The 72,089-nt window shown below is 40.6% G+C and overlaps 2 protein-coding genes across 2 annotated transcripts in view; both read left to right on the forward strand.

The window, feature by feature from the left end:
* Nucleotides 1-2,325: 2,325 nt before the first annotated feature.
* Nucleotides 2,326-52,596, forward strand: pik3cb (phosphatidylinositol-4,5-bisphosphate 3-kinase, catalytic subunit beta). The gene is made up of 24 exons (XM_019345087.2): nt 2,326-2,624; nt 13,790-13,866; nt 25,427-25,622; nt 27,265-27,493; nt 29,122-29,351; nt 31,872-32,051; nt 34,866-35,033; nt 37,345-37,434; nt 37,639-37,893; nt 37,979-38,075; nt 38,165-38,303; nt 38,632-38,680; nt 39,575-39,763; nt 40,888-41,009; nt 41,267-41,410; nt 41,589-41,688; nt 42,300-42,496; nt 42,591-42,700; nt 42,870-42,948; nt 44,154-44,321; nt 44,421-44,544; nt 44,630-44,775; nt 49,766-49,898; nt 50,401-52,596. Exons 3-24 carry the CDS (start codon nt 25,464-25,466, stop codon nt 50,536-50,538), a joined length of 3,246 nt encoding a protein of 1,081 aa, XP_019200632.1. The 5' UTR covers nt 2,326-2,624; nt 13,790-13,866; nt 25,427-25,463; the 3' UTR covers nt 50,539-52,596.
* Nucleotides 52,597-59,374: 6,778 nt separating this feature from the next.
* Nucleotides 59,375-72,089, forward strand: part of LOC100692129 (period circadian protein homolog 2) — a 20,023-nt gene continuing 7,308 nt past the window's right edge. The window contains 12 exon segments of the mRNA XM_013267165.3: nt 59,375-59,543; nt 64,055-64,614; nt 66,288-66,380; nt 66,588-66,742; nt 66,873-66,994; nt 68,753-68,954; nt 69,723-69,774; nt 70,402-70,544; nt 71,355-71,433; nt 71,535-71,641; nt 71,734-71,887; nt 71,984-72,089. The exon segment at nt 71,984-72,089 is cut by the window's right edge and continues 3 nt beyond it. Coding sequence (XP_013122619.2) covers nt 64,163-64,614; nt 66,288-66,380; nt 66,588-66,742; nt 66,873-66,994; nt 68,753-68,954; nt 69,723-69,774; nt 70,402-70,544; nt 71,355-71,433; nt 71,535-71,641; nt 71,734-71,887; nt 71,984-72,089 — 1,665 coding nt within the window. The 5' untranslated portion in view covers nt 59,375-59,543; nt 64,055-64,162.

The raw sequence follows: 72,089 nt of genomic DNA on the forward strand, positions 1-72,089 counted from the left end.
TTGAATACTTTCCTGCCTCCTTGTCTTTTTTCCTCTGTCCAGAGGACACACAAACACCTTCTTGGCAGTTTCCTTCAACACTTCAGCTGTACTCTTCCGGTCTACTCCTCCCTAAACTCTGCACTTCCTTCTTTAGCTTCAACCATTTAATCATTGCCTCTGCCTCCACCCAGTTCCTCTTATTGGTTTTCAAAATCATCCTTTGACTAACATTTCAAACTCACAACAACAAATGCATTATCTATAATAATACAATAACAAGCTTGCTGGGTGACCTGACCAAAACAGAGCTATTTGGAATGATTATTTGGAAGAGATAATGATTTATGTAAATTTGTTCTTTAAAAATATGGTCAAATATGAAAGGTAATCTCCAAAACTACTTAAGTGTGAGATACTCAGCAGTCAACTTCTTTGGCAGCAGGTTTGTCATCTACACCTGGACCTACAATACGGAGCAGCTGTGCCTTCATATTTATAAGAAAAGAGATTTTTTAAAACATCTTCTTGATTTGTGTTTTTCAAAATACAGAACTTTTACATTGCCAGACCTCTGGATCAGTGGCACTCAATTGTTTTTCTGGCATCCCTCTTTAGGAATTTTTTTTTTTTTTTTTAATGTTATATACCTATGTGGTATGTGACTTTTGTTGCCATGATGCCAGGTCTCTCTTGGAAATGAGATTTTAAATCTCAATGAGATTTTTACCTGAATAAATAAAGGACTAATAATAATAAAATATGCCTCACATGATATCTTTGAAAATGTATCTATGTATATATGTATGTATTATTTTGTTTGTTTGTTTTTATTTGGTACGCAAATGTTTACCAGTCATTGGAAATATAAAATAATTCAGGTTGAATTTTTTGTTAAATGCATAACTTAAATCACGTATAGCTTATGTGTGATTTCTAAGTTAGTTATAACACAGTTTCATACAGTGGTCTATTAGCGTTATTAAGGTCACAAGCTGTCTCGGTTAAAACAACCTCTTTATTCCACGTTTAGTAACAATCTGGTCCCACAGTTGGGTTTATTGGTTGACGCATTAACCATAGATAATGATAGATTTGTTCGCCAGATGGCAGCAAAGTTCAATATTTTACTGGCACTGTAGTTGTGCAGGTTTTGTGAATATTATAGCGACGAAAAGGGACAGTGTTTAATAATGACGCTTCATGGCCTGAGTGAATGATTTGGGGGCTACATAAAAATAAATGACGACTAAAGAGTCGCATGGATCCTGTCCATAATCCGTTATAGTATGCGCAATTTGAATGCGGAGCTTGCCTAATAGGCTGCACTCACTCTGGCAAGCTATTTCTCAATAAGGATGTTAAGAAATGTTGTGACATTACTTCGGCGTTTTGTACATGCTGTGAGCGGCTGTTGGTGAAAAGCCCGGTGTCCTTCACAGCTCATCCGGAGAGCTGCATCACACAAGCCTCAAAGCAAATCGCCAAGTTGTCGCCTTCAAAATAAAAGCCTAGCCGTGTCGCCACATGTGCTTGTTTTTTATTTATATTTTTTAAATAAAAAATAACAGCATTGAATGCAGAATTTTGTACCCATATTTTGCCACAAACAAAGAAAATACTGTACACGCAATAGTTTTTGAAAAAGCGAACCCACAAAACTCATCTGATGACCGACTGAATATTTGTGTTTTGTTTTACATGTAAAATAGTTCAGACTGACCAACTCCTGCATTGACCCTGTAGGCCTAATCTGCATCATCGGGATGAATTTACTGTAAACCCCACACTGAAACATGATTTGGATTTCATAGGCCCCATAAGGAGGGCAAGAGGCAGTCACCAGGTTACACGTGGTGGTCCTCGTTATAAGCAACGCTCATTTATTGCATACAACAGGATGTTTCTGAAAAGATGCAGTCTACATCAACATACATCATCTTTATGTTACAAGAATTTGTATTTAAATGCAAGACTGTGTGTTTCAAGTAAAGCAAGATAAGAGCAGTTTTGTGTTGCCTTTAGATGAGACACTGTGCACACTGTTAATTTACGTATCAGTGGGTGCTGCTGCACTGAATGCTCTCAGGGAGGCGTTGGGTGTCAACATATGAGTTCCTTTTCTGTCTCTTTATCATATTTTTAAACTAAACTGCAATTCCCCCTCCAAATAATAGCTTATCACATCTAAGAAAAAAACAAACAAACAAAAAGTTATCTGAAGACATTTAACTTCCACATAGACAACGTCATGTCTTAATTGTATGGCTTAAATTTGTATTTCACCGCGAATTCATGAACGATACGATTTTTATTCTTGAACATTTACCGGATGTCCTGTTCTTGTTTTACTGATCGGGCTTAATAAAGCCGGTGGCGGAGGGAAATGCAGCAGCGGAGGTGGTGTTGGTGGTGGCTGTTCACCTTCTGAAACAAACAGGAAGCACACAGACCTCCTGTCCACCTGCGGGATCCGTGCTATTCGTGGAGAGGCTGTCGAGCGGTGTTGTCAGAAACGCGGACTCGCTGTGCGTGAAAGTAGCCTGGCCCACTCTGTCGTGAAGATAAAGCAGCACTTTTAACTTTCAGCTCTTCTGGCGTGTCCTCTGCGTTTTTAACGACCTCCCAGGAGAAAATTAATAAAGGTAAGTCCCACTTATAAAAAAAATCACTTCTTTTTAGCTGTGGGCTTTTCGCTCGAGGAGTGAGGACGTCATCACGCCAAACTCAGTTCATCAATTCGTCTAGTGTTGCATTTATTGCTGCTTATATTAGGCATTAGAATCCCAGCCCTGCCATGGAGAACGGTCACAACTTCAGCTAATCGTAGCAGTCCCGTTTAGCAGTCTAATCAGCCTACCCGGTGTGGTGGGCGGCGGAAAAACAACCATAGTTTTAAGTTGAAATGTTATTCTGATGTTCACAGAAGACCTTGTCGGTGTGTTAACCGTTTAGATGTTGTTTGAGGGGTAGTTGATTTCATCCTCGAAGCAAAACAAGTAACACATTGGCTTTATCATATGCTCTCTCCATACGAGAAAGGGATGAAGCTTTCCGGAGTGATTACTCCTCAGCTGAGGGGGACTTTGACGCTCGGTCATCGTGTTGTTAGTTTTAAAGTCGGGAACCTGCCCGCACCTTTAACGGATCTGTAGTCTCTGTGCAACTGTCAGCTGTGTGCATTTCATTGTTGAGAAATGGACCGACAGCAGAGAGGATGTGAAACTTAAGGGAGCAATTCGCACAGTCAGCTTTTCTGTAATAAGCATGATGACCTTTTTGTTTTTATGTCATTATGAATCTTAAAAAAGAAAAAGAAAAAACTCAGTAATTTGGTAAACTTGAGTGGGGTAAAGCTGCTACGTCAGTCTAAATCAGGGGTGGGTAACTCCAGGCCTTAAGGGCGGGTGTCCTGCAGGTTTTAGATCGGTCCTTGATCCAACACAGCTGATTTAAATGGCTAAATTACCTCCTCAACAAGTCTTGAAGTTCTCCACAGGCGTCGTAACGAACTAATCATGTGATTCAGGTGTGTTGACCCAAGGTGAGATCTAAAACCTGCAGGGACACCGGCCCTTGTGGACTGAGATTGCCCACCCCTGGTCTAAATGATGATCTGACACCTGTGTGGGGGTTTTTTTGTTTTGTTTTTTTTATTTTAAGTCTTGTTTGACTGTCCACCCAACATAATGTCTGTTCCAACTAGTCAGATGTGCTTTAGAGGTTGTATGAGACCATGCATGATGTCTACCTGAAAGATGCACAAACCCACTGGATTCATTTATAATAAAATGTGATCAGTCTTGATAAAAGTCACAATTGGCAACATTTGCAATCAGACTAAATTAATAAACAAAAACGGCTGTGTTCTCTATCACTTATAGTACACACTGGGAAAACACACTGGGAAACATAAGTAATCCCCTGGAGTGTTGCTACTTGGAGTCAAGTGTTTGTGTTAAAGACAGAAGATTAGAAGTGTGGCCCATAGAAGTGTCGGTCCCTGTAAATAAAGCTTTACAAAATATGGGTCTGATCTTAAAGTTTGGTTGGAGTGAAACAGACCTTGATCACCTTCACTGGACCTTAGAAGAATCTTAATAGAGATGCGTGATATACAAAAGTATTTTTAAAGACCTTTGTGCTTGTCAGTCCACAATACGATGAACACTCTTGAAGAAATTGAAGACTATTGCTACTTTATGTAGCTGTGAGTGTCTGAGATCACAATATGGAGTCCAGAAAGAGGTGAAAAAGAATTCAAGGGTAACAGCAAGCAAGCAACAGCACTGAGATCTTTGCTCATTGTCTATATTATTACAGGGAAAAGAAACACCACGAAGGCAACTGCTGCTCTCCAACAAATACTCATGCTCTTCTCAAGCTTACAAAAGACCGTCCCGATTTTCTTTAACATTTTTCTGTGGACTGACTTTCAGTGACCTTTTGGATAAAATGCACAATGTTACGTTTTGAATTTTTTTTTTTTTCTTTTTTCGTTTTTTTTGTTGTTTTTTTTTAAAGTCTTGTATATCTACAGTGTAACATTATCCCAACTATAAAGCATGGTAGAGACTGCATTATATTTTGGGCAGCAGTACAACTGTACAGAAGTACAAGACAATCACCCAAAGCACAAAAGTACATAACCTATAGGAGAAAATGCATGCTTTGGGATGGCCAAGGCAGACCTGGCCTTAACACAACTGACATGGTGTGTTGTGACTAGAAAATGCTGTTCAACAAAGACGTTCCAGAAATATTAACTCCCATCCGACATGATGCTGTCGGATGCGAGTTACTGCTGTTAAAGAAAATTCTGTGAGTTACTGAATTAAAGATGTGCCTTACTTTTTCCACCCTGCACTGATTTCCCCAAGAGCGAACTACTTTTAAAAAAAAATTGTTTTCGTTTTTTTAAGAAATCAGTGCAGAAATCGCGGTGTTTCCAAAGGTGCAGGAAATTGCATCCAAACCTACTGATCATGTAATGTACGACTCAACAGTTGGGCCACTTCCTTAGACCTATTTTCATTCAGGTTTTGGCATTTCTAGTAAACCAATGGCTTTCTTTCCAATTAACCTGAGATCTGTGTTTGTGTATGTGCACCTTAGTGTTAGTAAAGTCATTACATATCCTTTAGCTCAGTCTTAAATTTTTATTGTGAGTTTAATTTATGTGCATCTAGTTAATCAGCAGCTCAGTGGTGGTATATTGCAGGCAGCAAAACAGATGATACAAACACGCAGCTTTGCTGGCAGGCATGCAGCCACGGCCACAAGTCACTTTGTTCTTTTGGGCATTGTAAGCAAAGGACTTGGTTTTTCAGATTATCTAGAAATTTAAGTACCAGTGTCCATGTTTGAGTCCCCCAAAAATGTAAACACAATATTCACTGCAAGCAAAAGCATTGCAAATGCTGCCTTACTGAGTCCTATTTTATGTATCCCACACAGTTACACCTGCAGTGTATAACTTGCAGCTGAAGATCTAAATCTTTGCAGACAGTAAATCTTGGACCTACACAACATTTTATAAAAAGGGGGAAATAATTTCCCAGGGGAGCTGAGCAGTATTTGCTGCTGCTTCTGTGGCATTTTGGGAAATATTGATGCCCAGTTCATGTATTTTGATATTATTTAAAATGGGCAATGCTCCTGCCTACCGTGTGTTGAGCAAGGTCTGCTGTCAGGTTCCCTCTGAGGTAAAGTTGGAGAACACTGATAAGGCTAACTGACGTCACTCCAAAGACATGAGCCAACAATGCAGCTATTTATTCCAAGCCAGATTTGGTTCCAAAGCAGGCCCCTGAGAAACGGGGGCACAAATGAAGGCAGAATTCTAAGCAAGTGTTTTCACAAAAAGAAAAAGTTTTTACAACTGTGGTGGCGCCTGTGTCACACATCATTTTACTTACAAGAATGAACGCTATTGTACACTGAGGCTGTTTTCTGTGAGGATTTAGCTAGCTGGTTAATAAATGATGAATACTAATGTGTACAGCTAAAGTGGAGACAAAGCCAGGTGGACTACAAGTGGAAGGAAGAGTGTATTAGAGGTCCCAGTGTCAAATGGTGTGGTGTAGCTAAGGCCCAGTTTAAAGGACGAATGTGACTAATATAGTCAGTTACTTTACATAAAAGCAGAATGGGTTTGTTTTCAAATCCTTTGTCATAGCTTCTTCATAGTGATCAGTGGCACTCCAACACTTGGATTAGTGCACATCATAACATCAAGGTTTTATTGGCATATAGCAGCATAGTAGAACTGAGCACACAGTGCAGTCTTAGTATTTAGACAGTGGTGTTTTTCGTTGCTTTGGCTTTACTCCACCAACTTGGATTTCAAGCAAAACAATGACTCTGAGGTGAACATGCTGACTTTCAGCTATCAGGATGTTCACATCCACTGTGTGAGCAGTGTGAGAAATCTCCCAAGTCGTAGTTTAATTTGAAATGCATCATCCATTGCATCATACTTTTGTTGTTTTTGTTTGTTTGTTGCCAGTATGGTCCCTCTCTGGAAGGTGACAAGTATGGCCCAAATTAAAGCACAGTTATGAGTAATCATTGTTATCCTTGAGCAAAACTGACGACCAGGATCACGAAGCCCCATTCAATAGAGTACAAGGGTTCACTGACTGGTTTGAGGATGAAAGGATAACCCATGTGTGAACTTTACTGTTACTGTCTCTCAACTTATTGAACACCTCTACAAGATATGACATCATTTTTGACTTTGCAGATGCTGCGCTTCATTATCAACAAAATGCTTTTTTTTGGTATTTTTGTTTTTTACCTTTTAGTTTGCCAATTTGTACTAGACTGTAAACATTGTGATTGCAAACACAATGGAAAATATTCAGACTTTCTTCAACTGTCTCAATACCCCATTTTAGCTGTTGAGCAAGATTCCCAAGGATTTTTTTTTTTTTTTGTAATTTTTTTGCATACTATCCTCTTTAACTGGAAACTGTCAAAGAGTATAATATGTTGTTTGATAGCACAGTATGCTCATAAGAAGTGTGTGTGCATGTGTCCTGCTTTTGCAACCAGAATTGTTCTATTGGTGGTGTCTTTAAATGGAGCACATAGTTGTGGTTTGCAGTTTTGGGGTTGTTGTTTTTTTTTGTTTGTTTTTTTTTTGTAAATTTTCTTTTTTGTCATCCCCCATTATCTCGATCTCTCTCTCTCTCTCTCTCACGGACACACACGCACACCCACCACCACAATCTCTTTGACACTTCCTGCTGCTATACTTATAAAGTAATGGCTTGCATAACATCCTCTCAAAGAGCAGCATGTAAGATGGCCAGTAAAAGTAGTCTTCTTTCATTTGTGTGTGAGTAGGTGTGTTTGGTGTGGCACGCCAGTTTGTCTGCTAGCTTTCAGGATCACACTTGCATTAGATAAGCCCTATTTAAGACATTATGGTCAATGAAAATGTTCAATGCCGCTAGCTGGTCCCAACCGCTCATTATAAAACTATACATAGAAAAGAAACTGCCACAGCTAGAAATGTGACTGACTGTGAGGTGAGAGTGGCCTGTTGGAATTCTCCACTCTGCTGCACAGCAGGCCGGGACCTGCCAAGGAATGCAAGGAAGACAGCAGGAGAGGGTTAGAGGGGGAAGAAATGAGCAGATTGAAATATGAGAGATAAATCTGTCTGTACCCAAGCCAGATGTGGTCACTGACATATGTGGTTAGACACATCCATCCATTCATCCAGTTTCTTTCACTTATCCAATTCAGGGTCATAGTTGGGGTGGATAGAGACATATTTACCCTTGTTAAATCTAATGGTCAAGTGCCATAAATCAACTCAGGTTTGACATAATCCTTTGAATCATCAATAAATCTTGTTCTATACGCAAACATGTTTACATAGTGTCAGCTGTGCAAAGGAAGTGCATGTTCTTTGACTTAAAATTTTATGATTAGAATCTAATTTAGATGCTCACTTGTCAGAAAGCCACAGATCTAAAAAGCTTTGAGAAAACAGGAGTTTAAATCTGGTGTTTTCTTGCATTTAAAGTTGTTAGTCAGGTGTTGAAAAGCGGTCCCTAAGCCAATTTGATGGCAAGACAAAGAGTAGAATTCAGTTGATCTGCATTACAGGTCATCAAGTATGAGATAAGTGTGTTATGCACCATTGCGTATCCAATCCTGCGTGCATGCATGCATGCAGGAGCTTAAACCTGTCACCTGATTGTATTTGGGCAAGTTATGTATACAAAGATGCTCCCAAAAGGTTAAAGCTGGGTATAAAATGATCACTTTTGATGTAACATGTTTTTATAACAAGTTTTCCATGAAGTGCTCACTCGTCTGACATCCCTGCAAAGAAAACGTTTGATGTTGAGTGGATGTGAAAAGCTAATCTGAGATGAGCTCTGGAGCGCATTCCTAGCTACACACTGTCCATATGAAAACATGGCAATGTCTAAGCTATGATTCAGTTAATTGTGTTTTCAGGTGAACACTGTAGTGGTGGATCATTCAAACATGGGAGTTCATTTCGAACACGGGAATTAAAGGCTGCTTATTTTCTTACTGTCTGCCCACATAGCACATCCAGTAAGGGGAGCATCTATGCAGAAAATTAGATTATCTGTTATGACATTACTACACTACATATAAATAGCTGAGGCACTGATGATAAATTGAATTTCTGATATCAGACTGAGGATTGTTATTTCAGTATGTTTCAGAGAAGAATTTGGGGGTTTAGATGTCCGTCAGTGTGTTTTGTCTTGTTTTTGTTAGCTTTCTAGGTTGTAGTGACATTCTAACATTTCCCTAACTGGAAGACACTGACAGGTTTCTAGTGGTTGTTTACCCAATATTTAAATTGTTATATTGGCTTAGGCTTAATTAAAAAATAGACCTTCTGCCTAATAAGCACAAATAAAATCTTTTTTTTCTTCTTTTTTTTATTAGTATTCAGGTTTATTTCACACTGACAGCCTCATCCTGTAACCTCTGAGGTCAAAACCTTAGCCCGATGTCTCTATAGCAACACTTTCTCGCAGCGCTGGTTCATGTCTGCCAAAGCTGATGACACGTGCACAGACGGTGGCATTTGTTTTTCACAAGGCTTGGTGTGTGCACACATATCTGCATATGCACGCATATGGTGCGTTCACATGTTACCAATGTTCCCTCACCCACACATCCATGCAAATGCTTAAAACTGGTAAGAGTTGTAATGATTAGAACGGCAGCTTGAATAAGTTGCTGTTTAGCATACACATATTAAAGAGCCGATAATCTGTAAACAATCACATCGGTTTTAACTGCCTTTTATTGCAAAGGGATGTCTTCCAACTTCCTGCTGTCTTCATGTTGTCCTTGTGCCCTTAAATTCCAGATGATGACGAGACTTTTGGTCTTCTATCTCTTGAGGTCTGTTTCTTGCTTCTGTTCTCCTTTTTCTCCAGTAAACGAAGTGATCTCAGTCAGAGGTCACCGAGTATCTGTTTTGTTTTGGCTTGTGCCAGTGTGTGAGCTGCAGGGAGGGACCTTTGCTCTGTCAGCCCTGACAGAAGGTAACTGATTTACAGTGTCCAAGAGGAACTTTTTTTTTTTTAAAGACTCAATGCACAGATACTCTTTCACACCACCCACCTGAGGGCAGCCTCACAAACAGCCACTATAAATAGAGATTGAAGCAAGCGGCTAAAAAAGGGGAAGGTGTGGGTAAAGGCTAAAACATCGACTGAATGGGATTTTATCAAACACTTTAAAAAAAACAGCAAAAAACCCAACTTTGACTGTAAAAAATGAGCCTGTGTGTGAGTCTCCCATATTTATCGGTGATTGAGGGTTATAAACATCCCTCTGTGCTAATGAGTGGGTGTGTATTGTTTTTAGAAGGCGACAGACAGTGGTCTATTGTTTACCGTGAGGCAGTGATGACGCATGGTCAAATGTAAGGCCCCTTCAGACCACACTTGGTTTGGGGAGTGCTAAAAATGTGCATACTAGTGCATTCCTTCTGCATGCTTTAGCTGTTGAATTCTTTACCTGGCACCATTTCGGCCCGTATCTCAAAGCAGCAGTTTGTAGTTGTCGTTAACAGCGAACATTTGTTTTTAGCGGTCTGCTGACATCATACATCATGCACTATATTTATGTGTTGGCTCTGGGGTTAAGTCAATGCAAGGCACAATAAACACACAGTTGTGTAGTCAGACAGGGAGTGCCCTGTAGGACATTTGTTGGGTGCCCTGAGGGTTGCATAATAAAGTAAAACACCTGATTAAAATCTGAGCTCTCGCTGGTCTCTGTGGACTGGAGGTTGCAAGGAGGATACTAAGAAGAATAGCAACAGGATAGCTGCTATCCTGGCTCTCAAATAACTTCACAGTGTAATCAATGTGGTCAGAGTACATCTGGGCAGATAAGATGCTCCTTACCGAGGACTGTGAGAAACTCTGCTGGTGATAAAGCCCCCCCCCCCCCGCCCGGGCCGTTTTAAGACTCCGCATTCCTCGCATTCCCGTACCAGAGGATGGGTGGAGGAGAGGAAGGGTGTGTGGTTATACGAGGAGAAAGAAACTCCCACTGTAGTGTTTCTGTCACTCTTATCATTCTGCAGGGAGTCTCCGAAGATGAGAAAATCCTGCGTTAGGAATCTGTGTGTACCATAGCCTAATCCCTTTTGCGCAAGATGTACACATTACACTTGAGGTTAACGTCACTCACTACTCTGCATTGCGCTGGGATTGTTTTCCCAGTGCAGTTATCTTACAAAAATAACTTGAAGCTCAGGTACTTATTTGCTTAAACAAATGAAGTCTTCCTTACGTGACTAGTTACTACCCTGATAATGTAGCTGGAAACTTCTAGCTTCAAGTAAAGAGGCTATTTCAATCAAAATTGCCAGTCTGGAATTTTTATTATTAATTGACTTGGAACTTGTTATTTTATTAATCTTGAGTGTTCTGCCTTCTCTTCTCATCATTTTCAGACATGGTTCTGTTTATGCTCCATTGTTTCATGTGCAATGCCACAATAGCAAGAATTTGATGATGGGTGTCTTACTTCTGAGCTTGTAATTTAATCATATATTTAGTCTTCTCTACCAGCGTTAAGCGGAATAAAACGATCATTGTTCTGCATTCCATTTCACGGTCATACCCTCGTTTTTGTCTTGTTATAAATCCGGTGAATCCCTTTACAGCTTTCAGCACTTTTCCTCCATCAGGCTCTGCACTGTGTGCAGGGCTTACACCGCCCTTGTTGCCTTCAACACCAGAGGGAAAAACAAACGCCATTAATGTTACAGAATTGATGATCAAATATCAGTTCTCATGAAATCAGTGATTTGACGAGTTCAGTCTCCTTTACTCAGTTAAAATGAATGTTTAAGAGGCAAAATCTGTTCATGTGTGAGAATAGTTGCTTGGTTGTTATTTAGTTGTTGTTTGTCAGCTGTAGTTGTAATCTTAGTGTCCTCACTGCAATTGTTTTACAGTGGTCTTGTTTCCGTGTGCAAGAGGATGGCAAAATGTCAAGATGATATGAGCTTTTGAGTCATTTGTCCCTTTTGTCATTTGAGTGAAGAAAACACCTGAATGAGTGTTACAGATTAAACGCAACATTATTTGTCTGAATTTTATAGTTCCTGGAAAATCACACGAGTGCTGGTGAGTTAATGAGTCCAAACTTAAGCATCTGTGCTGATCTGTGCTGAATGATATCTCTGGAGTCTGCGATGAAACACGTTATTTTCGACTCTGTCCCGAAAACAAACTGGCAGCCACTGGCATTACAGTGAAGTTGTTTTGCGCAGAACAATGAAAGGGCTAAGTTTGGGGTTTGCCCTTCAGCATAAACGTCATCCCTGAATCACTCCATAGTGAACCCTCTGTGCTGGTTTGGAACTTTTTCTTAAAATCTCAAACACACGCTTGCTGTGAATCATGTGATACTTTGAGTCAAATCCAGTCAAGGAGTTAAACATTGACCATCTCTGGCCTGAGATTTTATCACTGTTAAACAGCACACTTCCTGGAACTGGTCACCCCACGTGCCTTTCTCCTGTATCTGTGTGCGACGAGTACGCACACAACATTTTTATCACATTTTGTAGTGAAAAGCAAAGTCTTACCTCTTTCTATTAATTTATTCTTTGCACTTTCATAAGTATACTCATTCTTACTTGAAACGTCTGAGTCTCACACACGCTCGGTGCAGTTGTTCTTCTCCTAGTAAACAAGAGCATCTTAACCACAGGGGGCAAAAACGGAAGTTTACCAGCTTCAGTCATTGTGTGCATTGTGTGTCATCAGTGGGGTTGTTGTTGTTGTTGTTGTTGTTGTTGTTTTTTTTGTTTTGTTTTGTTTTTGTTAGACGCTGTATATTTGTTTGCCATATCACCTGGTTCACATCTTGGCTTCCATAGTTACAGCTCTTTGAACTGTAGACAGAGTGTACAGATACAGAGACCCATCCACAACACTGCTTTGGGTGTTATATACAGTGCAAACAGAGGTCAGGTCCTTCAAGTCTTGTTTGAAGGTTTTGAGGTACCACAGAGTTTTCTATATTTTGCCATGAAAAGTGGGAAAGAATTAATAAATCTGCTTTTTATTTTACTGAATTTTTTATTTTGCAACACTCAGGATTACGTCTTGAAGGCTTATGCTTACTGACTCTGGTAATTTCCCGTCTTTTGGGATAAATAAAATGTATCTTATCATATTGACCGATATTTTGTTTAAACGTCAAACCTTATCCTTCCACTCAAAATAATTTCCCCTGTTTAAACTGATAAAACATATCTAGATGAGGTGAGTCATCCACTGCTGTTTTTCAGTCAGTGTTCAAAAGATGACACATGTGCTTGTTGCTCCAGAAGTTACAAATGCCTGCTGGATGAGTGTTCTTGACAGGCAGTGTGCCTTGTCGGTCAAACTGTCTCCTCCAGGACCTGGGAGCATGAGGTGTGATTAGTCGTCATAGAACAGGGGTGTCAAACATAAGGCCTAGGGACCAGTATCAGCCCAGAAGAGACTCCAACCCAGCAAATGTGTTTTCATAGGTTTTACAACTTTTCCCAGTTATAAATTATAAATAGAAATGGTTAAATGACAGAAATGTTTTTCACTGATATAGAAAATTCAGTTTTTGCAGTGGATTGGCAGTAAAATAAGGAAAAAAGGCAATGATATGTAAGAACTTTTACACTTTTATCATTTAAGCCCAAAGAGTCGTGCTTACAGATTTTTCACTTTCTTTCTTTGTCACGTACAGAAACCGACACACACTGTTGAAATTAACCTTTTTCTTAAACTACACATTTGCTCTGTGAAATATAACTTCCTCATACCGACTGATGGAGTTTCACCTGTCTGGCACTGAAGCTCAAAGTAGGCTGTATGTGGACCAGGGTGTTAAATGAGTTTGACACTCCTGTCATAGATGGAGGCGGCAGAGGAAAAGATTCTAAGAAAAAGGACAGTTAAGAGGGTCAGTAAGGAAGTTTTGGTTTCAGTGCTCAGCCTTTTCTGTTTTATATCAAGTTGCAGGTCAGCTGGGCCATGGAGGTAACACCAGGTTGACAGACTTGTTTATGGTATAATTTCTCACTTACAGAACCCGTCTCATTCTGTTTCCGTTTCTCTGTATTAAATCCCTTTTTTATATTTTCTGTTTATCTACCATCACCTAAACATCTTTTTTTTCTTCTTTTTTTTTTTTTTTTTTTAACTTTCTCAGTCCACAAAAACAACTACAGAAATGAGTAACAACATGCGATGCTTTCCCCTCACCCTGACACTTTGTTCTTTTTCTCTATCAGATGCAGTGTCCCAGAAGCTATCCAGATCCCCCCAGCCAGGAGCTGAGCCACAGGAAATAAGAGACTTCAGGAAACGGGTAATACATGTGCGCGTAAACATGCTGTATCTTGTAATTTTCTTGACCTATTTTACCTGTGATGCTGCTTTGTGCATGTGGAAGAGGAGGAATAGCGCTCTGTCTTAGCTGGAATCTGGGAGAGTAGGCCTCGTCCTGACAGGCGGGGAATGTGTGGAAGCCAGCCAGCATACCTTACTTCCATGTCAGAGATCAGTGTTACACCATGTTGGTACACTCACTGCTTTTGGTTTATGATCCTTTATATCCTCCTCTCTGGGCTTTATTACTGTGGATCTTGTCTGGACATACAACAAAATCGAAGTCGTGCGTTGTTTATTTTCATGTCGCTGCAGCTAGGCATGGTGATTAACCACACACACACACACACACCCCCCCCCCCCCCCCTCCTCCTTTTGCATCTCACTTGACTTTAGTTAATGTTGTAAAATCATTTAAGGTGCCGCTGGCCTTGGCAGTCATTTCCTTGCTGTACAACCTTCAGCCAGGCTTGAGACTGTTTATGTAATATTGTCCTCAGTGCAGGAAATGGTGGCTCTGTGAGCTGATCTGCAAGTCTTTTTTAAGAACACACATGATGATTTGATGAGCAGTATGTAAAATTAACCGTTTGATGACACGCAGTGCACTCAGCATTAGTGGTTTAATTTTCAGTCCAGCCCTGACTGTTTTGTTTCTGTCCTCGCTCATGCCTTCATTTCCTTTTACAAGCAGACTGAGATGAAGCAGTTTGTCAGTTTGACAAAATTCTTTTACAAAGTCTAAAATAATTGTTCAGAAATCAGTCTTAAAGTGAGCCTTCTCAAAAGCTCTCCACTGAGAATCAGCAGATCTGTGATGGCGCTTGCTAGTCCAGGTGATAAATAGAAATAAAATGCAGTGTTTCTCACACACAGGCATTAGACAGGCAGGTTGCCTAGGTTTATTAACGGCCTGATAAGTAGCTTTGGCAAATAGTTTCAGCATTTTTAATCCAATTTCAATCAGTTTACCAGTGAACCTCTTAAGTCCTCTTGGTCTTATTTTGGCTCTTCCCATCTTGTCTGCCCCCTACTGCCTGGCTCCCTGGCTGTTATAGTGGCCCTGGAAATTGTGCAGCTGTTTCTTCAGATAGGGTCTTATTCCAGGGTCAGACATCCTTCTGCTCTGGAGATCCACTGTGAAATGGCAGGCCACTCTAAGCAGGAGAATAACTGGCTCACATGCCTCTATACCAGGCTCACTGATGCTGCACTTGCACACAGCTCCCAGCTGTAGTTGAAGTGGTGGTGGGGTTCATCCACAGGGTTAGACTCCCTGAAGAAGCAGCTGACTTTTTCCGCAGGGATTTTTTTTTTTTTTTGCTCTATGTAGTAAATGAAACATTTGCAGAGGAGCAATTCAAAAACGGTTTTAATTAGTAATTCACCTAATAAACCCTCCTTGTGTCCCCTTTCGCAGCGTACATATACATACACATGTATGGATATGAACATAGCCCAGGTACAAACACAGTCTAAATCTGCGGGTGTGCAATGACGTGTGCTAGCTGCAAATGCTGACAGAGTAAACACTGGGTTAACTTCCTTGTCCTCTCAATCACAGCACTGTATAACTAGGGTTTTACAGGTGCAGTTTTGACATCTGTCTGCTTAATAACCACATTTCATACTGTTAGTGTCTGTGGCCAGTAATCACCAGTAATTGGTACGGTTGCCTCCTACCTGCACTGAGTTTCTCCCCTCCCCCTCACCCTTCTCTCCCACTCAAATGTGGAAAAATAGCTAGATCCAATTACTCATGCTGTGTTCCTTCTCCATATCTTTCCACTAACACGACTGTATTAGAGGGTTTCCATTTTTCATCAGAAGCCAGTTGAGGGTCAGTCTGTGCTGACCTTTTTGTTTTTCACAGAAATGACCTCAAGTGTTCTCATTCTTGCTTCAAATATTAACATCAGTGTGGCTATAACCCTATAACACACAATCCTAGGAAGCCCAGCCCTTGGGCTTATTCTTAGGAGTGTGTTTGCTTGGCATTATCGTTATGGCATTGACCTTGCTCCCCGTGGTATTACAGAGGTTGCATATAATTAGACTGGTGTGTGATTTTAATCTGAACAATAGGACGAGAACTTCTGTATTTATCTAATTATAGATGGGCGTAAAGACAGACAGTGCCCTCACATGCTGCATGATGTTTTCTGTCACCACAACGTGTGTGTCTCTGTAGATAACTGATAACTGCACACTTGGCATTGATTGTTGTTGGTAGCATTAGCTTGAGTTCTGTATTAATAGACGCCAAAAAGGATGCAGTTGCAGATGAGCGAGTGTAGAGTCGAGCTGCCCAGAGAAACAGATGGATGCATAAACTGAAGAGGCGGACATCAGCGTGTCATTTAGCGGATCTAAGTGTTCCCAGCAACTCGGTCACCTCTACAGTGACATGATAGCTGGAGCCAAGAAATGTCTTCCATTTCCAGGCTTGTGTGTTTCATTCATTGCCAGTGTGTGGCTCTTTGTTTATGAGGGAGATAAATGGCTGGGAGACGTGTGCTGAAAACTCAGCTCTCTATGTGTGTATGTGTGTGCCGTCCCTGCTACATTTCACAGCAGCTTAGTGTTATATTTGTCCATTTCTTTCCACTGTTTTCACAAAATAATCAGTTGCTGCAGTCCTGTGGAGGCTATGTGACAGGCTGGGATTTTCTTCAAGTCTATTTTCAGGCTTTTCTCTGTGAAAGGATCTTGTTGCAGTCAATTGTTCTTCTGACAGTCACCTGAACCGCAGTAAGCTGTGTTGTTCTGTCGATAAATTTGTTGTTTCATTGAATTCTGTGAGACAAAGTGACCCGATGATTGTACATTTGGCCTGTCATAAATAGAGCTGAAGCAAATGGCCTTCCCAGGGGGCTGTGGTGGAACTGTCTGTGGGTGGAGGGAGACGCAAAACAAGAATCCTGGGTAAGATAAGAAAAACAGCCACATGCAGGTGCTGTAAAAGCAGTGGGAGGTTAGTTTTTGTAGGTTTGTCTGTTTATTTGCCACATTTATTAACACAGGCGGCACTTACAGCATCGACACCTTAATGCTTAAGTTTGGAGCATTGTGCTATGTGTGAGTTAGCACTTGTCTTATGTTTTCTACAGCTAGTCCAGAAGATGCATAACGATGTATAAATAAATCTCGGGTATACGGCTACACATCTAAAAGTAAATCCAAGCCCTTATTGGATAAAGTGGAGACATGACCATGTGAATTTCATTTACAGTGGCAACTGTGAGAAGATGTGCTCTCAAGGAAGGTAAATGTTGTAATCGGGAATAAATTGACCCCAAGTGATATAAGGTGTCCAACATGCTCACTCCCTCATATCATAGCTGTTCATTGTTTCCTCTTTGTCAGAGTTTCCGAGGAAAGCTTTCTCTGTTCTTTTCAAAAACAGAAGCTGTTGTGTCAAATCGAACAAAGGCTAATCCTTATGTCACCCTCACAGAGCAGCTTGTAGAACAGCTAACCACAAAACGGGAAGAATTAGCCGGGCCACCTCGAGTCGCCGTGTACGTCGTCTATGAGTTAATGGATGGTGATTCCAAAGAAAGTCAGACTTTCAGGCTTCTGTTATGCAAATTGGTTTTGCATAACAAACATTTTCCATGAGTATGCTTTGTCTGTGTAAAAAAAAAAAAAAAAAAAAAAAAAAAAAAAAAAAAAAAAAAATTTCTGTAAGAGAAGGGGACAAGAGGTGTAGTTTGTGTAGATATGCTTGCGATTAATTTTTTTTTCATTTCCTCTTTCACAGAATTAGATTGGCAAGGCTCACTCTATATATGGGGGTTTATTTCCCCTCTAGGGCTTCCTTTTGCCTTTGAGTTAGTATCAGAGCTTGCTTTGAATAGTCGTATGTGGTCGTGCTCAGTTTGCATAGATCTTTAGCTCTTCAGCAAAAGTATGTTTAGCACCAGCTATGTTTGGGTATGTTGTTTGCATGTCTCATATGAAAGCTGGATTAACGGTGTTGTATTTAAAGCATCTCTTACAAAGCAGTTTATTTACATATGCTGATGACCCCGGTGTGCGTGTGTGAGAAAGCTACTGAAGGTGTGAGTAAGCCGCCTGAGGCTGCACATCCCACACAGCAAAATATGGCTAGCACCGTGTGACGACGATGCCCCCCTTCAGCCTCTGTTTTTTACTGCTCAGTATGTGTTTGTTGGTCTGCGAGGCCAAGCTGGCAGGGCAAGGGCAACACAAGGGCAGTGTTTGTGCAGGGCACGGGACTGGCCTTGGTGACACACACGTACACATACAAACATGCACGCACACACTTGGCAAAAACAGAGGCTTATTGTGGATGCCAGGCCCAGTTTGGTCCACCCACTACAGTCACACATTGTATCACATTTTGCATTTTATCTCTGCCTTTTATCTCTCTGTCTTTTTATCTCATTGTCTATCACTGATTAGTCTGTTTTTTGTTTTTGTCTTTGCCCCCCCCCCCCCCCCCCCTTTTTTTTTTTTTTTTGAGTCTTTTTAACATAAGTTAACTCATGAACTTAACATTCCCATTTATTTTCTACTGCACCTGTTTCCCTTTTTAATTCATCATCTTTTCTCCTCTCTTTTCCAACCATCTCATAACTGACTGCTTCTCAGACCCTCCTGAATAGTCTCTAACATTCCCTCTTTTTGCTCTCAGCCCTGAAGTCTGACAGTATAGTCACAGAGATCTGTGCTGGCGCTGCTTGTATTTATATCCGTACGTAACTTCCTCATTCGTCTCGTGTCTGAGAAGTGAATCAGGCTCTGTGGAACATCACACTTGCACATCAGACTAACTCTCCCACTGTTCTGTCACCTGCCTCCTCACAGACACCGACTGTGATGGAAGCTAAAAAGGTGAACACCTATTCAAAGTTTCAAAATCTTCACTATGCTGGTTTCATTTGTAGTAATTATTACTTAATACTTAATATTACTTAACACAGTTGGTATTTTGCAAGGATCAACAGCGTTACAAGAGTAATTGTTGGATCTGCACCGCTTTGTTATCTTCTTGTGGAAAATGTACTCAGTGATTCACCACTATCCCAATATGATGCACCACTGAAGCATGATTATGGTCATCATTACAGGCATTTTCATTGTTCTCTGGCAGTTGGGCACCTACCAATTTATATACTGCTGAAAACTAATTGGTGGAATGGGGGTGGGCACTTCAGTGTCTTTGCCATGGACATTTTGCTATATGGACTCAAGAAACTAGGGTGTGTACCACAGACAATGTGCTAATGAGACAGCCACTCTCCACCCGGCATAGTCACTCCATAGGCTTGTTGCATCTTTACATGTATGCAAGTTATAATATAGTTACATCTTGCATACATGAATATTCAAATGTAAATATTCTATTACTCTCAGACATGCTGAATGTGACTAAACTAACCTAGGAGAACCAGCTGTACTTTCATTGAACATATTTGTTTTAGTTGGGATAAAATGTGTCCTCTTTTAAAAGGTACCTGTTGATTAAGGGGATGAGATTGGAAGGGTTTTGGCTAGATCATCTCTACAACCCATACTTCCACTCAAAATCGGGTTACTGATAAAGTCATTGGTTAGAGCAATCAAAACTGTGACTTTCACAGGTCTCTCATTAATAGCGATGCACGAACCAAAGCAAGGATTAAAAACACTTATAAAGACCTGAGTATTCATGGACTCAGAGTAAGACCAACTTTCTCTTCAGATTACCATCTCCTAAGGAATGGTCATCCTGCAAAATCTAATCTAAGAGTCTTAATGGAAAGATGTAAGGGTACCACAAAAGTCTCAGAAAAAGTATTCAAGCATGTTTCTATGAGCGCACAACACTTCCCGGACATTGTGTGGTGGACACATGGGATACAAGAATGCACTCTGACAGAAATTCATCACTGCACACCAAAACCTTATAACTGTGAAACATGGTGGAGGGAGCATCATGCTTTGTGCCTGCTTTGCTACCTGGACCTGGAGCTACCATGCAGTCATTTAAACAGTGATTTCAATATTGTTTGTAAACCTTGGGAATCCCTTCAAAGCCCTTGAGGCTTGCACAGTTTTTTTTTTTTTTTTTTTTTTTTTTGTTTTTTTTAAAGCTTGGTTAAATCATACATCAGAAGACAAATCTTCATTCCGTTCTGCTATATTCTGAACATAATGAGCTAAATTCCCTGGGGTCTTACTCATTCCCTTTGGGAAGGAATATGAGAAGAATTATGCATTGATCTAAAAGCAATCTGTGGTGCACAGGAAAAGGATGTTTCCATTGCTCTGTCTGTCATGCTTCATTTCTCCTCCACTCAGCTAATGACCCGGTCTTCCTGATACACAAATAGAACGCAAGGAGAGCATATTAGACCTTTTGCTGTCATTCAAACTTGATACCATCTGAACGCAGTCTTGCACAGTCACAATCTATCTGGCAGAGTGGCACGTCATGATGTCACAGATGGATGTAGTTTGATGTGGTTGTGCACAGTTGTCGCAAGAGATTTCTCAGACGTGGATATTAAAGAAGATGGAGCTTTGCATGTTGTTTCTTTTCTTGTCTGTGATGTAACCGTGTCATAACGGCTTGGATATGATTAGTGTCAAGGTGGATGATGGGTGATGCAGCATCTGTCACATTGATTCCAGGTTTACTAGTAATTGTCTTTATTGTAATGCATCAAAAAGTTTGGCAAAAAGTGGCTCAGTGAAGATGTAATAACCTGTTATTAAAGATGGTGTGATCGCGATGTCACGCTCATTTTCTGGCTTCTCTACTGTTTGTCTCTAATATTTATTCATATAGCCCTGAATAAGGCAGTGCAAGTGATACCATGTTCAACAGCAGTGTTTTGGCCTCACTGGTGGCCAAGATAATCGCTCTTGAACATACTGTGGAAGGATTTGCTTAATTTACTTTCTATGGAGCCGCATGACAAGAGTGGACACTCTTGTAAAGTGTGTGACAGATTTTCTATGCATAAACAAGCATTATTATGCATATTGTATAGTACATTGCATATACTGGGTATTGTATTGTATATTGGGTAGTCTACTACACAGCAAATGCCTCTTTAAAAACTGGTTCTGTAGTGATTTTAAAAAAACAAAACAAAAAACAAACAAACACAAAAACTGTCCAGTCTGTGATTCACCGTCCACAAGTTTTTATGAATGGCTAGTTGGGACTTTTTCCCCTGGTGGTTTGGTTTTTTTTTTGTCACTCACTTCCTGTCTGGTGTCATTATTTCCTCTTTAAGAAGTGGGTGTATACCCTTGTGTCACAGGAGCCAGTGGCACATGGCGCACTCCTGGCTGACCGGATGTGGTTTGTTCATGTCAAACCTAAAGATACGCACACATGGCCACTTACTTCATTCATATGTTCTCCCAGATACAGTATGTATGTTGTCTTGTGACTGAGAATATTGTTTTGTTGATGAGTTGGTTTCATTTCTGGTCCCTGCTTGTTTCCTATGTTGTGAAGAGGATTTGGGTTTTATATCATCAGATGAGTCATGTGGACAATGAACAAGAAGGTGTTCATTACAAAAGAAAGGATGTTGATTTTGTTAGAAATTGAATGCTTTAAAGATGAAGTGTTTATAAGAAAGTGTCATATCTCGCTGGATACCTAAAATATTACACCGCTGCATTACTCGGCAGTCACTTCCGTGGAAATATGTCTGAAAAGTTGTGTGCACACAAACATGTCTAACCACCGACACAGTCACAGTGTGTCACAGTTGAAGTGACCGTTATGCCTGAATGTGTGTTTACTGTCTACAGCCACCACCTATGTCCACTCCTAATGACAGTAAGCAGTAGTACTACTATTACTGCTTCATGGGTGAATCACAGCCAGGACTACACACCTCAGCTGGCCACTTATCCACACAGCTGCCAGATAAACTCATACTACGGAGCTTAACAGCTTTTCAGTCAACCTACACACAGACTAGACTGTAGCTGATTCAAAGCAAGCGTTAAAGTTATGAAAAACAGTTGATTCATGCCTGCCTCTGTGGCAGCATACCAGTCTGTAATACCTGAGGTAGTCATTTCCTGTTGTTTTTTTGCTTTTTAAGTAAACGTAACCCATTTATTAAAAATAAATGCCTTTATCTCCCACCGCTGATTCAAATTTTAGGGGGTTTTTTGCCATCTGTGATATGAATGTTTTGTCTATGGGTTGTGGGGAGGGAATAATCTTTGTTTATACTCTACAGCTTCTCAAGCTGAGTTTCATTCTGTGCCATTGTGGTTTGTGGCTGAAACTGAAACAAGAAATGTGGTGCAGGTGCTAATATGCAAAGTAGTACACTGTACACCGGTATACCAACACTGCTGGCATCACTGCTAAAGCTCTGTTTGCTTACTATAACTAAAAGACTCATTTATATAGCACCAAATCATTTTTAATCAATGTGCCATTTAGTTTATAAAATATCTGAAATCTATAGGAAATTACTAAGCCTAAAGTAATGTTTAATAGTTTTTGAATATGTTTTTGTTTTTTAAAGACTCTTGTTTTTAATCACAGTGCATAGTCACGCCCACATCCAGGCAAATATACGCACACGTACACACTGCATGCCCAGAAGTGGAAAAGCTGACTCAGGCAGCGTCTGTCTTGCATATATTTGTCTGTATAGTCATTTACAGGAGCACAGTGGTTTGGAGTTAAGAGGTGAAGAGGTCCTAGATCCTCTTTGTGAATTTTTATTCTTAGCACAGTGTGAAGGAAAATGTGTCACAGGACCCTTAATCACCAGGCATGACCTTTTACGCATACACCATTTATTTAAGCCCTGCTCTTTTTTTCTTTCTTTCTTTTTTTTTTTTCCTCTTTTCCTTTTTTTTTTTTTTTTTTTTTTTAAATTACTTGTACACAGAGATGCACAGACACACTCACTCCATTGTAGAGAGCCTCACAGGCTTCTTACTGTTAAACAGAGAGAGCTTAGAAAGGGAGTGCTGAGTAATACCAGTGTTACTGTTAAATGCATCTGGGCATGAAAGCGTCACAACATTCAGACTAGTTCTGTGGCGTGAACTCAGTGACTGCTTGTTTTGGTTGTGGTGTCTGCTAAATATCAGAAGTTGTTAGTCAGGGTTCTCCTCTACCTTTTTGTTAATTAAATTAAAAAAAAAAATCGTAACAAAGGAATTACTTCTCTTGTTTTACTGGTCTCCTTTGATTTACCCACAAATCCCGTTCCCAGTGCATTGGCAGATGTCTGATCAAAAGACTAAAGGATTCTGGGATGTGAATAGAGACTGTAGCCATGTTCTTCCCAGGCAATTTCTTTTGTTTTCTTTTTTGTTTTGTTACATTTGTGAGAGGTTAATTCTGAAATAAAGAAATGTTAGACAAGAAATATCAATTTGTGCTTTGTTTTTTTTGTTTTGTTTTTTTTGAAAGTGTTGCCCAATAATCTTCCTCATATTGCACAGAAAACAAAGCACATCCAAGTAGGATCATATTTCTGCACCTCCAATCATAAGGGGTGATCAGAGTTTGCCTGTGGAGTTCGGGAATGGAGGCTAACATCGTGATGCTTTGTTTACTTGGCCTAAAGTTGGCTAACTGGATGTGCCCCTTCAGCCTTCTCTGTTTGTTGCCACATGAAACTCTTTCTTTAACTGAGCTTGCAAAGCCGCTTGTTCTCCTCTGATCCTCCCGCTGAAACCTGACCTGGCAGCAGACCTCTGGCTGACTGCCACCACATCCTCAATAACCCTCCTCACCTGTGTGTGTGTGGTATGTGAGAGCGAAAGCGGCTGAGTGTGTCTGCATCACAGCAGGATGAGACTGTATTCAAGCTGTCCGCTGTGAAAGCGTCATTTTTGAAGCATATAATTAGAGAGAGGGGTGTTACATGCGTAGATGAGCTTGCACATGCACTCGTTCATCCACCCCTGATAACATGGTGCTGTGCTGTCAGTGTTTCAGACAGACATGGTGTCAAATTACTCGTGTTTGTAACTGCACACCTTTGTGGCGTAACAAGTTTGCCATTGTCTGACCTGTGACTGTTAGTCTCAGTGGCTACTTGTGGTTTTCTGTTTGTCGTGTGAGAACGCAGAGCAACACGAGCACAGACTGTCTGGAGTATCTGTTTTGTTTTTCTTTTAAAGTATGTCAAGGCAATGGTCTATAGTTCCAGAGCATACAGAAACACGCACGAGGCTGATGCCATTTGCATGGTTGATAATGTTAAATGGCTGGGATCGTGGCTCCAAATGCACCGCAGATATTGCACCACACTCAGACACGTGGCAAAATGGTTGCTCATATACGGCTTGCATGAGCACTTAACATAGAGGAGAAAGACCATTAGAGGCAATCAGAGCTGTTGTTTTTAATGGGCTGATGGAGCTGGAATGGAGATGGCCCTGTGGCCTGGAGGAAGAGTTAATGTCCCGGGCCACTCGAGGACAACGTAATGAGAATGCAGGTGGAAGTGGTGCGATGGTGCAGCTGTGGTTGAGGCAAAGGCCCAAATGGAAACCAGACTGTGGAATTTTTTTTTTTTTTTTTTTTTTTTTTTTTTCTGTTTGTTTTGTTTTTAACACCAGAAGATGGAAACTCACTTATGCCATCTGTATGGAACTTTACGAGGTAAACGGGGAGGGTGCATGAGTTTGTCCACCTGTCTTTGAATTGACTATATACATAGTATGTGCCGATTACATGGCTTGGGGACTTTTTGCATCTGCCAGTAATGAACTGTTACAAAAATAGCCTCACCATGCTCACTTTCACTTTGGCACCAGCCTCTGAGTCTGACATATTCGGTAAATGTCTGTATACATGATTCATATTTGTGTGCATTCCTATGCATGCAGAACCCCGTTGCAAGTGTTTTCATTGTATGTGTGGTTTGTTCCGGAGGCACCAGATTGTCAGATGAGGGGAAGGCAGGCTGAACTTTTGTTCTGTTTGCTTAGTGGGCATTCTTCTGAGCTCTGGCCCTCTTCCAAATTAAAGCAGCGGCCTCCCACTGGACTCGGCGCAGCGCTTCCGTCACAGGGACACAGTGACACTGAATCATCTGCGCCTGTCAACTTCTCGTTAATGAATGTGTGAGCGTAAAAACAGCACAATAGTGGGGCGTGTTTGTGTGTGTATAACTGGAACTCTGATTAAAAAGTTGGTGTTGTTGTTTGGTGAGGCTGGATTATTTTTGGAGTCTAAGAAGCGGCTTGCTTTTTTTTTTTTTTTTTTTTTTTTTAAGTTTTGTACGAATGCCAGTTTGAACTTGTGGCAACTGTTTGCTGGGTTGTTGAAATGCAGTACAAGTTGAATGCGTGTACATCTTATTCTCGAAAAGCCTTAAACATCTCCTTTTGGCCATATTCAAATCTCTCATACATCAGTTTCAAAATGCTATCAGCTTGCCTTTTTAAGTTAGTCGAGCTTATTCTGGGTTAGGTGAGGAATGACTCATTATTTGGCATCTGTTAGTGGTTGAGTTGTTTTTGTTTGTTTACAGTAGAATAGCAACAGTGAACCTAAGTGTACAATTTGTTTGTCTCTCCAGGTCCTTATGGTTGAGGTGGTGTTAACTGCCTCTTGCCATGCCTCCCGCCATGACAGACCTCCTGGACATATGGGCGGCACACTCACCCCTGGCCGGACACGCTCCGGACCAGATCACTGTGGACTTTCTGCTTCCCACTGGTATTTATATCCAGATGGACGTTCCACGCGAGGCTACAATTCAGCACATCAAACTGGTGAGTGGCATTGGGTTGGTGACAGCACAGGTTTCCTAAGCAACGGGTTTATTTAAAGGTTTTTTTTTTTTTTTTTTTTTAAACCAGTGTTAATATTACACACCAAATACTTAATCAGTTCACATAAAAATCAACTGGGAACTTACTTTGAGGACTTCCTTTGCTTATTGTGTAGTTGTTTCTGCATGCCTGTAGGCCTGCTGTCACATTAAGGGAAAACAGAGGCTGCAGCCCAACATTCAGACAGCTGGTCAGTCAGTCAGACATTATCCAATGCCTGTTTTGACAGAGGTGATTGTTGTGGCTGGCAGAGTGTTTTTCTGTTTGCAAATGGCTGAAATCGTGATGTCAGCTTATAGGTGATGATGCCATATGTGAGTGGAGGTCAGAAGTCAAAGATGTGATTAGGTTTAAAAATCTAAGAAAATAACTTTGAGGCATGTGTCAGCGTAGGTGTTTGTGTGCGTGTGGCCCTCATTCACAGCACAATCAGATTCCTTTTGTAATGACTGACTATATGAGAACACAGATGCTCAGCCCTAAGCTGTACCAGCTTCTGCAAAGGTAGCATTTATTGCTCTCAGTACAGGGCTGTTTATTGGATTGCGCAGAATATTTATTTTTATAATTCTGGTGTAAAACAAACATGTGCTGCACTGAAACACAAAGTCATTATTTCCCCAAAAAGGGCACCATTTAAAGCCAGAGGTGGTGGGTTGTTGCTGTGTGTACAGAGTGTCTGCTATTCATTGACCGCAAGTCCTGATTTCTCTCTGAAATTCATGGATATTTGAATTTATTTTTTTTTCACTGAGGTCTGCGTCCTTGCACACTGGTATAAACCCATATATGCATGTGTTTGCATTTAAAAAGCACATAAACCTGTGAATCAAACAGAGGCTGTATGTGTGAAAGGCCAGAGGCTGTTAGTTTAGCTAAAGGGTAGAATATTCTTTAACCTTTTGCAGGCTTTCAGACTGTCTGTACAAAACTCTTTGTTAGTGATCATACGGCCAGCAGCGGGCTTGTGAATGACTGTTTCTTTCATTCATAAGCCTCCATTCATGTTTTAGACTACAGCCGAGCTCCCCAAAATGTTTTACAGCGATTCTGGGAAATGACAGTTATCATTTGAAACTCTTTATTTTCCATTTGTCACATGTTGAGATGACTTGCTCACAAAAACAGTTCAGAGAAAGTAACTGTGGGAAATGTTTTGTTTGTGAAGACCACACTGTTTGTGGAGAGGAGAGAGGAGGCTTGTTCTGTTTTGCCAGAGTGCATCTCTTTTTCCTCACAAAAAGACTCGCTCTTTGACACCCATCCTGTGATCATGCTGTGGGGGGGCAAAGGGGCATGAAGTGTACCACCAGGGGCTGGCAGGCAGGGGAGTCGTACTCTGATTGCCTCACCCAGAAACAGTGTTGTGAAGTTATGAGTCACGTCTATTCCTCATTTCTGAAAATGCTCTCAGCCTTGTTTTATGAAACTGTCACATAAAAAAAAGATGTTGTTTATTACAGTTGCTCATATTTTATGTCAGATTTATTTAATATGGGCTAATGGCTACAATAAAACTCTCCGTGTGGTTTTGTGGGGTAAAAATACCTTAGTGGAACATATTTGTTCTTCTCCCTTCTAGCTCTTATGGAAGCAGGCTCAGAGCTTCCCACTGTTTCCCGCACTCGGCGAAATGGAGAGCCACATGTTCGAGTGTGTCAACCAGGCAGCCGTACACGAAGAGCTGGAGGACGAAACGCGTCGGTTGTGCGACGTTCGCCCCTTCCTGCCCGTTCTCAAGCTGGTGACGCGCAACTGTGGCCGAGCAGAGCGCCTGTTGGACTCAAAGATCGGCGTGCTCATCGGCAAGGGTAATGCAGCATCGCTTTTAAGACTCTACCTCGGTTTGAAGCGGTACATTATCACACAAGATCTCTCACATGCATTCCTCCCCTCCTGATGGATTCCTTTATTCTCAGTGTTTGACATTTCCAATAAAGAAAAGCACTTAAGATCTGGTAAATGGGACAGTAAATCTTTCCTACCGCACAACAAGCCGTTAGCACCTCCTCCAGTATGCTAAGTAGCTCTCCCAAGCATTCAGACCCAAGGCTCCTGTGCAGATGGCTTCTATCACTAACTGATAGAGAAGCGTGATGTTTGACTGGACGTGTTCCTGACATGCCTTCCATCACATGTCACTTTGCATTTTCTCTGAAGATTAGGCCTTTTAAAAGAACACAGGGGCTCTGTCACTATTGTATAACAGCCCAGTCCTCTGAGGTGATTAACTATTTGAAGGAAAAGCGGTGTTAGGTCTTTCACCTTGCTTCATGATCAACACTCAGTTTATCATACATGAAAGAAGGCACAGTAACGTTGAGTTTGGGGAGTGATTCCTGAAAGCAGGCAACGTAAACGCATTACAGCGGGCTGCAGGTAAACTATAGTGGAAAGTCTTTTCAGAGATTTTAAAGGCAAAATGATGCAGTGACTAGTGAAGAGAATAACAGAGGTTAATCGGTAATGAAAGGGAAGTAGTGTAGCCCCATTGGATTATTAAACACAGACACATTCAGCCTTCTTCCAACCAAGAGATTCAGGATTGGAAGTCCTTTGTTCTTCAAAGAAGAAGAGAAGAGGCTCTGAGTGTAATTGATCAAGACTCAGGTGATATTGATATTCTTCCCTCCTGACTCCACTTTGGTCTGACCTGATCTTTTAAAGGCTTTTGAAAGAGTAAAGCGGTGTTTCAAAGGGAACCCCACAGGCTTGTCTAGAAGGTCATTACACACGCATGAGGCACGCACACGCGCGCACACACACTCATGCACACATACACGTGTCAACCATGTTTTCCCCCTCCAGTAATGCAGCCACACAAACTTGGTCTACACAGCCAATGTGCTTCAGAGCCTTCTTGAATGCTGAGGGTCATATGAATGTTAAATGCCTTTAAATGTCAACATGTTTTCATTACCCAAGAGTGAATGAAAAGCACCCTTTAAAAAAAATTTAAAAAAGTAATAATAATCCAGGGATAAAAGCAGAGGGTGGACTGTGATCAGCCCAACAGCAACTCATACCTCTGTGTGTGAATATTAAGGGGCTCTGCTGTAATCCAACATGGAGACAGTCATCATTTTATGCACATTCATTACTGCTCGTGTCTGGCACTGAACATCCCACAGGTGGTTGTGCATTTTCTATGAATGTTAAAGCTTCTGTGTTCAATTGTGTTACTTGAACAGAATGCTTTAGGAATATTCACCATCTACCTACTCATTTCTCTTATTTCAGAAGTTTTGTACTGACTTTGGTTAAAAATGCTTATTAATTTTGTTCCATACCAAGAATCCACACTGCCATCTTTAATAAAAACTCAACTTGACCATTAACAGGTTCAATTTAAAGACTGATATGCTGTGTATGATGTAAAAGTGGTAACACAGCTTTCTTTTGCAATGTTGTAACGGTGTCCTTTACTCGTGTTCTCTAGGTCTCCATGAACTTGATGCCTTAAATGACCAGGAGGTGAAGGATTTTCGGTGTAAGATGTTTCGGATCAGTGAAGAGAGGATGCAACAAATACAAATGATGACATTCTCGGAGTGGGTGCAGGCCTGCTACTCCCCACAGCTGGAGCCTGCAGCAGTGACTGCGATCACAGCTGGAGTCAACGATGCACCGGCGGACCTGAAAGTCATTATCCACTTTGATCAGTCCCAGGTGAGGGTCTGTAATGCAGGACGCTACAGTGCAGGGTAGTTTAATCAGTGGCAGTTTATGTAGGATAAATAAAAAGGATGCACTGAACTATAGATGCATTTTGGGGGTTTGGCTGTAGCTCAGGAGGTAGAGCAGGTCTGCTAATCAAAAGGCTGGTGGTTCAATCCCTGGCTGCTCCAGTCTGGATGCCAAAGTATCTTTAGGCAAGATACTGAACCTCAAGTTGGTCCTTTGGAGTGTGAATGTTACATAGAAAATTTGGGTATAAAAAGCATTTTTAAAAATGCCTGTAAAGTAGAACAGAAAACTAGTCTTTGTTTTATTTATTATCAAAGAAGACTACTATTTCATTTCATTCAGATGCACAAACATGGTTTGGAATAAATGAGTCCCGCACAGCTTTATAGCCATTCTGTTTCAAAATGGGCCTAAACGGTCTAATAGATGTTTTTACCTTCACTTCAAAATCATTCTGTAAAAAAAGTGTTTTCTTTGTTGTAGTCCTGTAATTTCATAAATGCAAGGTTTGTGATGAAAAACTCAATCATGTAGTTCACAGGTTGCAGCTTTCTTTAGAACGCCTCATCCAGTCTGGTCTTTCTGCCACAATCACTGAACCTCTTACGGCTGTCCTCTTTTCAAAACAGCAGCTTTAATCATTTTTACAGCATCAATAAAACCTGTTATACTTCCTCTAAACAGGCTCTGCCCTAGCAGTGTAGGAATAAGTCAAAAAGAGAACTTATTTTGGATGATCTTAGACCTTTCCTGAGGGCTTTGACAGCTCTGACATTAATTCTTAATTTCTATTATCAAAACAAGTTCATATAATGTATCCTCGTGTTTCTTAATGTTGTCTGAAATTGTGCTGAGAAGGATCCTCAGTGAATTGTGGCTAATTTCTGTGCATCTATTCTATCATTTTTTTTCTACTGCAATCGGCAAGAGTAGACACGTAAAGCAATATACATGTAAAGTTTTGTCTGTTCGACATCTCTGCATGCATAATGAATTGAGAATAACCGTGTGACTTACTGCTCCACTACAGAAGACAAAACCACCTTATTTTAGAAGCTAAAGTAACCATGTGACTCCACCAGCGCAGGCACATGTACTGTAGCTCAGCCTCTCCTTTTTTTTTCTTTTTTTTTTTTTTTTTTTTTTTTTTTTTCCTGCTCTCACAGTTGGCAGCTTCACAACAGTCACGTGATTGAGCCCAACTAGCAAGACATGTGACAACACTAAGTGGGTCAAAACCATCAGTGAAATTATGCCATTCTCTCAGATGCGCGCGCGCGCGCGCGCGCACACACTAGCATGGCAGCTCAAGGGACCAAAATGCTGATTAAAATGAGCTCCCTTCTTTTCTCTCAACTCACTTGACTATGTCCCTCCATCTGTCTCGGCCTTTCTCTTTGCCTCTGTAATAGAAATAATATTATTTAATAATAAAACAGATGGTCACGTCCCTCCAGACTCCTGTATATCAGCTTTGATCAACATCACAGGCACACACATGCACATAATACAAAGACTGACCATCTGTGCCACCGCACTCAGGTGAACATTGACAGGAAGTCTTATTTTGAGAGATCACACACAATAAGCTACATTATAGTCAGGAAGTGCGGTGGTGTCGTTTATTGTTCAGAAATAACCAGGGTTTGGTGTGAACTGTCTAAATCATTGACCGACTTCCTCCTTCTTGTTCACACAGATTATTACGTCAGTATCCAAATCAAGTCTCATTTTAGCGTTAAAATATGGCTTTTATTGTTACCAGCATGTAATTGGAAAAACTTTTAGTATCTCTGCTGTGTGTAGGTCCTCAATAATGCAGCTAAGGTTGCTTTTTTAAATTACTAATGAAGGACATTTTTATTAAATCGCCAGGAAATTAAAAGCAATTCCATCTCTGGTATTGGGTCAGCGCTGTGCTATAAATGGCATGACGCAGTGAGCCTCGCTGTCACACAGCAAACCTGGTAGATTCCCTGTGATAAGGTGATGGAGGCTAACACGTATTTGAACACACATCAGTGGAAATCCTGAATGAATTCAGCCATCAGTTGTACCAAGTGATTACATGTATATGAACTCAGTCACTCTGTGTGTCAGTTACTTGTACACATGAAAATTGAGAGAGACTTATATTACGATCTTATAGATCTTATATTATTGTTTCTCAGTGTTTTACTGTGCTGTTCCAACAGTAGTGTTTAAGATGCACAAGCAAATGCAGCTTCTAGGTTTTTATATACAAATATGAAATGTTTGTATTTAAATCATAAGGGGTACCAAATGTGGAGTTTAGTGATTAAATAGCAGTAAAACATTTAACTATAAAAGCCCTTTGCAGCTCATTCTCGTGTCTTACCCTTCTGGCATTTTGTCATCTAGATATGACCAAATATACACACAAACTATGATTTTAAAAAAACAGCTATTTTATTCTCAGAGGGTCCCATATACACTTTGACCAGTAATAAACACTTGACTGTCTAGTTTCCCTTCTTGCAGGACTCTGCCAGTCTGAAGGTGTCATTGTCTTGCACCCCCAATGAGCTGATGGAGCAGGCTTTGAAAAAGTGGCTGACCACCCACGGATCTGAGGACGCGGTATGGAGGGGTCAGTATATACTGAGGGTCAGCCAATGTCTGGAATTCCTTGGTGGAGACCATCCTTTGATTCAATACAAGGTCAGTGGCTGCATATCAAAGCTGTTTAAGTGTCTGTGAGTGGCTGATGAACTTCAACATCAACTTACGTGTCTCACTTTCAGGTTCATGCACAGATATAGCAGATGCAGTCTTCTTAAAATGTTGTAGGGAGACCACCGCAACTGAAGGTCAAAAAGAGTCTCACAGTGTTATTACTGTGACAGCAACACACCAAAGCCTGTTTTCTGATCGCGAAGATAGATGCTTACAAGTTCAACTAGTAAAAGGTTATACTCGAACCTCAGCATCAAACTGGTTTCTAAGAAATATTTTCAGTAGAGGTTTATGTGTGGGTTCTATTTCTTAAAAAAAAAATAGAAATAAAGTGTGTGTTTATGTACAACTCACTTCAACTGTTTCGGAGACAATTTGGAGCACGATTACAGCTACTTGCTGAAATGTCTGCTCGCTAGTTACTCTTTATTCCCCTTCAGAATTATATACTGTGTTTTGTGGGGGGTTTTGCACATTAATTTTTCAGAGAAATCAATTGCAAGCTCAAGTTTCCTTGTTAGTTCTTTCATATGCAGAATGAACTAAGCATGAAAAAGTTGAAGAGATATTGAGCAGTATGATGGATGACTCAAAACTGTGTGTGTGTGTGTGTGTGTGTGTGTGCGCGCAAAAGTATTCGGCCCCCTTGAACTTTTCCACATTTTTGTCACATTACAGCCACAAATATGAATCAGTTTTATTGGAATTCCACGTGAAAGACTATACAAAGTGGTGTACACGTGAGAAGTGCAACGAAAATCATTCATGATTCCAAACATTTTTTGCAAATAAATAACTGAAAAGTGGGGTGTGTGTAATTATTCAGCCCCCTTTGGTCTAAGTGCAGTCAGTTGCCCATAGGCATTGCCTGATGACTGCTAATGACTAAACAGAGTGCACCTGTGTGTAATCTAATGTCAGTACAAATACAGCTGCTCTGTGACGGCCTCAGAGGTTGTCTAAGAGAATATGGGGAGCAACAACACCATGAAGTCCAAAGAACACACCAGACAGGTCAGGGATAAAGTTATTGAGAAATTTAAAGCAGGCTTAGGCTACAAAAAGATTTCCCAAGCCTTGAACATCCCACGGAGCACTGTTCAAGCAATCATTCAGAAATGGAAGGAGTATGGCATGACTGTAAACCTACCACGACAAGGCCGTCCACCTAAACTCACAGGCCGAACAAGGAGAGCGCTGATCAGAAATGCAGCCAAGAGGCCCATGGTGACTCTGGACGAGCTGCAGAGATCTACAGCTCAGGTGGGGGAATCTGTCCATAGGACAACTATTAGTCGTGCACTGCACAAAGTTGGCCTTTATGGAAGAGTGGCAAGAAGAAAGCCATTGTTAACAGAAAACGATAAGAAGTCCCGTTTGCAGTTTGCCACAAGCCATGTGGGTCCCCCCACAGCAAACATGTGGAAGAAGGTGCTCTGGTCAGATGAGACCAAAATGGAACTTTTTGGCCAAAATGCAAAACGCTATGTGTGGCGGCAAACTAACACTGCACATCACTCTGAACACACCATCCCCACTGTCAAATATGGTGGTGGCAGCATCATGCTCTGGGGGTGCTTCTCTTCAGCAGGGACAGGGAAGCTGGTCAGAGTTGATGGGAAGATGGATGGAGCCAAATACAGGGCAGTCTTGGAAGAAAACCTCTTGGAGTCTGCAAAAGACTTGAGACTGGGGCGGAGGTTCACCTCCCAGCAGGACAACGACCCTAAACATAAAGCCAGGGCAACAATGGGATGGTTTAAAACAAAACCTATCCATGTTTTAGAATGGCCCAGTCAAAGTCCAGATCTAAATCCAATCGAGAATCTGTGGCAAGATCTGAAAACTGCTGTTCACAAACGCTGTCCATCTAACCTGACTGAGCTGGAGCTGTTTTGCAAAGAAGAATGGGCAAGAATTTCAGTCTGTAGATGTGCAAAGCTGGTAGAGACATACCCTAAAAGACTGGCAGCTGTAATTGCAGCAAAAGGTGGTTCTACAAAGTATTGACTCAGGGGGCTGAATAATTACACACACCCCACTTTTCAGTTATTTATTTGTAAAAAATGTTTGGAATCATGTATGATTTTTTTGTTCCACTTCTCATATGTACACCACTTTGTATTGGTCTTTCACGCGGAATTCCAATAAAATTGATTCATGTTTGTGGCTGTAATGTGACAAAATGTGGAAAAGTTCAAGGGGGCCGAATACTTTTGCAAGCCACTGTATATTACCTTATTAGCTCACAGGTAGCTGTTATAAGGTGAGGGGAAAAAAATATATGCATGTGTATTTACATTTTATGCTTTGTGAAAGCTTTTGTCTCATAAGTTCTTGTTTTTGTGTTAAGTATAATGAAGTGGTTGCTTGGTCTGTGATATATATTTTTTTTTTAATGTTTTTATTTTAAGTCTGAAATTCGATTGGGGAAACACTGCCAGGTAGAAATCATGAAATATTTAGTTTTATAGATTTCTTAGGTCTGTTTTTATTAGTTCAGCAGTGTAAACGTGTGTGTGCAAAGATGAAGTAGTGAAATTTTTATGTATCTGAATTGTGTTTGGATCCATGTGGGTAGGCTGCATGATGTGCTTTTTAAAGATAATAATGAAATATCTGAAATTGTTTGTACGTCGTCTTCCGTGTTACATTGAAGTCTGCTGACAAGTTGTACAGAGATTAAATTTCACTTCTCATTTATTCTCTCTGTTTCTAGCTCATTAGCTTAAGTGACTTTAGCACTTTTTCTGCTTTAACATGACATGGCTAAAATCTCCTGTCCTGTCTTGTGCGCAGTACATTCGCTCATGCCTGCAGGCAAAGGACACTCCCCACCTCACCCTGGTCCACACCAGCGCTGTAAAGACCATGTTTGACAAGGAAATCTCTGCCATTGGAGCTGTGGTTAGCCGCAAGTCCTCCAACCCACCTTTACCACTACCTCCTAAGAGAAGGGCTCCCACGGTTAGTCCAAATATTATGCATGACTCTGTGAACAATATAATTTCCATTTTTATGAGTGTGTCTGCTAATCGGCTGATGTTTTCGAGGACGGAAACAGAGGGGGTTGAAAATGTAAGAAAACGTTCTTATGTGCACTAGATTACAGTGACTTGATATCCACCAGCATTTGCTGCTCTCGCACCAATATAAGAAAAGTTCCACACTTTAGTTGATTCACCTGCACAGGTGTGGAGGTTTAGGAAGTAAACAAGTACTTTTGGCAGGTGTCTCTTTTATGAGGCAGTGTGTCAGCCCGTACTGCACTACCAGCATTTGCCACGTTGTCAGAAAATCATTGCCAGCTTCTTGACACTGCTTGCAGGTGCACAGCGACATCACAGCTCAATGTGTGCATCCACATTTTAAATGTCAGGTTGAATTTCATTGGCCTTCATTAGCTAGTCTCCTAGAGGTTTTAATTGCCTGATACTGTTGAAGCCCCGGTGATGTGTGGTTTCGAAAGTTGATAAATATTTCAACCATGAGTCATCTGATGAAGGATTGCCACGTTAAATTTATTATGTAACGCTGCAGGAACAGCTACGGCTCCATAACCTTTCCTTATACTTTGTACCTGCTTGATTTAAGATCTCTGTTCCTCTGCAGTACTAACAGCCAGTCATTTCACCGCCCTTCCATTTCTCACTTTGACTGCATATAGCATACACTCCCTGCACAGAAACTATCACAATCATTTTGTGTCGTGATTGTCATGAAGTGACATTTATTCCAAGAACACAATTCCCTGTGATATCTTGTACCTGTAATTTAATTTCACTTGAATTAGTTTTAATTGCCTCAGCTCTAAATTTGTTATAATTTTTTCTTTTTTGTAACACTTCTTGCTGAACATTGTAAATGTCTGTTAATCAAAACAAATGTTGCACTTTTTTTCTTTCTGTCAACATCACAACAAGAGAATTCCTACCTCAGTTATCACGCTCTCACTAAACAGCTGTAACACCTTGCTTGTTATCTGTGAAGCCTTGATTGTGATGAAATGTATGTCACTTGGACCTGGGCTGATATGGAAAGTGTAATCAAGGTTTTCTATTTACTGATGGCGCAGTTTTTACCTGGCAGGGTTTTAACTAGAGTTAAGAAGCATTAGGATTTTTCAGTAGTTGTTGTGGTTCTCAATGATGATGTGTACTAACAGTATTGTGAAGATGAGTTTTTGGGGAAAAAAGTGTGTGTGGGGGGGGGGGTACCTGCCATCAAAAATGCACTAAATGCTGCTCTGTTTAAGGGCTAATAGTAGAGCACAGAGTACGAAACTGGATCTGAAGCATAGTGTATGATGCTACCACGCATCTCCAAACTTTGTCATATAAATGGCTAAATCTCACTGTTCATCACAGGTAATGGAAACTCATGGATGAAACTCTTTCCACTGTATTAAATGCAGACAGATATAGATCCAAAAAGTTCTTTGTCCACTGAGTTAAGATATAAATCATTTTGAGTGTGAGTGCATGGCACTTGTAAATAAATGAGTTCATGGTCTATGATGATTACATCTCCTATCACTTCCTCTTGTTGTTCTAATTAGTCTAAAAGCTTTTTAAAGTGACTTTTGTTTTGTTGACTTTTGCATATTTTCTGTGCTTTTTCTTTATTATATTGGTCTTGTCAGTGTTCTTTAAAGTACCATAGAAAAGAATGGTGCAATAGAGGAAGCAGACAGAAACGGACACTGGGCAGACTTTAATAAGGTTGCTGTAGAATTGCGGCTATTTGAGACAGGAAGTGAGATTTTATTTTCTTGCAAGGAAGTGGTTATTGGATGCTCTGCTGTTGGAAAGCTGACTGATAATTAGAAAACAGAAGTATAGAGTGTTTTTTTGTTTGTTTTTTGGTTTTTTGTGATTATGCTTTACTTGACATGGAGCTGTTTCTGCCTGCAACAGTAGAATCAAACAAACGTACTTCCATCTTTTCTGATAAGGGATCACATCGACATTATAGCAGTCTAATCACATAGGAGCAAAGAGACGGGCAGGAAGTGTGCTGCGTTGTTCATAGTTTGTAGGTGTCATGTGACCCTGTTTGTTCTGCTGACTTGCTGACCCTCACAAATCCACTTGGCTTGACATCAGACTGACCTGCCTGACCTTTCCTGTTGTTTGTGCCTGTGTCTGGAACTGTTGCTGTTTTTGTTTTGTTTTTTTATTTGGTTTTTAAGCATTTGGGTGTGTATATCTTCACAGTACATTATGCCAATCCCTCAGTTTTGTTTGTTTTTTTTCCTCCTCTCACTTTTCCTCTGCAGCAAGTACAGACGTGTGTGTGGGATGTGCCTAAGCCCTTTAGGATAGTTCTTGTGAAAGGCAGCAAGGTGAACGCAGAGGAAACTGCCAAGGTAAACTCTTCTTGTTTGCATCTATTAAAAAGTCATGTGTGTACCTATTAGTTTGTCACTGCACAAACCCTGCAAACACACCTGTGCCATCTGTCTCTTCCAGTTTCACACAAATTGGCAAAAATATTTTGTCTAAGTTTGCATCTATGGCCATTGTCAGGTTGGCTTGTAATTGTAAAATTCAACCCTTCCTGCATTACACAGGTCCAGGTTAGGGCGGGGCTCTTTCATGGCACAGAGCTTCTCTGCAAGCCGGCAGTTAGCAACGAGAGTAGCGGGCGCTCAGAGCACACGTGGAAAGACAACACACTGGAGTTTGAAATCTCCGTTTGTGACCTGCCCCGCATGACCCGCCTTTGTTTTGCTATCTATGCCGTGATGGACAAGGTTAAGAAGCAAAAGTCCACCAAAAATCCTCACATCAACAAGTATCAGACCATCCGCAAGGCGGGGAAAGTGGTGAGTGGGAGGGACGCACATTATCAGACAAGTGCCTTTTTTCCAAACTATCTTATATTGACTAGCATTTAATTGTATGATCCAGCACTACCCCATAGCTTGGGTCAACACCATGGTGTTTGACTATAAAGGGCAGCTGAAGACTGGAGATATCATCCTGCACTGCTGGTCATCATTTCCTGGTATAGACACGTACAAAGTCACAGTATAATTTAATAATTAATAAAGGGCAAATTCATATCAGCTATGCATGTGTGTCTCTCCTACCTAGATGAACTTGAAGAGATGCTGAACCCCATAGGAACCATTCAGACCAACCCATACACTGAGAACGCTACAGCACTGCACATCCACTTCCCAGAGTACTCTTCACACCCCATCGTCTTCCCTCCTTTCGACAAGGTCACACAGCATTCAATCGTCATATTCAGTCAAATTAATAAGATGATACCCATTTGCCCTTTTAAAACATACCAATTAGCTTAGATTTGTGATGTATGGATAAACACTATTCATCTGCGAATGGGAAAACTGAGTATAGGCTTTTTTGATAGCATGAGTTTAGTTGAAATTGTCAGCGGAGTGGCTTAGTGCTCTTCAAAATGGTACCTAGTGATTATGATGAAGTGGTAGCTGTTAGTATGAGAGGATCAGGACGTGCTCGGCCTGCTTAATCCACTCTGATGTATCAGTGTGTGTGTTCACTCATGCATTTTCTTTATTTTATTTTTTTTGCAGATACTGGAAAAAAGCTGCAGAGATGGTCAGCGCTGACTGTGTGTCCATTGTGAGTTCATATACAAAAGAGTTGACTGTGTGTGAATGTGTTTAGATGATTGAATTCATTCAGAATACATAAAAGTGCAGCGAAGCTGAAAGCACAGTAGTGATTGCTACATGGTGGCTTACATGAAATGTGAGAAATGATGCAGCATGCCCATCTCTCTCCTCACACACTCTTAGAGTCACACAATACAAATATAACCTCAACAGGCACCCGTTTGCTAGTTTCCTTGGAAACCCATTGTTATTACTTTGGCAGGGTGTAGCTGCAAAAATATTCAAATCCTCTTCAAAAGTACAAAACTACGCACGTTAATCAGATTAAATGTACGTTTTCCTCTTACCGCCCCTCAACTGAAAACCCACTCATGGGTGTGTTACAGCCAGTTACGTAATCTGCTGTTACTTAGAGGGCATGCCTGAACACTGTCTCTTTTTCCTTTTTTTTAAAATATGCAGTCTATGCGTGAGAGAAACTAGATTATCGCTGACTAAAAGTTGTAATTTCATTGTTACAGCGTGTCATGTTACACATTAGTATAGAGCGCTATACAGCTCAGCTGTTATTTACCTGTAAAGAACGTGAATGTCAGGACTTGGGTTACATTTTGTAGCTACTAAAATCCTGCCACTCTTTGTTGAATCAGACACTTTCAGACACAAGTTTTTAACAAACAAATGAATGCTAGTTGTTGGCCGCCACTCATGCACACTGCAAAGATGGTGAGAAAGTTACTACTTTAATGCTCTCCTGCCCTCATGTGGTTATTTACAGTAAATGCGGTTGTTCATCTACATGCTCTGAATTCCTTACGTCCACCTTTCTGCTCCTTTGTATCTCAAAATCCCAAACCCAGCTGACCTTTTCTCTCTTTTCTGAACCGTTTTGCTCTCTCAGGGTCGTGGTGTTAAGAAATTCTACATGGAGCTGAAGGAGATCATGGAGCGTGACCCGGTCTCTCAGCTCTGTGAAAATGAAAAGGATCTGATCTGGACACTACGACAAGATTGTCGTGAGACTTTCCCCCAGTCACTGCCCAAGCTGCTACTCTCTGTCAAGTGGAGCAAACATGAGGACATGGCCCAGGTTAGGCAGCATATCCATTGGTGTTTAAAAAAAAAAAAAAAAAAAAAAAAGTGTTACTGAGGATATGATGATATTAAGTCAGCACTTGTTTCAAAGTTTTAAAATGATTCTTTAAAAAGCAAACTATGTTTGATTCAGTGCAATTCCACACAATTCAGAAAAGGTCATATTTCATAAATTGGGCTTATGTCAGTCTCACATTTTTACTTCTTTTGACATAAAATGTGTGATAGTATCCCTCAATGTATATTAGTTTGAGCTCTACAAATGATATGGGTTGGTGTCAAAAATGCACAGCACTGATATTTTGTTCAGTGTTAAGAGGGCCCTATGAAACTTGGTCACACCTCTAAATCTATGAGTGCAGACAAGTTGCACTGAATTTAAACTGTCCTCCTTGAAACTAAAATCTCACTTAATAATAAACCCACAGCTGCCAGCATTGTCGTGAGAAGCAGAGAGCCGTCGGTCACGGCACAGATTAAGCAAAAAGCCTGTGATAGATTCTCTACTTGGGGGCGAGATTATCACTGTTGAAATGATTAACTGCATCATAATAAAGTCACTCCCACTCAACTGTATTTACAGGAAAAAAAAATTGTGATCATATCTGTTGTTACTTTAGAATTTATTAGCATAGTTATTATGTGTGACCCCATGGGGGTGACGGGTCCATTTAAAAACTAAAAGCATTACCTGATGTAAAATGTATCCGTCTCTATCTCTGCACTATTGCTATGTGTAGCGTAAATTTGTCCACGGAGGTTGGGTGTCGACTCTAATATTCAGACGAAATGATCACAACTGTAGTGTGTGCTAAGGAAACATGGGAGTGTTTTTTTTTTTTTTTTTTTTTTTTTTTTTTTTTTTTTTTTTTGGGCCAGTCTTGCTCACCACCTAAGCCACTTGCCAGATTTGGCTTCCTCGAACTTAGTCAACTTCTCTTAAATGGAAAACAAGTTCTGCACTTCAGAAGTTCTACGGTGTATATAACAGCAGTGAAGTGAAGATGGCTCCAAACAGGAGAATGGAGCTTTAGCATCTGTTGTCCTTTTTGGTCACACGTCATATGTAACTGATTAAATGTCAGTATATTTGTTTCTAAAGTTGGTTGTCTCTCTCAGCTCCAGGCACTGCTCCAGATTTGGCCCAAACTGAGTCCTAGAGATGCTCTGGAGCTGCTGGACTTCAACTATCCTGACCAGTATGTCAGAGAGTATGCTGTGGGCTGTCTAAAGGACATGAGGTAAATCCTTGCACACTTTTATGGAATGCAGTAGACTTCATAGACTTCACGGTCATATATTAAATTTATTATACACTCCAATGAAGTATGCTTTTTTTTTTTTTTTTTTTTTTTTTTTTTTTCCTTTGTTCTATATACATCAACTGACACACTTGGTCTGTTTTAAATGCTGTTAATCATACACTGGATTACATTACTGTTTAGAAAAACGGTCTTACTAAATCTCTGTCTTCCCGTTTCTTCTTTCCCCTCATCAGTGATGAGGAACTGTCACAGTACCTGCTACAGTTGGTGCAGGTGTTACGTTACGAGCCCTATTATGACTGCGCCCTCACTCATTTCCTGTTAGAGCGTGCTCAAAGAAACCGCCAGATTGGACACTTCCTCTTCTGGCATCTACGGTGGGTGTGGTTGTGTGTGTGTGTGCGCGCATGTGTGTGGAGGCAATTGAGTGTTGTGGAAATAAACATGCAGGCTTTGAACAGTTACATATTCAAATTAAGGGAGAAGGAGAGGGAATGTTTGAAATCTCTAGATGTTTCTCATTTGTCCATTCCTCCTCTGTGCTGTCCTCTACAGGTCAGAGATCCACATGCCAGCTGTTTCAGTCCAGTTTGCCCTAATCCTAGAAGCCTATTGTAGAAGCAACATCCCTCATATTGAGGTTCTAAAGAAACAGGCAAGCTGAACGCACCCACACACACCTATTCTCTCACACTATCAAAAAAATGTCTTTGTGTTAGACTCCCACGTTTCATTTGCGAATCTTAAAACTTGCTGGAGGCAGAAATCTTAAAGTATTGCAACTGTTAATTCAGGCAGTCAAGACATGATGTACATATGTCATTATTAGGATTTAATGAATTAATAAATCAACAGTTTTCAGTTACTCAAATATGCAGAAATGTTTTATTGCTCGAAACTGCAATTTTACTTTGAAAAATCTGCACACACCTGACAGATTAGTGCCGATCTATTATTAAGTCCAGCTGGGGTAGCTCTGGTATTTTTAGCCTCTCGCAGTGCCAGCATTGTCACCCATCCTGCCTGCTGACCTTTGGCCCCTACACTGTTGGTTTTGACAGTCTCTTCTCAAATCATCCTGTGACTTCCTTATCATTTATCTGGCCAAATTTCCTGTTTGGTAGCATATACGGAGTGGTGACACAATGCTGACACTGTCTATTTCAGGAGAATGATATCAGTTCTTAGTAACAGAACTTTGTTCACAGGGTTAAATCAAACCTGTATGTTTGGTTCTGTAACATGGTTCTTCTCTTGACACTCCAGGTGGAAGCCCTGAGTAAGCTAAAGTCAGTCAATGAGCTGATTAAATTGGGAACCATCAAGAACACTCGTAGTAAAACCAAGGAAGCAATGTTGACCAAGGAGGCCATGATGACATGTTTAAGACAGAGCGGATACTCGGAGACTCTTTCAGACCTTCACTCCCCTCTAAACCCCAGTGTCCTGCTGTCTGACATCAAGTAAGACTACACAAGTTTTTATGTATTTATAACCAGAGTGTGAGAATCTTTGCTCTTACAGGAAGCTGATGGGTCTCTTTTTTTCTCTCTACAGTGTGGAGAAGTGTCGGTACATGGACTCAAAGATGAAGCCCCTCTGGATTGTTTACAACAACAAGCTGCTGAGCGGAGACACCCTGGGAATCATCTTTAAGAATGGAGACGGTAGGGATCAGAGAAGGGGGAGGGGGGGTTTGGAAAGGTGGAAAAAAGAAGCAGGGAGTGGGGAAGGAATGGAAGGAGTAAAGTCGTCCTTCTGGCTAAATATTAGCTTTTTTTTTTTTTCCCAAACTGAGGCACTTTCCCAATATTCATCTTGACTTTTATTTCCTAGACCTAAGACAAGACATGTTGACCCTCCAGATTTTGAGGTTAATGGACCTTCTCTGGAAGGAGGCAAATCTGGACCTCAGGTGAGTTTTTGTGTGTGTTAGACTGACAGACTTTTGTCAAGATTTGGTTTTTCTTCCTGTGCTCTGTGGGGAGGGAGGATCTCTCGAGCGTTAATCTCCCCATGCTAATTAGACCTCTGGCCTCATTTTCTAAACATGTATACACAGTTGTGTACATGCACACATGTACTACACCCTGACCCATATATTCCGTTGCTAATAGATAATAATATTTAAAAAATGACCCCATCATTTTTCTTTAGAGTTACTTGAACATGCTGTGTACATATGTTACACGGGGTTACTCCCTAAAAGCTGCATCAACCCCAGAAATTCCATTTTCTGTGCAATTCGAAAGGCACAGTCACGAGATCTGTGTTACAACTTTTAATCAAATCCACACTTCACACTTTGCAAAAACCCTGTCTATACATAGACCCACACATCTGGAGCTAAGCAGTGGAGGGGGGTGTTTTGACAGTTGAGCCTGTGGCCAGTGCTTCAGATTACAGGGACATGGGTTCACAGTTCAAAAGCAGTGGGACACTGGGAGTAAAAACAGGGACGATATAATAAAAAACTGAGATATTTTATCACATGCAATCTTCCTTGTCAGCTGTCTCTATTATAATTTACTTTGCTTTTTAATTTACGAATTAGACTGAGAAAGAAACGCCTTTAAGACATTTGGTCTCCATTAAAGTCTGTCAAACTGCTAATGAAATCTATAACCTAAGCCTACTCTGAGTGTAGAGTATTAGGTTTAAAAGACTAGGAGGGCGCTGTGTTTAATAGAACAGTGACGAGGTCATTGTAAGGAGGTCCACGTCACAAAATGAGGACCTGCTGCCATCTTGTGGAACTGAAGGAAGTTAAAGTGAAAACATTGTTATGCGGTTGGTCATGTTATCACCAGAGTGTTGTTCCACACTGGAGTGTAAAAAGAAAGTTGAAAAAAACACTGTTATATTTATCTACTTACCCAAAAATCTGTCACACATGTATTACTGAGTAAGATCGGAGGATTACTTCATTAGAGGACAAAAGTCACTACTTCAGATATTTCAAGTGTCCATGGTTCAATCCATGTATAAACTGAAAATGATAAGAAGAAATGGCATTATATTTTTAACCAGTAGCAATCCTCTGTGTCTGCTGCCCACTAAATAGTCCGTGACAGATATGCTCACAATGTTATGTTGTTACGCTCTCCTCCCTCTATACAGAATTGTACCATATGGTTGCCTGGCAACAGGCGACCGCACCGGGCTGATTGAGGTCGTCTCATCTGCAGAAACAATCGCCAACATCCAGCTGACCAGCAGCAATGTAGCAGCAGCTGCTGCATTCAACAAGGATGCTTTGCTTAACTGGCTCAAAGAGAGGAATTCTGGGTAAGCTGGAGCCTGGTGATCAAATAAAAGACCACAGCCTTCATTGTGTTTTGCTCAGAAATGATTTTAAAAGTGTTGTTTGTGATTGTGTGTTTACAGTGATGCTCTTGACCGGGCCATCGAGGAGTTCACGCTGTCATGTGCAGGCTACTGTGTAGCCACTTATGTCCTGGGTATTGGAGATCGCCACAGTGACAACATCATGGTCCGCAGCACTGGACAGGTTAGACAAACAGTTTTTTTTCCGTTCTCCACCTCGTTTTTCCTCATTCCGCAGACTTCACTGATTGGCCTTGTGTGTTTTTTAGCTCTTTCACATAGACTTCGGTCACATCCTGGGCAACTTCAAGTCCAAGTTTGGCATCAAAAGGGAGCGTGTACCATTTATCCTCACACACGACTTCATCCACGTCATACAACAGGGCAAGACTGGAAACACAGAAAAGTTTGGCAGGTTTGTTTCACTTTGCTGTTTACCTCCAGCCCCAGCACCTCTGTTCACACAAACCACTGTAAGTGATTCAAACTGTAACTTCAACCATTTATTGCAATTCAGTTAAGTTTTTGTATCGTTAAGATTAATTTGACATCCATTTAGATTTGATAGCTTGCTCTGTTTGGACTTATAATAAACCAGCAAAAGTTTGTGTGGCACACTTTAACAAGACTGCTACCAGAAGTGCCTTTTGTAAACTACAGTGTGGGCCATTTATATGGATACACCGTAATAACATGGGAATGGTTGGTGATATTAAAGTCCTGTTTGTGGCACATTAGTATATGTCAGGGGGCAAACTCCTCAAGATGGGTGGTGACCATGGTGGCCATTTAGAAGTCGGCCATCTTGGATACAACTTTTGTTTTTTCAATAGGAAGAGGGCCATGTGACACATCAAACTTATTGGTAATGTCACAAGAAAAAACGATGGTGTGCTTGGTTTCAACGTAACTTTATTCTTTCATGAGTTATTTACAAGTTTCTGACCACTTATAAAATGTGTTCAATGTGCTGCCCATTGTGTTGGATTGTCAATGCAACCCTTTTCTCCCACTCTTCACACACTGATAGCAACACCGCAGGAGAAATGCCAGCACAGGCATCCAGTATACGTAGTTTCAGGTGTTGCACATCTCGTACCTTCACACCATAGACAATTGGCTTCAGATGACCCCAAAGATAAAAGTCTAAGGGGGTCAGATCGGGAGACCTTGGGGGCCATTCAACTGGCCCACGACGACCAATCCACTTTCCAGGAAACTGTTCATCTAGGAATGCTCGGACCTGGCACCCATAATGTGGTGGTGCACCATCTTGCTGGAAAAACTCAGGGAACGTGCCAGCTTCAGTGCATAAAGAGGGAAACACATCATCATGTAGCAATTTCAAATATCCAGTGGCCTTGAGGTTTCCATTGATGAAGAATGGACCCACTATCGTTGTACCCCATATACCACACCAAACCATCACTTTTGTTGTTCCAACAGTCTTGGAGGGATCCATCCAATGTGGGTTAGTGTCAGACCAATAACGATGGTTTTGTTTGTCAACTTCACCATTCACATAAAAGTTTGCCTCATCACTGAACAAAATCTTCTGCGTGAACTGAGGGTCCTGTTCCAAGTTTTGTTTTGCCCATTCTGCAAATTCTGTGCGCCGATCTGGGTCATCCTCATTGAGATGCTGCAGTAGCTGGAGTTTGTAAGGGTGCCATTTGTGAGTAGCTAATATCCGCCGAAGGGATGTTCGACTAATGCCACTCTCCAGTGACATGTGGCGAGTGCTACGCTGTGGGCTCTTGCTGAATGAAGCTAGGACAGCCACTGATGTTTCTTCATTAGTGACAGTTTTCTTGCGTCCACATTTTGGCAAATCCAACACTGAACCAGTTTCACGAAACTTAGCAAGCAGTTTGCTAACTGTAGCATGGGAGATGGGTGGTCTCGTAGGGTGTCTTGCATTGAAATCTGCTGCAATGACCCGGTTACTGCGTTCACCAGATATCAACACAATTTCGATCCGCTCCTCACGTGTTAACCTCTTCGACATGTCAATGGCTGTGAACAAAGAGAAACTTGTAAATAACTCATGAAAGAATAAAGTTACGTTGAAACCAAGCACACCATTGTTTTTCTTGTGACATTACCAATAAGTTTGATGTGTCACATGGCCCTCTTCCTATTGAAAAAACAAAAGTTGTATCCAAGATGGCTGACTTCTAAATGGCCACCATGGTCACCACCCATCTTGAGGAGTTTGCCCCCCTGACATATACTAAGGTGCCACAAACAGGACTTTAATATCACCAACCATTCCCATGTTATTACGGTGTATCCATATAAATGGCCCACCCTGTACATCATGGTGAAATGTAGTATTATTATTATTAGCACTCATACAGGAGTTACATAGTTAAATGTAACTCTTTTAAAGACAAAACTGAAGTGAATAAATGTTGCAGTATAGTGTGGACAATCGGGGGCGGCCAGAACAAGGGATGCAGCAACAGAAGGACTTTGGCAGCATGCATTTAAGACAGCATTCTTCAGTCCATTTAAATGTCGCAAACGGGCTACACAATCTGGTCAAACTACAACTATTACAGAGAATTTTCTACAGAAACATCGTGTTCAGTCACACCCAGAAACCTCCTAAGTTGAGGTCTAGTGGGTGAAACTAGGTAGCTCAATACTTGATAAAACATAATAGTTTTAAAAGAACTACAGGAGTTCAGCTTTTACACTTCATGTATTTGAACACTGGTTCTCCAGTTTTGTTTTTACTTTGGGGGCAGATCAGAAATGCATTTTCTCTCAAAGCTATTAGGTGCTTTGAAATCCGTTCTTTGACAGAAGTCTGTGTAAAGATCAGAGAACTGAGTGATGTGATAAGTCTTCCTGTTCTTGGTGAGGATTCAAGAGTCAGCGTTTTAGAGAGACCTAGAAACATCCCCTTACTATAATGGAGCTGAGTAAAAGGTTTTAGCAACTCCCAAGTGTATGATAGGTAAATTGATAGTAGACTAAAATGTTAAGTTGTTGTTTCTTGGGGTTTTTTTTTTTTATTTTACCATTCTGAAAATTGCAACTGACTTCATCATGCTATGAAAAAGCTACATACATTTCATGACAGAAAATGCTCAATTTCCATTTGTATTTCTAAGTAACTCTGAAGTGATATTCCATCTGCAAACTTAAAAAAAAAAAAAAAAAAAATGGTTACAGCCCCATAGGAATGACATCACAGCTTCTTCAGGAGTGTCAGTGCAGTACCTTCTCCCTCCAGCAGTTGGCAGTAGAGACTCGGTGAACAGCAGGCGTCACTGAGCAGAAATGTGCTCAGTGAAGGCATACAGCTTTCTACTTTTACTCTTCCTTTATATGAAATTTGGAGAATCCAAATATAATAGAAAACATCCATGTAAGGCATTATGTTCTCTAGTAAACTAAAAGCTGCTCTGGTAACTGTTGTTGCTGGTTCTTTCTTTTTTGCTGAAGGAAAGAAAAAAACCTTAAAAAAGAAGAAACCTGTGCAGAGCTGCTGCTAAGTCAAGAAAAATATGGGTTTGATACTACATTAAGTTATTGCTCAGTGATAATGATACCTAAGCTCAGACATGTCAGTCACGTGGAGTGGTGCATGTATTGTGTTTGCAGAATGAAGTGCACGTTGGCGGTGGTGTGCAAAGGCATTACGGGGCAATACCAGCAAAGCTATTGCTCCCTGTTTACAAAGTTCTGATCTGTTGTGAAACAAGTAGATGATTCATTTTGTGAAGTGGAAATACCCGTGTGGTATAGTAATCTGTTATTGTGGCCTATATGCATATCTGCATTTGTAACTGTCTCACAAGAAGGTAGACGCCTAGAAGCAAGTCCTGTGAAACATCAAATGTTTCTGCAGCTGAAGTTACTATAATTGAGCAAAAAATGAACCAATGATATAAATGTCTTTATTACTACTGAAGAGCTTAAAAGACCAACCCAAAGCATTAAATGTTTAATTACAATTACTACATGTCTGCATGCATAAGACCCAGTATGCTGAAGTGACATTTGAACTAAGTTATCCAACAACTAATCTGCACAGCAGGGTGCTGGTGAAGAGCAGCGCAGAGATGCACATCCTGCGTGACGTGAGCATGAGCTTGAAAATAACCTTTATCGCTCAGCAAAGCATACTGTAAAAAGAAAAGTGGAGTAGCGGAGCATTGCTGCGTCAGTTGTGGTTTAATATCTGCCACACTGTGCACAAAATGTGACAGTTGGCACGTAGATCATTTCCCTCTGGATCACAAGAAGAGGTGTCTTTCTGTGGTCTTTGTGTGCTTAAAAAAATTATGCAGCAACCTCTTAATAAAGCTAGAAGAGCAACTGATTGCGTCCTTGAAAAGTCTGCAAGGAAAAAGGTGGATTCAAAATTCTCCTTACAAGCAGAGACAAAGTCATGAGTGCAGCGAGTCACTGCATGGTGAAAAGGAAGTGTGTCACGTTACGAAGAGCGTGTTGGCCCACTCTTTAGCTCAGACACATTTGTGTTGCTAGCAACAAACAGTGTAAACAAAAACCCTGGACCACAATCACTGACTTCACCATGTGTACTTTGTTAGCATGGGTGGTTGTAGCTCAGGAGGTAGAGCATGAATGCATGCGAATGTTGGCTAGAAAGCTCTTATATTGAAAAAAGCATAGAAAAAAGTGCTGGTGTGAATGAGGCAAGTTGTGTGAAGCACTTTGAGTGTTCAGGTAGAGTAGAACAAGAACAAGTCCATTTACCATTTAGCATTGTTTTATACCTCAAATAACCCAAATATAGTTATGAAGTGAACTGCCATTTATCCAAAAAAAAAAAAAAAAAAAAACATGCATACAAACTGAGTTTTTGTTCCTTTTTTGGTTTTTTTTCCTCAGTTATAGTCTGTATTTACAATTTCCTGGACAAAACAAAACCTGAATCAAATGGGCACAGCAGTTATTTTTGTAATGGGTTCAGTGGCCAGCAGTCTGTGCTGCACTCAGAAGTTCTGTGCATAAAGTTTTGTTAGAAAACTGAAATGTATTTTGGAACGTTGTATTAGTTTTAGGAATGAAAAAAAACCTTTATAATCCGGTTCAAGCAAGATGGGGCTTGATTGGAGAGTGAATCATCCCCTAAAGCCCCATCTCACAATTGTAAAAGGAAGCGATTTAGAGCCACAGCAGAGCTGAGTTTTTCTCATGCCTTTTTCCACCTCTTAACAACTCCATTGAGAGTTTCAATGGATGGTACTTTTCGCATGGTCTCTTTTAGCTTTTGCTTTCACGTTGGTGCAGATAAAATCTGACTGATTTATGGTTTTTGTTTATTTGTTTTCAAGAAAATACAATAGACATCATTAAAGCAAATAAGTAGTTGAAACTGTGTTCCAAAATAACTAACATGTGTTTGTCTCTGTGTGCTCCTGTAGTTTCCGGCAGTACTGTGAGGAGGCCTATTTAATCTTGAGGAAGAATGGCAACCTCTTCATCACACTGTTTGCCCTCATGCTGACTGCTGGACTACCTGAGCTCACCTCTGTTAAAGACATCCAGTACTTAAAGGTATGACAATCACAAGTGAGAGCACAAAAACTGTAGTTCTATTACAGTATGCATGTAGTGTTGTGGTGGTGGAATGCACCAACATAACAGTATTTTGTAAAGATTAACCAAATATTTTAGCTTAGCTTTGCATCCCTATCATCCTGTTTTCTTTTTAGACCCCTACCTTTAATCTTAATTTCCATAAATCATCTTTAAAAAAAAAAAGAAAAAGAGCTGCTTATAGCTTCAGGACCTTCATAAGAATCATGATACTAACATATTTCTTCAGTGTCAGTAATTCAGTCATTGTTCCTAAACCTTGCTTTTTTTCGACCATTATGTCGTCATAAGTAAAGTCATATAGGGGTGATTTGTCTTGCGTAGAATCTTTTTATAAAAATATTAATATTCTCCAAATTGGAACTCTACAAATACACGTCTCTATAACATTTTAAATAACTGAGTGTCGGCATGTATGCTCCCATGACTTATCCTGTCTTACTTTCCGCCCCTTCTTCAGGACTCTCTGGCTCTGGGTAAAACTGATGAGGAGGCCCTCAAGCAGTTCCGCCAGAAGTTTGATGAAGCCTTGAGAGAGAGCTGGACAACCAAAGTCAACTGGATGGCCCACAATGTGGCCAAAGACAACCGGTCTTAGGGCAGCTGTAACCATTCAAAGGCTAGGGGAGAGGTGCCAAGAGGACGCAGTGAGGGAACGTGAGAGTGTGAGGGAAGGGGCAGGATGTGCCAAGGAGACGGGGTGACAGAGACCCTAATTTAAAGAAGGGAATCTAGCAGAATATCCAAAACTTGAGCAGTCGCCCCCCCTCCTGTACTGTACATACCGAATAAAACCTGCCCCCTACATTCTTCAGTTAAGCTACTCTGCATCCTTACTTGCTGTATCCCTCCTCGCCTTGCATCACACTGGCACGGTGCCCCGTGAGCCATCTTCATTCACGGTCTTGTGACATTTCAGTGGAATCATGGTGGGTAACGTCATTGCAGATTTTGCACAGGCACGAAAGCCGATGGAGCACGCAGCCAAAGGAAGGGAACTGAAGCACCCACTGTGCCCACGCTAAACCTTCTCAGACAAAACTCCACACAAAACAGGCTGAACTACTGGCTAACAAAATAAAATTTAGGAGTGGCTGAATTATGTCAGATGGATTTGAACTCTGCCTGAACAGACCCTGACGGAGTGCATATTGTGCCCACACCCCTGAACTTGTTTTAAGTAGAGCTGAGATAAGAGATGGGTGTAGAAAGGACAGAATGAAATAGACAAGAAAAAAAACCATCTGACTCTGTGTCTTAAAACGGTGTGCACCACAGCCACAGGAAGTGCATCTTAACACTCGCTTCCCGTCTCAGTGTGCCTAAAAGAAAATTCAGGAAGATTGTATCGTTTCGGACATTTCTTTTTCCTCTGCCATTTAAGAATTTATCCCAGGATGTGGATGTGCCAGAGTACAAGTCCACAAAGTCAACTTGTGAGGGAAATGATGAAAGAGAAGGACTGATGCGAGAGATGCTCTGAGCCTACTGGTCCACTGTCTGAATCTCACTTCACTTGGACCATTGAACACTGGAATGTTTATAGAGAGGCATGTATAAGAAATTTTAAATAGTCTTTTAATAAACTAAACAGTTTAGTCTAGTTTATTTTATTCTGAAATGACAATGCGCGTAGTCTCTTTGTCAAATCAAAAGCATTGTTGGCCAAAGTGTTATTGCCTGCCAGTTACCACTACCCCAGATTGTCCTCCTTTTTAAAGAATTCAACGCATTACAGCCACCAAGTACACTGAGAAATAACTGATGCTTTTAACATGGTAGGACCAAAACAGGAAAAAAATGTTTAGCAGTTTCTTTATTTTTTTTCTACTGTATTTTTAACAGTCTGTTTCCATCGAATGTGCAGATATGTGCCGCTCTATTTAAGTGTATTTAGCCCCTTTCAGACATGGGATGAGTAACATTACTGACTGACTTGTCAGTGAGACAAGCTGCATGGTACTGCTGAGTGAGCTGCCCCCACCCCTCCCACACAGGCTCCAGTGGGGAAGATGTGTCTTCTGGACCGGCAAACATGAAAATCATCATTTAAGGGCATTCTCTACTGACGGAGCAACTCACAAGGATGCTTAAAAGACGAGCCCAGTTATGTCATGTGACTGAAGTGTTAATAATGATACACAAATGCTTCTGGTGAGACTGGTATCTCAACTTTTCCAGTAAAGTGAGCAGACATGATGGTGGCCTGTTCAGGTGCCCACAGGTTAATAGAAAGGAGTGCATTTCTGAACGGGGTTTTATAAGCAGATGTGGGCGGAGTCTGGGCCTGTGTGGGTGGGATTTATCAGTAGGGACATTACACTGCAATGTAAAGCTATTTCCTTGTTTCAACAGATGGTGCTCTACCAGCATCTGTGTCTGTTTGGAATTTTTTTTTTTTTTTTTTTTTTTTTTTTTTTTTTTTTTGGTGCAATATCCTAGTATATGAACCATATCTAATCATATGAAACATTGGTCCTGGGCCCAAGCCTGTAATGGTTTTGCCTGCTGGTTTATGTGTGATGCAGCTGCATTTTGCACTACCTGCCTTCAGAAGTCTCAGACACTGGATATTGTCAAATGTACAGGCTTTTAATGTTTTGCTGGTTTCTGTTTTCATAGGAGTTTTATTAAATTTATTTTCCACTGTGCTGCATTTCTGTCTGTGGTCTTTTTCTATTCTGCTGCTCGATGTGGGCTGTGTGATTTCTGCGCCTACATAGGCCTATGGATTTTTTCTTCTTCTAAGAGGCAAGAACTTTTTGATTCTAAACCAGAAATATACACAGGCCTATTTTCGACAGCTATTTTTGCTAGAAAATATAAAAGTCAAACCAGTTTGTATACATCCAGAAATGAGCGAGTCTAGTTATAAGAAGTTTCCCTCTTTTCTGAGAGTTGTATGTACATAAATGGTAAGCCCCCTTACTATTTAATATTGTCCTCTATTTTAATTTAAATGAAACATGTCAAAAGGGCAGAAGGTTTCAAACCCTTTGAAATTTTACAAAAATGTGATGGCCTCTCTTGCAAAAACTACAGGAAACTTTTTGTAGACTAGTTTGTGTATTATGAATCATCCCATGTTCCCATGCTGGTGCGTGTCCACTGCAGAAACTTGTTTTAGTAGGAAAATAGCCCTTACTGCACTGAATAAAATGTTCAAAAACGGCTATAGGAACATGACTGTGTTAATGCTGCTTTAGTTTCCAAATTCCTCAGCTCTCAATTAGATTGAACTGGTAATCTGCAGAAGTGTCTCACTGCACCTTTCAACTTATCTGCCATTAACTTCTTGGTGACTCACCCAACAGATGAACTCCAAGGTCTTAAGGACATACCTTGAAAAGTCAGAGCTTTTTCTGGCAGGTGAGCTTAATTTAGGTATAGGTGGCTTTAATGATCTGGCTGCATGCATAAATTTGCACGTAGTTAAAAAATTAATATTTCCACTAGTGAAATTAAATGTTAAATTATCCTCTGAGGCTGTATTTTTTTTTTTTTTTTTTTTTTTTTTTTTGGCTTCTTGTTGTGGAAAAACAAACGCAGCTAAATAGAATTCAGCCATCAAACTTGCACAGTGGTGCTGTTTTTCACCTATCTCTACAGTTCGAGGACAATAGGGATTTTTATAAATGCCACCCTGCTCACCATGAAGCTCCTTTTGTGTCTGAGTGGTACAAAAATGCTCTTTATTGCTGTTTGGATGACTCAGGGACTGATTTTTATTTTGCTCTGTGGGCAATGCTAACAAAGTCACTACCTCCAGCAATCATCAATTATTGATTCCCTTTCACTCAGGCTACAATCAGTGCTCTGTGTGACTCATCTGCTGTACGTGTGTTGTTCTTTACTGCAGTTACATAATACAGTAACCTGTAGAAGCTTTGGTCGTAGGGACTGTAGGCACAGTGTCAGATATCGTGTATACTTGTTGAAAACATAAGATATAAAGTAAAAATGGAAGATAATCTCCAAAGAGAAACTGATGGGATATACCTTCAACAAATTTCCAGATCACTCTATTTAAGCATATACAGTTTCAAAACTTTGTCTACAATTTGGGCAAATAACATACCTGTATCTGCTTTGTGTCCAACACCCATACCCTTTTCCACAAAACAACAAAAAGAACAGTTGCTTTGGCTGCCAATAACTAAAGCTGTTCTGCTCTTATTTGACTTTCAAAGACAGTTTCATCTCGTGTTCAGTTTGCAGCAGAGTGCAATAAGTGTTCTTCCTCTGGATGATGAAGCAATCAGCTCTCTGCTTCCTGTTACTTATGTACTAAAATGGTTTTCACTTCACAGGTGGGCCTTGTCAGGGTTCATTTGTGGATATTTTTTGCCTTATTGGGGTCAGGCTGGCACACAGCCGACAGCTCTGTTTGACAACTGTTAGAATTCATATTATTATAAGAACTAATCAGCTAAATAAAGAGAAATGAAGGTCAGTCAGTCCCGAAAATTGCTTAAACTTTGAATGTGTCCCCAAGTGCAGTCACAAAAACCATCAAGCGCCACAACAAAACTGGCTCACATGTGGACAAATTCATCCAAGTCACCAACCTCACAAATCACAAGTTTACAGCACCTCAGATTAGAGCCCAGATAAATGCCACACAGAGTTCCAGTAGCAGATACATCAGCTGTTCAGAGGAGACTGCGTGAATCAGACCTCCATGTTCAAATAGCTGCTAAGAAAGCACTACTAAGGAAAAGCAACAAGCACAAGAGATTTGTCTGGGCCAAGAAACATAAGGAATGGACATTAGACCGGTGGAAATCTGTGCTTTGGTTTGATGAGTCCAAATTTGAGATCTTTGGTTACACCCCCCCGTGTCTTTTTGCGATGCAGAAAAAGTGAATGGATGGACTCTACATGCATGGCCCACCATGAAGCATGGAGGAGGTGGTGTGATGGGGGGGGAGTTGCTGGTGACACTGTTGGGGATTTATTCAAAATCGTTAGAAAACCACTTCAGGTGACTACATAATGAAGCTCATCCAATGCCAAGAGTGTGCAAACAGTCATGAAAATAAAGAAGGTGTGTCCAAACTTTTGACTGGTAGTGTGCGTGTACGTGTGTATATATATATTTATATATAATGCAAATAGAATGAAGCTCAAATTTTCAACTTAAAATATGAACAAGTGACTTTTTTCTCCTCCTATTTGTAAGGAACAAATCTGTATTAGCAGCTGCATATTAATCTAATTAGTATTACATCACTGATGACTTCACACTACACCACAGACTGTATATTACACATACAGTGGCTTGCAAAAGTATTCGGCCCCCTTGAACTTTTCCACATTTTGTCACATTACAGCCACAAACATGAATCAATTTTATTGGAATTCCGCGTGAAAGACCAATACAAAGTGGTGTACACATGAGAAGTGGAACAAAAATCATACATGATTCCAAACATTTTTTACAAATAAATAACTGAAAAGTGGGGTGTGCGTAATTATTCAGCCCCCTGAGTCAATACTTTGTAGAACCACCTTTTGCTGCAGTTACAGCTGCCAGTCTTTTAGGGTATGTCTCTACCAGCTTTGCACATCTAGAGACTGAAATTCTTGCCCATTCTTCTTTGCAAAACAGCTCCACCTCAGTCAGATTAGATGGACAGCGTTTGTGAACAGCAGTTTTCAGATCTTGCCACAGATTCTCGATTGGATTTAGATCTGGACTTTGACTGGGCCATTCTAACACATGGATAGGTTTTGTTTTAAACCATCCCATTGTTGCCCTGGCTTTATGTTTAGGGTCGTTGTCCTGCTGGAAGGTGAACCTCCGCCCCAGTCTCAAGTCTTTTGCAGACTCCAAGAGGTTTTCTTCCAAGATTGCCCTGTATTTGGCTCCATCCATCTTCCCATCAACTCTGACCAGCTTCCCTGTCCCTGCTGAAGAGAAGCACCCCCAGAGCATGATGCTGCCACCACCATATTTGACAGTGGGGATGGTGTGTTCAGAGTGATGTGCAGTGTTAGTTTGCCGCCACACATAGCGTTTTGCATTTTGGCCAAAAAGTTCCATTTTGGTCTCATCTGAGCAGAGCACCTTCTTCCACATGTTTGCTGTGTCCCCCACATGGCTTGTGGCAAACTGCAAACGGGACTTCTTATGGTTTTCTGTTAACAACGGCTTTCTTCTTGCCACTCTTCCATAAAGGCCAACTTTGTGCAGTGCACGACTAATAGTTGTCCTATGGACAGATTCCCCCACCTGAGCTGTAGATCTCTGCAGCTCGTCCAGAGTCACCATGGGCCTCTTGGCTGCATTTCTGATCAGCGCTCTCCTTGTTCGGCCTGTGAGTTTAGGTGGACGGCCTTGTCTTGGTAGGTTTACAGTCGTGCCATACTCCTTCCATTTCTGAATGATAGCTTGAACAGTGCTCCGTGGGATGTTCAAGGCTTGGGAAATCTTTTTGTAGCCTAAGCCTGCTTTAAATTTCTCAATAACTTTATCCCTGACCTGTCTGGTGTGTTCTTTGGACTTCATGGTGTTGTTGCTCCCAATATTCTCTTAGACAACTTCTGAGGCTGTCACAGGGCAGTTGTGGAGCTGTTTTGCAAAGAAGAATGGGCAGAATTTCAGTCTCTAGATGTGCAAAGCTGGTAGAGACATACCCTAAAAGACTGGCAGCTGTAATTGCAGCAAAAGGTGGTTCTACAAAGTATTGACTCAGGGGGCTGAATAATTACGCACACCCCACTTTGCAGTTATTTATTTGTAAAAAATGTTTGGAATCATGTATGATTTTCGTTCCACTTCTCATGTGTACACCACTTTGTATTGGTCTTTCACGTGGAATTCCAATAAAATTGATTCATGTTTGTGGCTTTAATGTGACAAAACGTGGGAAAGTTCAAGGGGGCCGAATACTTTTGCAAGCCGCTATAGATGTAGCTACGTCGATGTTACTGTTTGTGGGCATTTAGAGGCTCAACATTAGCATTTTGTCCTGCCACCATGGTAGTTTTTTTGGAGACAAATGTGTGACCATATTTATATGGGATGGTGGCTTGCTATGTTATCAGCTAAGGCTAGCTAGCCATGTTAGCAAGCTGCATTAATAAATTATATAAATTCAATACACAGACAAATTGGTGCCAAGTATCAGACTAATAAAATAGTAGATTTTCTTACCAAAATTTAAAGCACAAACCTTTTAGATAGGTTGCACCACACAGCAAGCCACGCTGTTTATCATATACTTCTATTAGAAATGCTCCAAAAAGCACACAGTGAAGAGGTCCAGTTCAGGACACTGAACTACTTAAGTCCAGAACTGAACAGGTGTAGCACCTATCAGTACAAATGGCAACACTTCTGAAGAGACTTATGGGCTAGAGTCGCAACACAATAAGAACTAGAAATTTTGAAAAGACTTCATCCTCCCTAGTTTTCAGCTTAGCCCCCTAAACCCAGTAAGAGGGACTCTAGTCAAAGCCATAATTTTGTAGGAGTACCATAAACTTTTCAAAGTAAAAGCCATTGAAAGTGTCACCCACTGATTCATGCCATTTTTTCCTGCCTTTCCTGTCTTGTTTTGAAAAGGGTCCAAAATCCAGGCCTCTGTGACTTCATAGCTTGTTACAGCCATGCCCAGCATGATGGATGCAGTTGGATGAGTTCCCCACCTGTACATGAAGAAGAGGATTAGGTACAATGGCCTAGCTGTAAACTAATGCTTAATGCTTTTAAATTCTGTAAAACTGGACATTTTCACGTGAGATTATATGATTAGTGGAGCTAATAGCTTTTGGAGCCAGCCCGTGTGGCAGTTAGGGGTACTGCAGTTTTTAGAAAGTTTGCTGTGGTGTCATCCTTTACACCCTGATATCACTGTATACAAAATTACATTTGCATCCAAACAGATATTTCAGGGCAAAACAGTTAAGTTCTACACTTTTCAAGCCTCACTTTATTTTCTTATTCATTAGCCATATCTTTAAGAATCCAAATATATACATCTTAAAAAAAATTTAAAGCAGACAAATGGCTAATATGAACTGTGTAGTTTCACATGTGGGACAATTAATGAAGAGGATTTCTGGTTAGATAATCATGAACCACAGTCAAAGCAGATGAAGCTATACACAGCATGATTCACTCTTGTTTAGGGACTTCCACCCACCTCCAGGATCTCCAAGCCTGCTCCCACTGCCAGCAAATGTGCGTAGTTTAGGGAGGAGTGAAAGGAGGGGTGATCCATGAATCAGTCTAATTATACAGAGAGTCAGAGTCAGATACACCTATACTTATAACCAAAGATGTCCTGAGAAAAACACAAAGCAAACATGCCAACAGGAGAGCCTCACATGCTGGGCTCTGGGTGATATCATAAAAGGGGCTTTACAAAGTGTAGGCTGAGAAGGAGGGTGTTCATTCTCACATGTTCTAAGGAGTGCAGGCTTTTGCATGCTGTGTTGCTACCTGAGCCAGGGTGGGTGGCTGCCACTTGACAAGCAGTTACAAAGCTCAGAGTCCTGCTTACGCAGGTAAACTGCTCTGTGGAGGATCTTGGCTAGAGAAGAGAAAATATGGTGTTGTGGCTATCATGCCAGCTTGTGGGAAAAAATATCCAGCAGGTGCTGTCCAGTCCCAGAAAAACAGTGATGAATAAGCTTGGCACGGTCCCGTTTATCATCCCATTGAAAAAATGTAAGGAGTAATAAAAGACTGCAAACCTTTTATTTCAAAGCATAATGGCGCAATCAAGACGTAAAGGCCGTTTTTAAAATGTAGGTTGCTTTGGTTTGTTTGCATGACATGTGATACACATCTGTACGTTAACTAACAAATATGTGTGGGCATAGTTTATCTGTGGTCTCTGAAAGAAAAAAAAAACTCGCCACAACTGAAGGATAGAAATAGATGTGACGCAAGTAAGAATGGAAAATGTGTCTAGCTGCCCCACCACAGACCTGACCCTTTGCTTCGATAAACACTTTCATTGCATTATCGATGCCTTGAAATGTTTCACACAGGTGAAACATTTCAAGGCTTTCAACAGCAATCACGCAATAACTCGCACTTACTTTACCGAAATGAGTTTCTAACACTTAGACTGACTTTCATTTTCTGTGACACTTTTTTTCTCTCTGTCATCATCAGTTCCTGTTCGTTTCCTTCTTGCATTTTTTGCATTTATGTAATTTCAACATTTGATAGGTTGTTGTGGATTCTGCTACTCACGCAGTCGTAACTGCCCCACTCTCACACAACATGAGATTCCACGTGCAGTCAAAGCCTTGTTTATATAAAACGACGGACAGCACTCTAGGCCAATGAGCTTCCGCTATCGCAGTTCCGTCACGTTCTCCATGGAAACCCCTTGCTTCCAGCCAATCGGAAAACGCACAGGGAGGAGTCTAAATTGAGGTCGCGAGCCGGGCTCGGCGATTCGCTGGTAGGGCTGTGCGGGAGAGAACCGGGGAGGATCCGTTCACTACTGTGTCAAGCCGTCTGACGCTCTGCTCCCATTGAGGAATACTGAACGTTATAAGTGGATGAATTTAACGTGTCGCTTTTGATTTTACATCTCACTGGAGACCACCGGAGAGAGGATTTTTCCAACTACTGCTCAGGTTGGTCTGCTTTCATTTGCGCCCTTTCGTTTTAGCAAAAAGATTGACGAGCGAAAAAAATAAGTTGCATAACAAAAATCCGGTCTGCGCATGCGCGAACCCCGGGTTGCTCTACTTATTGTACTTTTAAAACCAAAAAATGCCGGTTATATTTTTTCTGTTCAGTCACACAGGTAGATAATTGTTACCTTTTGTGAAATATATCCTCTGCGGGCATCTCGCAGTGGATTTGTGGCGGCTTTTTAACGATTCGGCTACTTTTACATAACTGTGTCAGTGTACCGTGCACTGGATTGCAGGTCAACGTGTGTGTGGATTTCGAATAGCAGGTCAATGGGAGTTGGATGGGGGAAGGGGGGTCATTTTAAATGTTTTTTCCTTTAATATAAACATTACCTAATGTAAGGGTATCTATGTGAGAAATGTCATATGCAAGGAAGTGTAATATTAGACGTATAAAAAAGGCTCTTCGTCAGGTTTTACTTTTCAGCTGCTCGCACTCGAAACACTTTTACAAAATGGCTTTGAATTGTTGGCACAATTATGGCCGGAGGAAGTGGTTTAATTTCTTTACATAAGATTTTTTTTTTAAAGTGTTTGTTAAAGGTTTGGATTGACAAACCCGGGGAAGAAGAATAATCAGATTAAGATTATTTCTACCCAAAACTATTTAGGTCTTGTTAGAGGCCTACTCCACACACATACACAATTACAATTGTTTGTCATTTGCACATTTTTGAGAGATTCAAAAAAAAAAAAAAAAATTATATATATATACCGCGCATGTTATTCAAAGGCATTTATTTGAAACCTAAAAATGGCACTTGAGCTGTTTTATTATTTTTCACCCCAAACGTGTGGCTTTCATATTACAAAGCAGTTTCCCACAAGGCCAAAACAGTGATTATACTATGGCAACATGCAGCTACAGTAAAAAAATAAAATAAAAAATTGTGTGTGTGACAACAATCAAAGAAAATTAATTCTAGCAAATTCTTTTTTCCCCAGTGTCTTCTTTTAACAATTTTTACAACTTATATGTCAGATGTCAACTTAAAGTCAGCAGTCATCATTAATAAGTAATATCTTAAGTTGGTGGCATACACTGTGATGTAACTCACTCAGTCTGATGTCATTTTATTACATATTGAGATGGGCCATAACAGTAGGGGGTTATGTAAAAATTCTAAGTTTTGCCAAATTGCCACCATATGTGCAGCATCTTTCTACATCTATACTGATGTTGTCTCCCAGTAATATTTGTTAAGCCATGTTTTCCCCTGTTTTAACTTTGTGTGGATTGTCAGATGAGTTTATTTCTGTCAAAAGTGTAACATTATGCCTTTATTGGTCTTCATGTGATTTCAGTTTCGCATGTCAGTTAAAAGTGCACTTCAGGAGGAGCTGCTTACAAGACAAACCATGTGGTTTTATGAAACAAGGCTACCATAGCTTTGTGCTGCGCTATGGCCAAATCCATGTGACTGGAGCAGGGTTGTATAATGCCTGAGATCTGTGCTAGTGTGCTGGCTGTATGAGCCCTCTAGTTGAGGGCTGAGCTGGAAGCAGAGGGAGTTCAGTTTCATTATGTCATTATTCTGCTCAGCGACGTGTTTGGCAGTGATGCGGAGAGTTTGGGAAGACTTTCTGGTGGTTTAAGTTGTAATTTTGCGCTTGGATGTTGTTGGATGCTGGTTTTTCTTGCGATGTTACTGGAGGAAGGGGGTCGCTGGTAAGCTCACGTCTGCACTGCATGGTCTTTCATTGAAGGTCTTTCATTGAATTTGAACACACTTTAAAGTACAGGATAGTGGTCAGATTTTCTTCAGCAGTTTCATGTATGGTTTGTTCTGTGTTATGTCTACAGGCAAGCTGGTGTTATGACAGTTTGCACGAGTTTCAGGGATCAGTGCTTAACATATGGTCATGTTTGTGTGCGATTTACAGTTTAGTAAAGCTTCAGTTTATCCGTAGTGTACCGCTCCCACATAAGCACATGTGGGGAATGATTTACATAAACATACTTTAACTACTTAAACTTTTTTGTCTGTTAACCTAATTTTTTTTCTTCTCTTTTTGTGCATTTATTATTAGCTCTTCAGGCTCCCCATGTGAAATAATCTAAGCGATAAAACTAACTTTAGCTCATATATTGTAAACAAAATTTACCCTTGTGATTTTATGAGATATGTGCTGACATGTATAGAAAGTAGCTAGAGGACACAATTCTAGGAAATACTGGTCTTATTTCCTTAAAGAGAACGTAAATAATAATAATAGGAATAAATAGTTTGTTGCCATGATTACAAGCTGTGGTCTCTTTTTTGTTTGGGTGACATTATTCTAACCAGTTGTAACTCCTTGCTCTCTGCCGATTGGTCATTTCCAGCAGCCAATAAAACATCTCTTCACAGCGCCTGGCTGTTGCCTCCTTTAAACAAGAGTGGGTCATTTTCTAAGTGGAGTGGGTTGTTTGGAAAGTCTGCTGGGTTGTGTTTTTAAAATATATATATATATATTCTAGGTTTGTTATTAAAAAAATATGAAGAACCTATTCCTAAAACTTTGAGAAGTTATGTAAAAGTGCTTATGTAAAGAGAGAAGAATAGACAGGCTGCTGAATGTGCACGCTTACGTAAATAGCTGCAACCTGACACTGGAGAGCAGCAAAACAGTGAAATAGTTTGGATTTGGCTTCAGTACCTGTTGCCAGTATTTCCTGTTCAGCTTTAAGAGACACGAATAGCTCCAACCACTGCTGAGGTGGGTGTAGGAGGATAAAAACTGATAAAACTGGATCTTGTATTTGTCGTTTGGAGACAGATTTTACTCCCCAAGATCTTCTAAAGGCTCTTATCTAATTGCGGCTTTTCAGAAGCAAGTGGAAAACGGTCTCTATTTACAGCATGGCTGAACTTCTAACACAGAAGTGGACAATTAGTTTTCTCAAGGGGCCACATGAGAAACTGTCTCTGTTTTGGAGGGCCACACCAATAAGCTGAACTTAGTTTTGCTCAATATTATATAGTATAAAGTGCTATTGCTATTTTGCTTGTAATTTAATGACTTCATCTGCAGGTTCTCGAGTGTGTGTTGGGCTTGAAAAAGTGCATTAATATCAGGTTCAATGTCTGAGGTGGAAATGCAAAGGACAGTGGACAGGTGATCGCTGGCAGAGGATCTGTATCTGGATTTTTCTAAACTTTGTCAATGAGAATGTTTGTTCACATATGAAGGTAAATCCAAAGAGAAGCATCTTCAATGCTGGAATGTGAGTAAGAATGCTGCTCTGCAGGCGGCTTGAAAGAAACTGCAACTTTCTAATGAAAGCCTTCTCAGTGCTATGCATTTCATGTGCAAATGGGGCTTTGCCTTTGCAGTTTGGTATGAAAATAAAATAAAATTTAACAAAGTTGTATTGTGATTTTTAAAAAAAAAAAAAAAATTTAAAAAATTTTTCCTCACAAAATTACAAAAAACTGTACTGTTCTTTGATGAAGAGTTCATCAAGGAGTGTTTGGTGGCTAAAATGGGAAGCATTGGGGAGTCCTAATTTCCCATTAAACTCATGAGGGCTGCTCAGGTACAATTAAAGGGCCTAATGTGTTCTAGGGGCCACACAATGCCCAGGTCAGTTCTAACACTGACTTGAATGAGAGCACAGGCCATATATATATATTCACTTAAATAATTACGAAATATAATGTGTTTTTTATAAAGGTAATTGCTAAAAGGACTGTGCATCCACGGGCACTGTACTGTGTTACATAAGGCTATCTTTGATTTTTAATATGGACAGTTAATGTGTATGTGTGGGACCTTTATCTTTAACATTAATGATACGACTGTTTCTCTTAAAGACTGCTTGTCAGGTTTTCCTCCTACCGCTTCATCATGTAATTTGTGATGCAGCCATCCATACAGGAGACTACTTGAACAATAAAACCCAATTTTCATGCTTTTGTTTTGTTTCTGCTTCTCACATCCAAGTTGGTCCTGATTATGTGCAGGCGGCGGAGGTTTTTGTTTGTACTGTGTCAGCAGAGCTGTGTTTCATCTCTGTAGACTCACCTTTTATTTGAAGAAGCACTTTAGAAAAACTGAACCAGATTAAGCTGGTCTGGGACTGATGTCTACCTGGAAAGGGCAAACGACTGGCCTATTTACTGTGCAAACCTTTTGAAAGATGCATGGCAGCTCCTTTGGTGTGACTGTGTGTTAGTGTTTGTGTAACAGCAAGATCATTTTATCTGTGCTGCGGTGCCCTTTTTATTTATGGTTGACTTTTGAAAATGTGGAGATGTGAGGCCACACAGGTTGATCAGATCAAAGTCATGGCTACTGTACTTTGATTTAATCCACATTGATTGCTTCTAATATTAGAGTTGTGTTCCTTCTGCTATTGATTTTCTATCATTAGAAGTGCACTGTGCTGTAAAGTGTTGGTATGAGTAATTTCACCTGTTTCTTTTTTTTTTTTTTTTTGTCTTGTTTGTTTTCCTCTTCTTCAGACTGCATTTCCACTCCTGAGACGACAACCCCATTTATGCTCCAGTGCCATCAACTTTGTGGCATTGCCATGTGGAAGGTAACTTAATCTTCCATCACTAACCTGTCCCATGTCTGAGGATAGTGATCCAAAGCACTACCTGTACTCAACCCTGGACGGGCGTGAACGGAACCGGGAAAGGGCAGGCTTGCACGTGGAGGAAGCGCAGGGCACTCCCTGCAGCTCCGTTAGCCAGCTTCACCGCATGGCCAGCTACAGTGAGGGTTGTGGCGGGCAAGATGGGGTCGAACTCGAACCAGAGTTAGGATTGGCCTCCGAAGGGAGCGACAGCAGCCATGAGCACCCGGCCTCACTGGGGTCCCCGCATGATGACAGGAAGAGACCGCGCCCACCTTTGCACGAGGATGTGGAGATGGGTGGCAGTGGCTCGAGCGGGAGCGGGACAGAATCCCATGGCAACGAGTCGCACGGCAATGAGTCCCACGGCAACGAGTCGGTGGGCAGCTCAAATGGCAATGGCAAGGATTCCGCTCTCATGGAGTCCTCGGGGAGCAACAAGAGGTGAGAACTCATTGAAACCACTGAATCGTGATAAATGAAGTTTGTTTTTGTTGTTTTTTTTTCCCCACCACGGTGGGGGAGCGGACCAACTAGGTCACGGAAGTAAGGTTCATTAAAGTCATTGAAGGGCAGTTTGGGTTTTGCTGGGCTGAGTCACTGCTACAGTCCAATAGACTGCTTAAGCTGCAGGGAAGCAAGCTGGGAATTGGTGTTTTATTCCTAATCATGACTAATCAAAAGTGACAATAAGTGTCTGTATAGTTCATATCAAAGTGTTTTGTTTTTGGGTTTGTTTGTTTGTTTTTTAAGAAGAGAAACTGCAGGAAAAGTGAATATCATTCAGACTCTCTCAAGTCTATTGACATTTCACTAATTCCCATACTCATCAGGGTGTAAAATACTCAGCTCACACTCACATTATTGGACCTGATAATTACATGTCATTAAGTTTGATTTCAATTCGGTTCCCACTTATAGTTTTCTGGTGGCCTCATCTTTTTTTGATTAACCATATGGGATTCTGAGATGTAATCCTTTAAATATTAGTCTTGTTTGAAGAAAATGGCACACTTGGTGAAGGTTGTTGTTACATAACCAATGCTGATGCTTTCTCCATCTCCATTTACATCCACAAGGGGGGAAAAAATACTGGAAGCACTTGTCAGCTATACTTGCAACAGTGACTCCTCATCTTGATTAGACTCAACACCTAATACTGTGTTTCCTTCTTTCCACTGACTCTGATAGATTGAACTTGGGATTCATAATAGGGCTTGCTTAGAAGCGCTATTCCTTAGAGGTATATGAGAAAATGTCTTTCTAACTTAATGTCCTTCTTAATGAGTTTATTGCTTCAGTGACGAATTTCATGTCATCTAAAATTTAAAAAGAAAAAGAAGATGGCAAAGGTGAAAGTGCTAATCTTGAGACTTAAGAGATTAAATGGTACATCAGAAACCAGTGGATGACATCCCGGTAACTGCATCCATCTTTTATACTGTCTGTGCATCGACTGTACTACGTCCACAGAACCACATCCGTTTGGCATACTCTTCATACTCTGTTTCAAAATAGGACTTTATCACGTTTGAGAACAAACTTTGTGAACCTTTGTGTCACGATTTAAATTTGAGGCAAACATCCAAGAGAAATAAAAGTGACCACAATGCACGTTTGTAAAAAGTCTATGTCAAAAGTCAGTTTATAACTTGTTCAAAGAAAGCTTTTGGTGGGTGGCTTGACCTGGTTGTTTAACCGCCCACAGAATTTTCCATTGCACTTTGCGTTTCTTGAATGCTTCGTTTTTTTCCTTTCTTCTTTTCCACTATACATTATCCTAGTAGTCTTCTTGTCAAGGTTTAGTATTTGCCTCAGAGGTAACTAAATGAATTAAGGACATCTTGACATTTTCTTTTTAAATATTAATTTTCATGTGACTTGAAAAGCACACATGGTTATAATTGGTTAATTACACTTAACACTTGTTCACTTTCTTTATTTGTCCTCCCCATATTTAAAAAAAGAGTAGCTCATATGACTGTGCAACTCTAAGAACAGCCTATAGCATCAAATTCTTGAATCACTTAAAATGTTTGCTCTTCATTTTTGTTATGTGTTTTCTGGGTTTCCTGCACACCTTTGTTCATAACATGACATTGTCCTTGTGATTACAGCTCAAACTCTCATAGCCCCTCCCCGCCAAGCAGCTCCAACGCTTTCAGTCTGGTGAGCTCCGAGCAGGACAACCCATCAACCAGTGGCTGCAGGTTAGTACACTTCTGAAAAAAAGCCCAGCCCAGATTTACTGGTATTTAATGCAGCAACAATTAGAAATGTGAGCAGAAAGGTCTAGAACCCCTTGTCAGTACGTTCCCCTCCTGTTCTGCTTCCTTTGCTGGAAAGCCGAGTGTGACATCAATGGTGAGATCTTGTCATTTTGACACACGTGTCTCTGTCTCATTTGGGTCCTGCAGCAGCGAACAGTCAGCCAAAGCTAAGACACAGAAGGAGCTCTTCAAGACGCTCAAGGAGCTGAAGATGCACTTGCCGTCAGAAAAAAGGAGCAAGGGCAAGTCGAGCACTGTCAATACGCTCAAGTATGCACTGCGCTGTATCAAACAGGTGAAAGGTAAGACTTGCCTCATGTGCATTGTTTTCATCTGTGTTTTCATGTTGTATGGCTGATATTATACCTACTTACATAATGAAAATAAACTTTTATCTGATGTGTGCACTTATCCATATTGTCTTGGTTGCAGCCAATGAGGAGTACTACCAGATGCTGATGATTAACGACAGTCAGCCACCAGGGTTTGATGTAACATCTTACACCATTGAGGAAATCAACAGCATCACCTCGGAATACACCCTTAAAAACACAGTAAGTACCACCGCTCTTTTTTCACATCTTAAAGGATAAACAGCTAAACCAGTCTTTGTCTTTTAAAGACTTAGAATTTTTTTTAACTTGTTAGCAGAGAAGCTATAATTTTTTCCCCATTCATCCAGAAGTGCCTTTGTGAGGTTAGATAGCAATATTGGATCCAACTTGCAATTTCTAGTTCTTCCCATAGATGTTAGATGGGGTTCAGGGCTTTGTGCAGACCAGTCAAAGTTTTTTCACTAAACCTTACGGTTGGAACCATGCAGTCAACCCGGTCGCTTTTTCCTGGTAATTGAAAAATCCAGGTTCGTGTGTCAGACTGCAGGATAGAGAGGTGCAATTTATCACTCACTTTCTACACTGCTCCATCCAACGGTTGAGTTTGTGCTTGTTGATGTAAAGTTTGCATGCAGCTGCTCAGCCATAAAAGCTTGTGCCATGAAGCTCTTGGTACACAGTTTGTGTGCTGATGTTAATACCAGAGCAGTTTTGGAAGACTGCAGTTAAGGAATCAGCACATTGTTGACGACTTTTACTTTTGCACTATGCACCTCAGCACTTACAGTCAATACGGCTCTCTAACTTCATGTGGTCTACTGCTTTCTGGCTGATATGCTGTGACTCGCCCATTGCAGTAATACCACTTACAGCTGATCATGGAAGATCTTTAGAGGGAAGACATTTAACAAGCTGACTTGTTACAACAGTGGCATCCTAGTCCAGTAACACTCAGCCAGACTCAAATTCAGGAAGATCTAGTTGCATAACTGCATAACTAGATGCTTGATTATATATACTCGTAGCCATGAGACTGAAAACACCTGAATTTACGGATTAAGAGTTGTGGCCCAACACTTTTATCCGTGTATCTGTGTGTGTCTGTGTGTGTCTTACCCTGCGCACGAACAAAGTTCACATGGAAAACCACTTTCACATTCAGAACACATGTGTAGTAGTCAATTTTGTACTTACAGCTGTGCATGTATGTATGTTAGTACATCAGATGCATTCATAGACTCGTAGGTAGTGAGCCTAAGACTCTAGGCTCACTACCTACAATCTTACAGTTTTATTTGGATACCACCACAACTCCCATTTCCCTGCACTGTTAAGGCAACAAAAGCAGGAGAAAGTCTGTCTCAAGAAACCTAATTATAACATCGAAGACGGAAGCCAGAATAGGCAGAGATTTCTCCTTTTCTTTTATAAAAAAGAAAAATAACACACTTTATTGTTTATTGATTCTTGAAGTTGATGTAGAAAAAAGAATAACAGACGTAAGATAAAGAATACAATGGGTGGATGACAAGGATCAGCCGATCTGTTGTAGTACTAGTTGTAGTACTAGTAGTATTCAGTTTGAAGATGTGTTTTTAAATCTTCTGAGAGGGCTAGAACTACCTAATTTGGTCATTGTGGACATTTGGTCTAAGGTACTTCTAATTGTGCTCATGAAGTACAAAGAAAATCAGGTATTTAAAATATTGAGAAATCACTGATTTGTGTACCAAATGTTTGTATTTGTCTTAGCCAGTGGACTGATTTGAATGTTGTTTTTAAAGAAAAAAAAAAAAAAAACTAAAACAAGTTGTGTTGCGATTTGATCAGACTTATTAATAAACAAATTGTACAGTGCAGTACAATTTGTTAGAAACTTTAACTTTTAAAAATGTATGCCATAGAATTCTTTGACATTTTTGTAAAGTGAGAATAATCCTAAATGATTGATTAATATCCTTTTGTTTTTGCCTTTAGGATATATTCGCTGTAGCAGTGTCTCTCATCACGGGGAAGATTGTTTACATCTCTGACCAGGCAGCATCCATCTTGAACTGCAAGCGGGAAGTGTTCGACAATGCCAAGTTTGTGGAGTTCTTGACTCCTCAGGATGTCAGCGTGTTCTACAGCTTCACCACACCATACCGCCTGCCCTCATGGAGCATGTGCACAGGAGCAGGTAAGGATGACGAGTGCAGGTTTGAGCTGCACAAACACACAAAAGACACGGATGGTAAAATTTCCAAAATAGGGTCACACGGAAAACCCACATGAAACACATGCACCACCTGCACATGGACGTTTTTCCTCCACATACTCATGTTCATACACGCATAGCACATATTTCATTAGCGTTCTCAATCACACATTAATAAACGTATGACACTAACAAATGTGGCATGTTTGGCAGTCAGAAGGTCTGTGTTAACTGATGATGTGTACACCTTCAGGTTGTATTGCAAACATGTTTCATTGCATTTAGATTCTTCTCATCCCAGAGTTGGTGAATTATTGGGCTGTAATGTTAATTTTCTGTCCAGCAGTCGTACAAATTCCACTAAAAACTCATTTCAGAGATTACAAATTGTGCATTATCTTTCAAACATTTTCTCCAAAGGGACTTTTATGTTCTATAGTTGATTGCACTCCCACTTTAATAACTGGAAGCTGGTATCAGTCCAGTGAATTCCAGCATTTCCACTCATAAGTGTCTATAATTTTTTTTAAAATTGTCTCGAAAATGACTTTTTTATAAACTTTTGTAGTATAATTGCATCTCTTGCATTCTTATCTATGAGAGGCATTCTTATCTATTACATGAGAGGCAAACTTCTCAGGTCTGCTGAAGAGTATTTTGAATATTGATGACTGACAGATGGCTGAGTGGGAAGTACTCATGCTAATTCAATTATTCATCCCACCTTTTTCCCCTCTTCTTTTTATTCAGAGTCATCTCCCACGGAGTGCATGCAGGAGAAATCCTTCTTTTGCCGCATCAGGTGAGTGACAGCAGCCGGCCGCTGCTTTGATCCACGGTTTCCTGTCCAAGTAAGCTCTGAGTCAGAGGACGGATGGTGGGTAGGAGAGGGGAAAAGTGAGAGGAGGGAGGAAGTCGGCAGCTTTGAGCTTTTGAACTGCATCTCCATCTAGTGGCCAGATGGGTTACCTGCTATTGCTCATTTAAACTTTAAAGTTGTATATTTATATAATATAGTTTGAGCTGGTTTGGACATGCATAGAGGAGGAATATGCTGAACATGAATAACAGGAGATTCAAAAGAAAGGTTCATGGATGTAGAAAGAAGATTGTTGGTGTGACAGAAGAGAGTTAGGCTGAGCATTGTACCTTTATGTTTGAGTTACTGCATTTTGTAGAAAAATTGTTTTCTACCGCAAATGTTGTTTTTATGAAAGGAATAATGAGCTAAGGACTAAAACCACAGTTAACTAAATAATTACAATAATTACACTCCATGATTAGTAGATAAACTGGTAAAAGGATCTCTTAATGTTCAGCTTTTAGCTCATTTTTCATTTTTTAAATAATTTTTTCTATTTTGAAAGCCAAAAAAGAATCATCATTCGTTATTATGAAAGGGTCTTGACATTGTGTGTTTGCATTCTAGTGGTGGCAAGGACCGCAAAGGAGACCTCCAATACTATCCTTTCCGTATGACTCCATACCTGATGAAGGTCCAGGACACTGAGCTGGCTGAGGAGCAGTTCTGCTGCCTCCTGCTGGCTGAGAGGGTGCACTCTGGATATGAAGGTGAGAACTGTGCACTGTTTTAATAAAGCACTCAAGTGTATCACCCAATAATGAATGCAGTTTTATTTTGTTTACCAGTTACTTCTGACATGTATCAGATGGAAAATGTCATTTGTTTCATACGTTCAGAAGTTGAACCATAGTTGGCACAGTTTTAGACACCATAGTGTCTAAAACTTATACTGGTTATACTAGTTATACTATGCAACAGAATGTATAACTAAGGTACAGTTAATCAGAGATGACAGCCTGAAATGTACCAAGTCCAGAGAAAGATGCTTATGGGATTTTTATTTAGTTATTGTTTTTATCCATGTTATGTACTTGAACAGATGTTGATCCTTATCTCTATAAACAAATTATCATCCATCCAATACTGTCGCCACTATAAAAACTGATCACCCGAAAAACAAGGAAATGGCATTAAAGTTTTTCTACAATGCCATTTTAATCTGATTAACATTTTTTATGTGTCATATTTTTAAATTAGGTTTTAATTAATCTCATTAGTTGGTCAAGGGTCCAGGTCCCTTTTAATACCAAACGCAGCCTCCAGAAAGTGCTTAAGATTCAATAATGGGTTCATTGTTTCATAGTTTATCTTTTCTTTGTTTTTCTTTTTTTTTTAATCCAATTAGTTTATTTCTGATCAATCCCGTTGCTCATGTTTTGAAAGTTCAAAACCAGCTAGTGTGAGTTTAATCCTTTTAATGTGAACCAAGAGATGCTATCATCCATTTTATGTTTCAGGGATTAGTGTACAATCATTTTGCTTACTGGCATTTTTTTTCCTTCCCTTCTCACACCTAGCTCCCAGAATACCTTCAGACAAGCGTATTTTCACCACGACACACACCCCTAACTGTGTGTTCCAGGATGTTGATGAGAGGTGAGTGGACTGAATCCTTCCATAATCCTTACAGTGGTGCCATGTGTGAAGTCACCCTGCTGCCCTGTTTTCTACTAAAGTAATTACTGTTTTCCCCATAGGGCTGTGCCTTTATTGGGGTACCTCCCTCAGGACCTGATAGGGACCCCCGTGCTGCTCAACCTACACCCAAACGACCGACCCTTAATGCTGGCTATACATCGCAAAAGTACAAACAATTTGCATTCATACCTGGACTGTCTCACTGCGTTCTTATACTCTCAGCTCTTCCACTCACGCTTTACCTTCTGTTACCAACAGTTCTGCAGTACGCTGGTCAGCCGTTTGATCATTCTTCAATACGTTTCTGTGCAAGAAACGGAGAGTACATCACCATCGACACCAGCTGGTCCAGCTTTGTCAATCCCTGGAGCCGCAAGGTCTCCTTCGTCATTGGCAGGCACAAAGTGCGCATGTGAGTACTCCCACTATGGTGGGGCTTTTTGTTGTTTTTTTGGACATCTGTATTTATGAGGACATTAGGTGACAGCTGTATGTCTGCGTGTTTCAGGGGTCCTGTGAACGAAGATGTTTTTGCAGCACCGGCTTTCCATGGAGGGAAGATCATGGATTCAGACATCCAGGAAATCAGTGAACAGATTCACCGGCTGCTTCTT

Source organism: Oreochromis niloticus, linkage group LG14 (assembly GCF_001858045.2).
Source record: "Oreochromis niloticus isolate F11D_XX linkage group LG14, O_niloticus_UMD_NMBU, whole genome shotgun sequence".
Lineage (NCBI taxonomy): Eukaryota > Metazoa > Chordata > Actinopteri > Cichliformes > Cichlidae > Oreochromis > Oreochromis niloticus.

Bases quoted from the DNA above. Each gene is read 5' to 3' on its own strand.
- pik3cb (XM_019345087.2), top strand. From the start codon at position 25,464: ATGCCTCCCGCCATGACAGACCTCCTGGACATATGGGCGGCACACTCA. The intron at 27,494-29,121 runs GTAATGCAGCAT...CGTGTTCTCTAG, and splicing joins CGGCGTGCTCATCGGCAAGG to GTCTCCATGAACTTGATGCC. The intron at 32,052-34,865 runs GTCAGTGGCTGC...TCTTGTGCGCAG, and splicing joins ATCCTTTGATTCAATACAAG to TACATTCGCTCATGCCTGCA.